This window comes from Cucurbita moschata, unplaced genomic scaffold (assembly GCF_002738365.1).
Source record: "Cucurbita moschata cultivar Rifu unplaced genomic scaffold, Cmos_1.0 Cmo_Scf00053, whole genome shotgun sequence".
NCBI lineage: Eukaryota > Viridiplantae > Streptophyta > Magnoliopsida > Cucurbitales > Cucurbitaceae > Cucurbita > Cucurbita moschata.
The window spans coordinates 458,804-530,892 of record NW_019268569.1 but is presented as its reverse complement, the minus strand read 5'-3'; the positions used below and the strand labels follow the sequence as shown (position 1 = coordinate 530,892).

The 72,089-nt window shown below is 34.9% G+C and overlaps 3 protein-coding genes and 2 non-coding genes across 12 annotated transcripts; 4 read left to right on the top strand and 1 right to left on the bottom strand.

The window, feature by feature from the left end:
* The first annotated feature begins 3,307 nt into the window (after positions 1 to 3,307).
* TRNAE-UUC lies at positions 3,308 to 3,379 on the top strand. Its single transcript has one exon. It is a non-coding gene; the product is annotated as a tRNA-Glu (tRNA).
* An 18,523-nt stretch (positions 3,380 to 21,902) lies between these two features.
* TRNAG-UCC lies at positions 21,903 to 21,974 on the top strand. The gene has a single exon. It is a non-coding gene; the product is annotated as a tRNA-Gly (tRNA).
* Positions 21,975 to 42,596: 20,622 nt separating this feature from the next.
* LOC111436333 (protein WHAT'S THIS FACTOR 1 homolog) lies at positions 42,597 to 45,665 on the top strand. 7 transcript variants are annotated; one of them, XR_002709215.1, is made up of 2 exons: positions 42,597 to 44,943; positions 45,102 to 45,582. XR_002709215.1 is itself a non-coding variant. In XM_023074086.1 (2 exons), exon 1 carries the CDS (start codon positions 42,775 to 42,777, stop codon positions 44,158 to 44,160), a length of 1,386 nt encoding a protein of 461 aa, XP_022929854.1. In that variant the 5' UTR covers positions 42,597 to 42,774; the 3' UTR covers positions 44,161 to 44,163; positions 45,455 to 45,665. The 7 variants fall into 7 exon arrangements, 4 of the variants coding, with proteins under 4 accessions (XP_022929854.1, XP_022929853.1, XP_022929852.1 ...); XR_002709217.1 differs by having other exon boundaries at positions 42,597 to 45,251; positions 45,472 to 45,582; XR_002709216.1 differs by having other exon boundaries at positions 42,597 to 45,251; positions 45,447 to 45,582.
* Positions 45,666 to 45,976: 311 nt separating this feature from the next.
* LOC111436335 (abscisic acid receptor PYL9-like) lies at positions 45,977 to 47,789 on the bottom strand. Its single transcript, XM_023074087.1, has 3 exons — positions 47,605 to 47,789; positions 47,171 to 47,389; positions 45,977 to 46,447 (listed from the first exon to the last, which is right to left on the bottom strand). Exons 1-3 carry the CDS (start codon positions 47,701 to 47,703, stop codon positions 46,220 to 46,222), a joined length of 546 nt encoding a protein of 181 aa, XP_022929855.1. The 5' UTR covers positions 47,704 to 47,789; the 3' UTR covers positions 45,977 to 46,219.
* A 12,354-nt stretch (positions 47,790 to 60,143) lies between these two features.
* Positions 60,144 to 64,443, top strand: LOC111436294. Of its 2 annotated transcripts, none has more exons than XM_023074023.1 (6): positions 60,144 to 60,236; positions 61,329 to 62,056; positions 62,359 to 62,841; positions 63,043 to 63,102; positions 63,196 to 63,612; positions 63,879 to 64,443. In XM_023074023.1, the coding sequence occupies exons 1-6, from the start codon at positions 60,218 to 60,220 to the stop codon at positions 64,299 to 64,301; spliced, it is 2,130 nt and encodes a 709-aa protein (XP_022929791.1). In that variant the 5' UTR covers positions 60,144 to 60,217; the 3' UTR covers positions 64,302 to 64,443. The 2 variants fall into 2 exon arrangements, with proteins under 2 accessions (XP_022929791.1, XP_022929792.1); XM_023074024.1 differs by having other exon boundaries at positions 60,144 to 60,464.
* The last annotated feature ends 7,646 nt before the right edge of the window (positions 64,444 to 72,089 follow it).

Sequence of the window (72,089 nt, the reverse complement as noted above, 5' to 3'; positions counted from 1 at the left end):
GGAGTTTTGACCCGAGCCAAAATCAAACCCGTTTGCCCTCGGGTTCCTTTATCCTTACCCAAAAGTTTATAGTTGATCCTCAGTAGGTTAGGTAGAAGATTCGAGTCTACAATCATGTGTTAGATGAGAAAGAAAAATGTTGAAACCCTTATTGACGATCTAAGTTCAAAACGTCAATTACTCTCGGTGTGGAACTTGGAAATAGAAATGAATTGGTTCGAGGGAATTTGGGGTGAGAGAGAGACTAAACTTGGAGAAATAGTATATGGGCACTCTTCCTTCAAGATCTGAGCAACTGGCCGTGTTTTCATTTTTCACCATGAGTCTTGATTGGATCGGTTTGGGTTGTAGGGGTTGTTGGGTTGTCGAGTTCAATGTACACCCCTAGTCCATAACTAATATAATATTAATGAACTAAATCTTGGAGGAGGTTCTTAAACTAGTTTGTAATAGTCTAAACAAATTATAAAGGGAGTAACGTGAACAATTAATGTTCTATACAATGAGCGTTACACAAAACTCTCAGAGTATTAGTCTTGGATGAACAAAAATGTTTTTCTTGGAAATTAAATGTTATAGAATGTGGCTTAGTGAACCATTTTAAACGAAAAATATTTTGTAGTTTGTCTAAGCCACTAATAAGATCGTGCAAAAGGTTAGAATGTGGATGTGTACAACCAGGAGTAGACGGAAAAAAAAATATCATAAACTTTAAAAATAAAATTAATATCCTTTAACATTTATGAAAAAGATTAAAAAAAATTATTATTGTCAATATAGGGACCCAAAACTATCTACCTACCTCGTAAATCTTCAAGAAATTTTGCATCCAAATGTTGAGATTTAAAAAAAAAAACTACCAAATCCATTACTTTGGATGTACATTAAAAAACAAATTGTGGTTTCGTTGAATAATTTGTCTTCACCGGGCACCCACACTTACTTATATCATGTCTTTGGACTTATAATGAAATGCTTGAATTTGTTGCATAGGTTTTAGTGGCGATTTTTATGTTTTAGTTATCAAGTCGTCTTTTGTACCCTTCTTTGTTTTGACATGATATTCTGATGTGGTTGTAATTTTATTTTTCTTTTTGTTAATCAGATTTTATTTTTCTCTGTTAATCATTCTACTCACTATAAATATAGTCATTTTGAGCCTAATAAAGAACTGAATTTTCTTCCTTCTCATGCTGCATTAAATTTATCATTTGGTATTAGAGTCTTGTCTCTTTATGCTGCAGCTAAAGATGACTACTGTAAGTCAGTTTTGTTCAACCAACCATACCAAAATTTGTTGGTCACTACGATCCTTGGAGCATGTTAATGAAGAACTTTCTTCGCTCTAAAGAATATTAGCAGATGAGACTGATTACTCAGATGAACAGAAGAAGGAGATAGCAAGTCAGAAATTGAATGACTTACAGAGCTGAAAACTACCTTTCCAAGCCATGGATCGCTCAATTCTAAAGACTATTTTGAATATCCTAAATATATATCCTCCTTCCTCGGGTTTAGCTACAAAACATTACTGAATTCAACAACAGGAATAAAAGAGTAACCATAGCTTGTTACATGATGGAAGGATAGAAAATAAAGTAGCTACTACGAACTATACAATAAGGTTCCCCCTTGTATTGACCCATAACTGATAGAGATAACTCACGTTCACTCCTGCCGTGTTCTCCTCTACCTCTGCTTTGTTACCAATTGTCACAGGCTCCCAACTTCTGTAATCCAAGAGTGTCGCTCCTTTTTAGGGCAACCTTCCTTAAATACCACCTCCACCATCTCAATTTTAGAGTTGATGGTGCATGTACTTTCACAAAGCTATGTTAGTATGATATTCGTGTTATGGCTATTAAACATTGCTTAATCAAGTAGGATAATAATGAAATTAATGTCATCTATATATTGTTTCTTTTACGGAAGCAATGTTGATATGTATCATAACCATGTATTATATTTTGAACTATAGGACATTATACATGGTGTATGCCACAAGCAAGGAGATGCTTCTCCAGTATATTTTATACAGACGCGTATACTATGATGTGATACGTGCTCCTTTTTTTCTGTTGGTTTTCTCTAGCATGAGTGTGCACTAGCCCATAGTCAGGCTTAGGGGTATGTACATAAGCCTGTCTTTCGAGTTAATGTGCACGTAAAGAGAAAGTATTGGTCATCAACCCTACCTGAAAGAAAAAGTAAAGCCCAAGCAAAAGTTATGAAAAGATAGGTTCCACCATGAACCACGATTATGTTTTGACTCCAATAGTGAGGCTATTCTAAATCCATGTTTGCTATTTTTCTAAGTAAAGGTAAGATACTCGTGTATGGATGACAGTGTTGCTACAAAAGTCACGAAAATAAAGAGTTTTTTTTTTTTCATTTAGGTTTTAGTCCTACACTGTCTCTTTGATGCTACTTTTTCAATTTTAGATGAAATTTGTGAATGTTTAAGTCTATGATAATGCCTAAAGTAAATTTTTTTAAATGGTTTTCAGTATTTCGTAGTCTAGTCATTCACGTAGTGGTAACCTTATTTTTAAATGAAAAAGTAGGATAATAGCAATAGAAAATGATGCGTAAGAAATGGTCCTAGGGTACGTGTCATTCATGCATCACTCAAGTCATCAACAATAAGTCCACTTACTTCTTAATATCCTTGGAGCTAGCGTGATATTGCCTCTCAAAACCCAACTTCATTTATGGAGTTCCACAACATTATATTTAGAATATAATCTTGAAATTGATTTACTTAAGTGTATTAATAACCGAAGTTGGCTCCAATTATTTTAAATTAGCCAAAGGCTACAAAAACCTCAAACACTCCCAATTACGTTAAAAAACGACCATAGAAAGGTCCAAAATGGGAGGAAAAGGTTCAAATTAGTAAATAGGTATTAAATAGGTAAATTCGAGTTAAATGCATCAAGCCAAGGTTGGGGTGTAGGTCGCATTTCTAGATTGAGTGGGGTACGCAGGTCAATCGTGGGTTGTGGTTAGGGGTATGTGAGATGGGTTGCAGTTCGGTTTGGGTTGGGTTGCTAACGAGTCAGGCGTTGCCAACGTCAGGTTTGGCTACCAGCTTGGATTGGTTCAATCATAAACAAATCGGCCTATGGAAGCTAAGGTTCAAACTCAAATTCAGATTTGAACCCTAAGGTTTGGACCCAAGGCTAATGTCTACTAGTTTCAATATGATAGGAGCTACTTCTTCTGAATGTTAAGAATGGGTCTTCACTGTGTCTTATTTACAGACTATTCATTAGAAGACCAGTGGATGTTGTACTCTTTTATGCAAGCGTTTGTAGTCCAACGGTTAGGATAATTGCTTTTCAAGCAATAGACCCGGGTTCGACTCCTGGCAAACGCAAATATATATCAATGTGATGATAGGAGCTACTTCTTCTAAATGTATTCATTAGAAGACCAGTGGATGTTGAAATCTTTTATGCAAGCGTTTGTAGTTCAACGGTTAGGATAATTGTCTTCCAAGCAATAGACCCGGGTTCGACTTCTGACAAATGCAAATATATATCAATATATAATTGAATAGTCCGATGAGGAACCATGGTTCCTAGGATATGATATGTACTCTTTTTATGCAAACGGTTGTAGTCAATAGACCCGGGTTTGACTCTTGGCAAACACAAATATATATCAATGTGATGTGAGTTGCTTATCTTAAATGATAACCATGGTTCCTCATCGGACTATTCAATTGAAGACCGGTACCTAACCCAGCACCATGGGCACACGGTTTATAGAAGAGAGAAAAAGTAATCAGAAAACTGTGATGAACCGAGTGAAGAAGGGATCCATCAGATCCGATCAAGGTCGATCTCATTCCATAACCCAGCACCAAGCTTGCAGCCTCGTCCCAAATACCCACGTGGCCAGAGAACAAACTCGAGAGCTACAGCTTGAAACTAAAAGACCGCGATTCAACCCAAGGGCTATATATTGCCCGAAACCAAAAGATTGCGCCCCAACGCAAGGCCCAAATCCATCACCTCGGCATAGACTTGCACTCAGCTCAGCATCAGTCCGCGACCCGCACGCTTGCAGCGGCTCGCATGCCTCGACCTAACCTGCGACACATCTCTTTCCCATGACACACGTGTTGCACTTGCAGCTAGACACTTCTTTGCCTTACATGACTCACTCGGCTCAGCTCTGCGGCTAAAAAACCAGTCCTTCAGCACAGTAAAGTATAAATTAGACCAATTTGTACTGTTTTGAACCTCCCGAAGTTGATTTTTGACCCCAATTAAGGTAATTAAGGTCAATATCATGTTCTATTTCACAAATTTAAGTTAATGACATTAGAATTGTGAAATCTAATGAAATGAAATGGACATCCTAATTGGAAACAAATTCCGGCGATATTTGAAGCAACTTCGAGGAATGAAAGCTTTGCGTACTCGAATTTAGGAAAACGCCGATAAAGGCCAACCAAGTAAATGGTCTTACTATAGGATTAATTGGACAATTGTTTAATGTTTGATGGCACGTGTCTAGTGGCCCTTGCACGTATCATTTATGCTTTATACTTACGATGCTTTGATGATAATGTGAATGAGTTATAGGATGATACCTTATGATGTGATATGATGATTATGATGTTGCTAAATGATGACAATGTATGATGATAATGATGTATGAAAACATGACGATGAAAGATTGCTGAATTTCCTTAGTATGAAGTTATTTTCCATATTAAGATGAAAAACATGTTTTGAATGCCATATTGCAGTATGACGATAGTTTTTCTAGGACACAACCCGAGTTAATGTTAATGATGATGAATGTATTAAGACCAATGCACATCTATTACTTATAGGGATATAAGGATTGAAGAAAGGTTGTGTCACAAAGATGTTTTAAAGATGAGAAACCATAGAGACCTCATGCATTCTGTGTATACATAAACATCAGGCTCGTTCTCCTTTTACGATGATGAGTATAGACGCGTACACTTCGATGATGATGGCGATCATGCCTTGCATGACACTCAGGGGTCTGCTGACCTCTAGAGGTCGCTACGGACAAGTAGCTCGACTATGATGGATTCAAGGGTGCGAACAACCTGAGGATTCATGCTTGCACGTGTAGATCGTGTGTAGGGAAGTACTACATCCAATTTTGTCCGGACTGGAGGCCACCCATATGATTGTTTTTAACGGTAGGTCCCTAGAGTATGAGTTGCATGTGTTCGCATTTTTCCCGGCCCCTTTAGTGGGATCACTTACTGAGTATTTCTTAAATACATAAGCCGTGTGTTACTTCTATTTTAGGTAAAAGCAAGATAGCCGTGTACGACTGACGACGTCATCGCAATCTGAGACCATGACACGTGCATAGGCTAGTAACATTTTAATTTCATGTTTTACTTTATTTATTATTATTATTTTTATCTTGTTTTTTGAATTATGTTTTCAAACATGTAAGTAAGTTGATGTTATGTTTTTAAGAAGAAGTTATGATGTACGATGACGTTTTAAGAGTTAAATTTCACATAAGAGTTTAGACTAAGATGACCGTAGCGACTTTAGGTTAGCAAAAATCTAGTGTTGTTACATCAAACTTTGGTATTACAATCAAGTTCATATTGTTCGCCAACCATGTGACCCAACATGTCTCCTAGTAGATTTTTTTAGGGCTAGGATTAGTGTAATGTATTGTGTATGAAGTGGAAGTGGACAGCCCGATGAGATCAACATTCCTTAAAACTACCAAAGGGCGAGGGATCATACAAGTGAATGGGATCCACTCTTCTTAAACCAACCTAAGGGAAAGGAGCTAAGCACCCATATTTTTGACCTAAGAATCCAGTACCAAAGTCGTAAGTACCAAAGTCCTAAGATAACTATGTTATGAACTAAGAACACATGACTAGAACCTAAAAACTAAGTTCCATAGAAGAGAAAACTGGACATGCTTTAAATAGTGTGGTACTGTAAGGACGGGAGTTCGATGATTCCAAAAAGACGGGTCAATTTTTTGCGAACCAAAACAAAGAAAATTTGAAAAATAATATACATTATATTTATATTATATCAAAACAAAGTTCATACATTATTATATATAAAATACAACTTAACATTTAGAATAAAAAATAAGAAACGGACACAAAATATTTAAAACGAAAGGGTGTGGAGGACGACGTGTGAGGCCTGTCTATGGTACCTACTCCAGAGTCTGCTCCCGACCTAGACCAACTTCTTGTTTACCTAAAAGGACATGGAAAATATGGAATAAATACAAAGACTCAGTAAGTAGCCTACTTGTACACTCTTAATCGTGGCCTTAGGGTACTACACTCTTCCTTTTTTTTGTTTTGATTCTTGTTGTAAGTATTTAAGCCCTTTAATTTTATTCTAGACGTGTGGGTTCTTGTCATGATTTATTCTGAGGACCTTCGTCCTTGAATTCTGAAATTTTAGTTCTAGTCTGAGGGCCTTAATACTAAGGTTCTACATTCTAGTTCTTAGAACTTGGATCTTAATCCATGTTCGGGTCGTTGTCTTGTTCTTGGTTACTTTTTAAGTTCTTGCTCTGTTCTTGGTTCATTCTCCAAGACACTCCCCCTATGATTTGCAGTACTAGTCATGAACCTGACAACCTGTGTCCAAGGCTTCATACGTTCCAAGCGACATAGTCTAAACCAATGTCCAAGGCTTCATGCATTCTAAGCAACAGTCTGAACCCACATCTAGGGCTTGCCTTGTAATACAGTCTGACAACCTGCATCCAAGGCTTCTTACATTCCAAGTGATGTCTAATTTTACATCTAGGGCTTGCCCTATTATTCAACCTGAATACCTATGCCCAAGGTTACATGTGTTCCAAGCGACATAGCCTGCGTAGCTACGCTCAAGGCTTCATACGTTCCAAGCAGCGTAGTCTGAGTCATGAACATGTTGTACTGTGAGAGGTCTTAGAAGGTTCTTCATTCGTGATTTTATTAAAAAGTGAAACAAAACAACAAATATGAGTGCAAAAACACTACCTTTGTAGAAACCCTAGATTGCAAAACTCCTTTAAATATTTCAACCATGCAAAATTTCTTCACATTTCACAAATTCATCCTTGCTACGACTGGAACACAAGCCTAAAGGGATTGGAGAAGGGGAGTTTCAAGAGAATTCTCTAGAGAGCTAGTTTTATTCTCGAGAGAAAATTGGGAGAGGTTCGTGTGTCATTGGCTCAACACAAGATTCCTATATACTCCTCCCAATCTTTGAAAAATAATATATTTGAATATCTACTATATTGAGATATGATATCATGTAAAAATTATAATTAAATATTATAATATATCTTAATATATATTTAACTAATTTGAATCTCATTCAAATATATCAATATACTTCCGCTCATTTAATATTTAGTTGCATGAGATGCAATAAAAATATTTTTTCTTTTAATATATTTATATTAAATATTAATTTGAAACTTTTAAATTAATATATGAAATATTAATGTGAACACTTCAAACTAAATATATATGTTTGTCTATTTATTTAATATATTAAATATTAATTTGAATACTTCAAATTTTCCTTTCAATTAAATTGAAATGTTTAGGGTTACTATGGGCTAATTATAGAACCTACCGATTATAAGCTGGAATGATATAAAATTAATTAATAAAACTTTTTAATTAATCAATTTTCATTAATTAATTATAGGTAACTCCACTATAGACCTAGAGTTGCACTCTTATGCATGGTAGAATAAGTTATGTTCATTGGTATAATCATTACAAGCAAGTCGATCTTTCACGAGTCGTTCATAAACACAACTGGGTCAAAAGTCCATTTTACCCTTGTAATTACATTTTTCACCTTAAGTACCACTGATTCTCTACTTTCCTGTAGTGAAGTGACCTATAGTTAATGAACTATAAAGAGAACTCAATACTTAAAAGAACAATTCATCTACTTTTCTTATATCGAAAGAAGTGAATTTCATCTCAAGATATTATGTTCCCAACTCTCTATTTGGTCAAGCCTTCAACATGGTAGGCATATTGAATCAGCTACAAGAGTCATTCTAACCTGTGCAAATTAAAGGACAAGTCCTCACAAGCAGAAGTTCATAACTCACTCAGGATTAAGATCGAGTCACATATGATCATTATGTGAAATACTAATATTTTCAATTAACAGATTTATAAAAAGAGATTAAATATTTTTTATTCCAGTCTTATACAAACTCATTGTATATGATACCCCACTCACATGTCTACATGAGAACGATTTGGAACAAATCATTTGTAATGATTACAAAGAGGGTCGTATCAATAGTGTTACCAGGATAAGACACCCAACCTTATCCATATACCATAGACCCTTTAGGTTATTACTTCAACACTATCTTCCTCTATGTCAACCACATACGGTTCAAGATTACATTAATAACTTTGATTTTCATATAATGGATAATATTAAATTGTAAATAAAATAATAAAAATTAATAATTAATTACGAGTCTTTAGGGCATAACTCCCAACAACGTGATCAATGCAAAACATGAACATGTCACCTGCAAATTGTGAATAGGGTACCCATAACATGGTAGAATATCTCATCTAGGTGAGGGAAATATGGGCCAAACATGACATCTTGTTAAGAAAGACATGGTGCAGGGCATCTCACCTAGAGGAGGAAAATATGGGGCTCTAAAAACACAGCAGAAGATCATGGATCACTTTGTACATGATTAGAGTATTACTTAACATTCTTTCATGTCATGAAATCTTTAAGGTATGGAGCGTAATATCTTACCTTGTTAGTTGTAGAGCTTGTGTGGTACCTTCTTTGGGTTCTCAATCATAAAAATTTTATTTATTTCTTATTGTTCTTGAGGCATACTTGCATCATGTATTCTTTAGCTTATGAACTTGTAACGACCCGAAATTTTCTGCTTAATTCAAGGTCGCTACTGTGTACGTACCATAAACATTGGATGCCGAAGACTTCATCTAAATTCCATAAAACATAACCTTTATCTTAAAACACAGCCATGGACTTACGTGTTTCGAAAACATCTTTAAAACGACACAACAAATGACTAAATAAAATAAATAAGAGTTTAAGTTAAAAACCTCCTATTCTAGCCTAAGTCTAAGAAAATAAATATCACTATCCTATGCATGTGCCATGGTCTCGAGTTGCGATGCCGTCGTCAGCCGTAAAGAAATGTCTTGCCTTAACCTGAAAAATGTAGTAGCAAATGGCTTGAGTATTTAAAGAAATACTCAGTAAGTGACTCCACTATTGGGGTTAAATGCAACAATCACATGCAAATGAGATGATGGGACCGATCTTTCAATCTGTCTTCCTACGGTGCTATTCTAACGGGTAAATTTGGATGTGTACCATATACTCTACACACAGGCCATACGTGCGAGTATGGGCTCACTAGCCAGTTCGCACACCGCTGGGCCACTTTCCTTGTTGGGCGAGCATACTCTGGGAGCTTCTTAGGCCGAACACCCGTCAGAACTAGTAACCATCACGACAGCGCTATGCAAAACATAACGATCGTTGTCCTGCCATTGGATGTACGCGTCCGTACCCTCGTGATGGAATAGGGGTATCCCTCAAATGCATGAGCACACATAATGCATGAGGTCCCCAATATTTCTACTTTTATCATTAATGAATATAACCCCACTATCTTCTTTCATGCTTAACATGTCATTTCTTATTTTTCAGTCTACGTATCGTACATAATCCTAACAGGGTTACATTTCATTTCATTTATCGTGATATCATGTCATTCATAATATGCTGTATACATACAAATATTTCATACAATCATGCCATTTAGGAACATCGTAAACGTCATAAGCACTACATATCATATCATACTAAACAGCATACATTCACGTTCACAAGATTACGTACTTAAGCACAACAGTCTAGCATACAATTTAATGACACGTGTGAATCCACGGGCACGTGCCAACATACAACAAACAACTCGTAACCTACGACGATGAGTGAGCCACTTACTTGGTAGGCCTTAGCCGAAGTACTTCCTAAAATGTAAACGTAAGCTCCTAGCTCCTCGTATACGTCCTACGCTTTCATTGGTGGTTGGTTCCTATTGGATCATTCGACACCTTTGTTAGTATTTTACAAACATAATTAATTTCCAACTTGAATTTGTGAAATACGACCATAAAATGACCTATTTTACCTTAAATGGGGTCGAAACTAAGTTCGGGAGGGTCGGAACAGTGACAAATAGGTCGGAAACAAGTTTCCTGAGCCGAATAAGCCGTCGAAGCCGAGAAGCCGCCGCCGAGCCGATTAAGCCGCCGGAGTCGTGGCACGTCTGCTAGTTGTTTTTCATTTCATAGTATAGGTTAGTAGAGGTTGAATTTTGTTTGCATTCAAAGTATAGGTTAGTTTATGTTGAATTCCCGTTTGCATCATTAGTATAGGTTAGAATAGGTGGAATTGTAATCCATAATAAATCATAGGGTAGTATAAGACAGTTGTTTTAGTGTTGTTCTTTTTCCTTTCTTTCCCTTGTATTCATTTTTCACGAGGTAATAAAAGGCCAACGTAAGTCGCATTTATGATAAGAGCCCATTTAATGTAAATTTTGCATTCGAAGATATAGTAATGACCTTAGATTAAATAGGTAAAATTTAGGGTCCTTACAAATGGTACCAAAGCCCGGCACCGGACGATGTGCCAGCCTTCTCACTGTTCCTCGAAGGGGGTAGACATGAGGCGGTATGCCAATAAGGACGCTGGGCCCCAAAGGGGGGTGGATTTGGTGGTGGTCCCACATCGATTGGAAAAAGGAATGAGTGCCAGCGAGGACGCTGGGCCCCGAAGGGGGGTGGATTGTGATGTCCCACATTAGTTGGGGAGGACAACAAATCACTTTTGTAAGAGTGTGAAAACCTTCCCCTAGCAAACGCGTTTTAAAGCCTTGAGAGGAAGTCCGAAAGGAAAAGCCTAAAGAGGACAATATCTGCTAGCAGTGGATCTGGGTCGTTACAGAATTCATCAAAGAAACAAGAATGATTTCCTTCTAGAACAGTCTTGAGTCTTGAGGTATTTCCTTCAGGTGTTTCTTGGGTTCTTACTTGGTTTAGGTTCCAAACTTGTTCTAATCAACTTAAAATCTGGAGCATACCTTCATGTCCTTAGGAACTTACTTGGTTTAGGTTCCAAACTTGTTCTAATCAACTTAAAATCTGGAACATACCTTCGTGTCCTTAGGAATATGCCTTATAAGAAGTAGCAAGTCATTTTGAGCATGTCAAAACCTTGAAATATCATAAGGAGTCCTAGAGGAATTTTGGTCATTTTATCCTATTCTTCGTTTAGCTACTACCTTCATGTCCTTAGGAATATGCCTTATAAGAAGTAGCAAGTCATTTTGAGCATGTCTAACCTTGAAATATCATAAGGAGTCCTAGGGAAACTTTGGTCATTTTATCCTATTCTTAGTTTAGCTACTTAACGTTTTTCAATCGTTTCAAACTTTACAACATCAACAAACACCATAAAATAAGGTCTAATACCAAGTTACAAAAAATTTGGAGGTCATCTAAATCATGAAGCGAAGGTAGATTACCATTGGAGGTCATCTAGATCATGAACCGAAGGTAGATTACTTAGGGACATTATGGTCATTTTACCTTGGAGGTCATCTACATCATGAACCGAAGGTAGATTACCTTAGGGGCACTATGGTCATTTTACCCCGTTACTTGTCTTAGCTACTTATCCTAATCCAAAGACCACCAAATTTCATATATAATCTTAATCTACCATAATATGCTCAGCATAAAAATTTCATAGGCAGTAGAGTTTATTTAGTTGGTTATCTTAACGTTACTTAATCTCGAGCAATTTGATCGGTTCAGGGCCTTAAATCTCAGTTCTTGGTGTTTTTCTTTCATATTCTCTTAATTCATACATATAGTAGGGTTTAAACAGAAATCCAAATTATTCCTACATGTATTTCTTAAGAAAAGTCTAAGGCGGCTACCTACCTCGTTGTTGACGTTCGAGACCTCCGTTCTCGAGCTTTTTGTATCTGAATTACTTCAAATTTTCTTTCATATATTCTTTAGTGTGTCTAGTTTCTTGAACCATGAAATTTTTTTTATGAGAATCGGTAAGGAAGTGGGTTAAGATTGAAAAAACTTAGGGAAGGCCGCATTTTAGTTTGACATGGTCGGTTTAGTTGAAACTCTTCGTCCACAGCTCCATTTACCACATTTCTCCCCTCGATTTCTTTGTAAAACTTATAGATGGTGTTACAAGAAAGAACTTGAGATTGATTTCATACCTTCGCGTAGATTTTATCCTAAGATATTTGCCTCCAAAGTTCGTTCGAAATCAGATTCATGGCTAGAGTTCATAACAGAGAATTCGAATTTATTGGGCGACCCATTATAGGGGTTTTCAGTGCCTGGTTTCTTCGTGGAACCTCTTTTTATCATTTCTTTAAGCTAAAGGAATTGGTTTGGAGGAACATCTTTGAGTGTGGGACCTTAATTTTCAAAAATTCCTCTCGGTCTACAACTCGCCAGAAAACGTAGAGGATCGATCTCTTGGGTAGCTTGTATCATGACGTTTTAGTTCTTGATTCCTTCATTAATGTTACTCAACTTGATCCTCTAAAGCTATAGGGATTCTCAATTTGAAGAAAAAGGGATCATAGATAGAAATTCGATACTTACCCACAAATTCTACCCGAAACTGATTTTCTTCCATTGGGCACACTCTTAGGGTTATTCCTCTTTGTGGTCTTCTATGGAAATACTACTTGGAGGTGCTGAAAGAAATTGAGATTGGTTTCACTCAATGAATTAGCTTTTATCCTTGAATTTGATTTTCAAGCCTTCTTTGAAGTTCTTAAATGCCTGCCACTATTGGGGAGTAGGTTCTAGGTTTTTTTAACGTTCGGTTTCTTCATAGAACTTGTGGGTAATCTTGTTTAGAAACTATAGGAACAAATCTGAAGGAAAATGGTGGATAATTTCTCTCGAATTTGGAAGAAATCTAAGAGTAGGAGACCCAAAATCTAAATGCTTATTACTTGTGATTGTGAGCTCAATTCAACCCGATTCTTGTTCATATTATTGCCTCAGCTTCAGACTTTATAGGGGAAGCTTAAACTGATGTTGAAATCTCCAAAATCGTTGTAATTTGGAGATTAGACTTTCTAAATAATCTTTCAAAAATATCATCTCTTATCAACGAGCCACCGACTTCCAATTTGAATTCTAGCTATTTGATGTGGTGAGTTGTGAGTCCTCTAGAAGATACTTAAATTTTGGGAAGATCGAACGGTTAGATTTGAAGATTCAAAGAATTTTATGTCATGCCTAAATCCTTTCATTTCTTTCCTTCATCCTTTAGGTCTTACATGGACCGCTTATTCTTATTGAAGTTATTTACCTTCATTTTTCAGTGTTACAGATGTCCTAGTATTCATCATTGAGAGTCTACAAATAATGTTATATATTTTTCAAGTAACAACTCAATGCTAGTCAAGGATGGGACCCACTCTTGAGTACGTGCCATAAAGAACCAAACTTAGGGTCTAGACGATCCTCTATTTTCTATCTGTTTTCGTCAATTATTTTTTTATCCCCTTCCCTTTTTATATTTAAACTCATATTTTGTCTTGGATATTTTAAATATACATGCAAAATTTTTATGTATATATTTACCATGGTATATTTACCATGTTGAGTCCGCTCACGCCGTGTTTCGTGCTCTAGAAAGTTAAAAAAAAAAATGAGTCATGACAGTCGGTAAAAAATACAGGGCATGAAAATTTCAAGGTGGAGACAAAAAGTTCTGGTCAAGTTTAGATCATATCTAACCTTTATTTCAAAGCAACAAGAATAAAAAAATCAATGACCCGTGTTAAAATACTATAGACCAGTCAAATTCATTTAGAAGCCTTAGGAGGTTTAGATTTAAGTCCTAAAAATCTTCCTAATTAATTATTTGTTTTTAAATAGTAATTTCAATCTATAAACATTAAAAAAAAACAATTTTTTCTTCAACAACCACTAGAGAGAATTATAACGTCTCAACATAGTTAACATTACCGTAAAACTAAAGTCAACTCTTCTCTAAGCAATCCATTACTCTACAAGTAAGCCAAATACAAAGATTGATCTTAAAAGAAGAATAAAAATAAAACAAAACAAAAACAAAAATGATTAGTTTAAAGAAACTAAGCTAACAAAAATTAAAAATATTGTACGTATTTAGAGAGACTTTATTTTGCATGATATTGATGAAGCTGGAGGACCTTAAATTATCAAAAATCATAAAAATCAATATAACAATGTACACTAGGTTGCAATCAAGAGATAATAAATAAGTTACAACTGAGAATTACATATCCAAAAGTTATTAGAGCAGTAAAACACATTGGACAAATTTTTATAAAACTCGGTATTTAAAATCTTTTACCTGATGTATTGAACGTGGAAGAGTCGTAAAAAAAAACTTTCACAATCTCTTTCCAACCAACAAAACACAAGTTCAGTTGGGATCAAAATTGATTCACTTTTGATTTATATAATTTTATTGCTACAATTATTAATTTAGAGTGTTAATTTATACCATCGGTAAAGTTTAAGAGTATAAATTGATTTTTTTTTTTTATTCAAGAGACTTACTTATGCATAACATTGATGAAGTTAGAGCCCTAAATTATTCGAGAAAAAATGTAACAATATGTAATAACTCAAAATTTTGAATTAAAAAAAAGAAGAAGAAGAATATGGATTGTCCCACATTGCTTAAAACTTAGGAATAGGAGTTGGCCTCCACCTTAAGACAGAGGTCTCTCACTTCAATTTAGCATCCCACTTGAATGGTTTGAGTCAGTCGGAGAATACACTTTCTTAGAGATCAAGACTCGCATTTTTGTTGATCGTTCTGATACATTCGACCCTTTCTTCTTAGTTTCAATTATTCGAAAGCGTTTAAGGTTAGGACCTCATGCATTATTGTGTATTAAATGTTAATGATAATGGAAAAATGTGGGACATCATGCATTATTGTGTGCTCATGCATCGGGGGATATCCCTTATTCCTTCACAATATTATAGACGCGTATGCTACGAAGCAGGGGAATGATCATTACGTTTTTCATAATGTTGTAGTGACGTCGCTATTCCTAATGGGTGTCTGGCATCAACAGCTACCACGGAATGCTCGCCCAACCAGAAAAGGGTCCAGAAGGTGTGCGAATCGACTAGTGAGTCTATGCTTGCACCTATGGATCGTGTGTACGAAAATTAAGTACATATCCAAGTTGTCTGTTAGAAAAGTAGACTAATATGATAGACCCCACTCATGATTTGTATGTGGTCGCATTTAAGCCCAACAGGGGTCGCTTATTGAGCCTTTCCTAAAATACTCCAGCAATGTGCTAAGCTTATTTTTTAGGTAAAGGAAAGACATCCTTGTGCGACTGAGGATGGGGTCACAATTCGAGACCACCATGATGCATGCACTGGGTAGTTACATTTATTGTTAGGATATGGTTTTTTAATTTTAATGTTTATTTATTTCATTTAGTATTTTGATGTGTCATTTTAAAGATGTTTTCGAAAACGTAAGTCCATGATAGTATTTTAAGATGAAGTTTATCTTTTATGATAAAATTTAAACTCTTATTTCTGCACAAAATGAGTATTTTAAGATGAAGTTTATCTTTTATGATAAAATTTAAACTCTTATTTCTGCACAAAATGATTACTATTTGATGATGATAGTGACTCATAAGTAAAAATCTAGGGTCACTCATAAGTAAAAATCTAGGGTCGTTACATGCACGTATTGGTCACGTCATGCATATAGTGGCACCCTATTTTTAATAAGTAAATAAGGGTGTTACAATTGTAGGCTCTTAATTTATTTATAAGTCATTTGTCATTCACATTTATTACATCATTCTTATATTTTATTATATACCTAGTTGTCACATATCTCGCATTTAGGCTCTACTAGTTTATTCAAGTTCAAATTAAGGTTCTAGTTTTATAACTTCATAGTTTTTAATTATTTTGTCTAGTCGGGTATCTCTTGGTTCATTGGTTCTCGCTATTTGGCTCATTAGGAATAGCATGAGGTTCTAGGCTAATTTGATTAGTTTGCTAGTCCCTTTATTCGTAACCGGCCTGTTCATTTTTTATATTGTAAGGATATTACACCATAATTCTAATTCTACTAGAAAATTTTGAAATTTCTAACCTCCCAAACCAGTCTAAACAACAAACTACCCATACCCTTTTCCAAAATAACACTTATAATTACTATCCTCAATCATACTGTTAATTTAAGATTTGCATTATGTAATTCTCAAACAAGTTTGATTTGATGTTTTTATTGCATAAGGGGTCATCAATATAAAATTGAAACCTTTCAATTTTGACCGGAATAAATGTTGTAATAAATTCTTGACTTCTATTTAGGTTAATGTTAATAACAAAACGAGTAAGCTTACCACATGTAGCAGCTCAAATCCACTGCTACTAGATATTTTTCTGTTTGGGCTTTCTCTCCCAATTTATAGTCTACGTTTTAAAGCATTTTGAAACTCACTGCTAACAGATAGTGTCCTCTTTGACCTTTTCCTTTCAGATTTCTTTAAAGATTTTAAAACACTTCTCTTAAAAAATGTTTTGCTTTCCTCTACGATCGACGTGGGATCTTACATCTTACCTTTAGGGAAAAAAAAATTGTGACAATTTGGTTTATATTTATATTTATTATTATTATTTTCTAAGCTCAAACTCAATGAATGGCAAATTACTATCATTTTTTAAGGAAAAAAAGAATTGAAATCAATACATTTCCTTCTTGGATTTTTTTTTCCTATTTTTCGAAAAATAGGATTTATGGTTTTGTAATTATAGAAATACATATATTTGGCACATGCACCAACTAAAATCTACTATTTAGGTTCATATTCCAGTGCTAATTTCATGTCTAGAGGATTATATAAGAGATTGGCAAGAAAGAAACTTAACCATCACACCAAACCATTCAAAATAGTTCGAACACAAAGAATAATATGACAAAGATTTGTAGTGTGAAGTTTAGTTTCATTATTGTGATTATACTGCTGGTCGTGTCTCGTTCCGGTAAAAATTTTAGTTCTTCATTCTTTGTTTGTTTTGACTCTCTTTGAAGGCTAATATTTCAACGGAGAAGCCTTCTAAAACAATCGCATGTTAAAGTGTTCAAAAGTTTCAAACATAATGTTAAGTGTTTAAATATTATTGCAGTTGAAGTTGAAGCGATGCCACCACTGGTATTAAAGAGAAGCCTTTTAACACAAATTGCATGCAACACCTCTGCTGATTGTGGAGATCATACTTGTTCATGTTCTGAAATCGGTTTATGCATCTGTTTTAAATTCGCAACCAAAGAATTGAAGCTCAACGATATGCAATTTGAAAACTTCAAAGAAGAGGATCTCAAGAATTAAGTGTTAATAAGAATACGACTATGTTTTGATTCATAGTGTGTGGGACTAAATTCTATCTATGGAATACAAGAATAATGATTAATTAGCTATATATGATATAGGTATATTTTGTTATCTTTTTGAAACGTTTTTTTTTTTTTGAACACCAACACATTCTAGTTACATTTCTTTTAAATAAATTTCTCCATACATTCTAGTTATATTAGGCATGTTGTGGCAACCTTTGTTTTAATAGAAAATTAGAGTCATTATAGGTGGTATCAGAGCGATTGCTCTCACGATAAGATGTGATTCAAGAACAAACCAAAAAGGAAGCTAGTGGGTATGTGACACCTGAGTAAAGGAGGAATACATGAATGAACCGAGACTACATTATAGTGAGAGTGATCTTGAAGATTGGATGACTAAAAAAGTCTAAAAAGAAATAGAAGTTGCAACCTATACTAATAAAAATTTAATGAAAATAAGTTTGCACAAAGAAGGAAATTTAGTACTTTATTACGTGAAGAATGACTAATTCATAGACAGTGCAATGCTTAACAAAGATAAAAATAAAATCCTAATAGAAAGCAGAACATCAAGCCAAAACAAAGAATTTGGCCTAAGATCATATCTATAATCATATTGGCATAAATACATATAAGTTTGTCTGTGTTTTAAATAATGTTTTTTTCGACAATTTGCTACGTCATATAATACTTAGCTTTTCTTTTCATTGTTTAACAATTTTATTGGCTCCATATTTCAAAAAAATGTATTTTTCTTTTCAACAAGCAGAAGATATTTGCTTGATAAGAGTTAATTAGAATCTTTATTTCTAATACAACATAAAGAGGTATAAAGTTGAACTTTTAAGACCAAGTTGATGAATAACATAGGCTTCCGTTTAGTTATGAAAATATATTTGTGATCCCGAGAACTATTTCTCACATAGATTCCATCATCCGGCCTTATCGACCAAACTTCTTCGGGCTCACTTGGGTTGTTGGGTTATTTCTGTCTTGAGTTGGAGTTTTGACCCGAGCCAAAATCAAACCCGTTTGCCCTCGGGTTCCTTTATCCTTACCCAAAAGTTTATAGTTGATCCTCAGTAGGTTAGGTAGAAGATTCGAGTCTACAATCATGTGTTAGATGAGAAAGAAAAATGTTGAAACCCTTATTGACGATCTAAGTTCAAAACGTCAATTACTCTCGGTGTGGAACTTGGAAATAGAAATGAATTGGTTCGAGGGAATTTGGGGTGAGAGAGAGACTAAACTTGGAGAAATAGTATATGGGCACTCTTCCTTCAAGATCTGAGCAGCTGGCCGTGTTTTCATTTTTCACCATGAGTCTTGATTGGATCGGTTTGGGTTGTAGGGGTTGTTGGGTTGTCGAGTTCAATGTACACCCCTAGTCCATAACTAATATAATAATAATGAACTAGATTTTGGAGGAGGTTCTTCAACTAGTTTGTAATAGTCTAAAAAAATTCTAAAGGGAGTAACGTGAACAATTAATGTTCTATACAATGAGCGTTACACAAAACTCTCAGAGTATTAGTCTTGGATGAACAAAAATGTTTTTCTTGGAAATTAAATGTTATAGAATGTGGCTTAGTGAACCATTTTAAACGAAAAATATTTTGTAGTTTGTCTAAGCCACTAATAAGATCGTGCAAAAGGTTAGAATGTGGATGTGTACAACCAGGAGTAGACCGAAAAAAAAAATATCACAAACTTTAAAAATAAAATTAATATCCTTTAACATTTATGAAAAAGATTAAAAAAAATTATTATTGTCAATATAGGGACCCAAAACTATCTACCTACCTCGTAAATCTTCAAGAAATTTTACATCCAAATGTTGAGATTTTTAAAAAAAAACTACCAAATCCATTACTTTGGATGTACATTAAAAAACAAATTGTGGTTTCGTTGAATAATTTGTCTTCACCGGGCACCCACACTTACTTATATCATGTCTTTGGACTTATAATGAAATGCTTGAATTTGTTGCATAGGTTTTAGTGGCGATTTTTATGTTTTAGTTATCAAGTCGTCTTTTGTACCCTTCTTTGTTTTGACATGATATTCTGATGTGGTTGTAATTTTATTTTTCTTTTTGTTAATCAGATTTTATTTTTCTCTGTTAATCATTCTACTCCCTATAAATATAGTCATTTTGAGCCTAATAAAGAACTGAATTTTCTTCCTTCTCATGCTGCATTAAATTTATCATTTGGTATTAGAGTCTTGTCTCTTTATGCGGCAGCTAAAGATGACTACTGTAAGTCAGTTTTGTTCAACCAACCATACCAAAATTTGTTGGTCACTACGATCCTTGGAGCATGTTAATGAAGAACTTTCTTCTCTCTAAAGAATATTAGCAGATGAGACTGATTACTCAGATGAACAGAAGAAGGAGATAGCAAGTCAGAAATTGAATGACTTACAGAGCTGAAAACTACCTTTCCAAGCCATGGATCGCTCAATTCTAAAGACTATTTTGAATATCCTAAATATATATCCTCCTTCCTCGGGTTTAGCTACAAAACATTACTGAATTCAACAACAGGAATAAAAGAGTAACCATAGCTTGTTACATGATGGAAGGATAGAAAATAAAGTAGCTACTAAGAACTATACAGTAAGGTTCCCCCTTGTATTGACCCATAACTGATAGAGATAACTCACATTCACTCCTGCCGTGTTCTCCTCTACCTCTGCTTTGTTTCCAATTGTCACAGGCTCCCAACTTCTGTAATCCAAGAGTGTCGCTCCTTTTTAGGGCAACCTTCCTTAAATACCACCTCCACCATCTCAATTTTAGAGTTGATGGTGCATGTACTTTCACTAAGCTATGTTAGTATGATATTCGTGTTATGGCTATTAAACATTGCTTAATCAAGTAGGATAATAATGAAATTAATGTCATCTATATATTGTTTCTTTTACGGAAGCAATGTTGATATGTATCATAACCATGTATTATATTTTGAACTATAGGACATTATACATGGTGTATGCCACAAGCAAGGAGATGCTTCTCCAGTATATTTTATACAGACGCGTATACTATGATGTGATACGTGCTCCTTTTTTTCTGTTGGTTTTCTCTAGCATGAGTGTGCACTAGCCCATAGTCAGGCTTAGGGGTATGTACATAAGCCTGTCTTTCGAGTTAATGTGCACGTAAAGAGAAAGTATTGGTCATCAACCCTACCTGAAAGAAAAAGTAAAGCCTAAGCAAAAGTTATGAAAAGATAGGTTCCACCATGAACCACGATTATGTTTTGACTCCAATAGTGAGGCTATTCTAAATCCATGTTTTCTATTTTTCTAAGTAAAGGTAAGATACTCGTGTATGGATGACAGTGTTGCTACAAAAGTCACGAAAATAAAGAGTTTTTTTTTTTCATTTAGGTTTTAGTCCTACACTATCTCTTTGATGCTACTTTTTCAATTTTAGATGAAATTTGTGAATGTTTAAGTCTATGATAATGCTTAAAGTAAATTTTTTTAAATGGTTTTCAGTATTTAGTAGTCTGGTCATTCACGTAGTGGTAACCTTATTTTTAAATGAAAAAGTAGGATAATAGCAATAGAAAATGATGCGTAAGAAACGATCCTAGGGTACGTGTCATTCATGCATCACTCAAGTCATCAACAATAAGTCCACTTATATAATCTTGAAATTGATTTACTTAAGTGTATTAATAACCGAAGTTGGCTCCAATTATTTTAAATTGGCCAAAGGCTACAAAAACCTCAAACACTCCCAATTACATAAAAAAAACGACCATAGAAAGGTCCAAAATGGGAGGAAAAGGTTCAAATTAGTAAATAGGTATTAAATAGGTAAATTCGAGTTAAATGCATCAAGCCAAGGTTGGGGTGTAGGTCGCATTTCTAGATTGAGTGGAGTATGCAGGTCAATCGTGGGTTGTGGTTAGGGGCGTGTGAGATGGGTTGTAGTTCGATTTGGGTTGGGTTGCTAACGAGTCAGGCGTTGCCAACGTCAGGTTTGGCTACCAGCTTGGATTGGTTCAGTCACAAACAAATCGGCCTATGGAAGCTAAGGTTCAAACTCAAATTCAGATTTGAACCCTAAGGTTTGGACCCAAGGCTAATGTCTACTAGTTTCAATATGATAGGAGCTACTTCTTCTGAATGTTAAGAATGGGTCTTCACTGTGTCTTATTTACAGACTATTCATTAGAAGACCAGTGGATGTTGAAATCTTTTATGTAAGCGTTTGTAGTCCAACGGTTAGGATAATTGCTTTCCAAGCAATAGATCCGGGTTCGACTTCTGGCAAACACAAATATATATCAATGTGATGATAGGAGCTACTTCTTCTAAATGTATTCATTAGAAGACCAGTGGAGCTTGTACTCTTTTATGCAAGCGTTTGTAGTCCAACGGTTAGGATAATTGCCTTCCAAGCAATAGACCCGGGTTCGACTCCCGGCAAATGCAAATATATATCAATGTGATGATAAGAGCTACTTCTTCTAAATGTATTCTCATTCGAAGACCAGTGGATGTTGAAATCTTTTATGCAAGCGTTTGTTGTCCAACGGTGAGTATAATTGCGTTCCAAGCAATAGACTCGGGTTTGACTCTTGACAAACGCAAATATATATCAATGCGATGTGAGTTGCTTATCTTAAATGATAACCATGGTTCCTCATCGGACTATTCAATTGAAGACCGGTACCTAACCCAGCACCATGGGCACACGGTTTTATAGAAGAGAGAAAAAGTAATCAGAAAACTGTGATGAACCGAGTGAAGAAGGGATCCATCAGATCCGATCAAGGTCGATCTCATTCCATAACCCAGCACCAAGATTGCAGCCTCGTCCCAAATACCCACGTGGCCAGAGAACAAACTCGAGAGCTACAGCTTGAAACTAAAAGACCGCGATTCAACCCAAGGGCTATATATTGCCCGAAACCAAAAGATTGCGCCCCAACGCAAGGCCCAAATCCATCACCTCGGCATGGACTTGCACTCAGCTCAGCATCAGTCCGCGACCCGCACGCTTGCAGCGGCTCGCATGCCTCGACCTAACCTGCGACACATCTCTTTCCCATGGCAACACGTGTTGCACTTGCAGCCAGACACTTCTTTGCCTTACATGACTCACTCGGCTCAGCTCTGCGGCTAAAAAACCAGTCCTTCAGCACAGTAAAGTATAAATTAGACCAATTTGTACTGTTTTGAACCGGTAATTAAGGTCAATATCATGTTCTATTTCACAAATTTAAGTTAATGACATTAGAATTGTGAAATCTAATGAAATGAAATGGACATCCTAATTGGAAACAAATTTCGGCGATATTTGAAGCAACTTCGAGGAATGAAAGCTTTGCGTACTCGAATTTAGGAAAACGCCGATAAAGGCCAACCAAGTAAGTGGTCTTACTATAGGATTGATTGGACAATTGTTTAATGTTTGATGGCACGTGTCTAGTGGCCCTTGCACGTATCATTTATGCTTTATACTTATGATGCTTTGATGATGATGTGAATGAGTTATAGGATGATACCTTATGATGTGATATGATGATTATGATGTTGCTAAATGATGACAATGTATGATGATAATGATGTATGAAAACATGACGATGAAAGATTGCTGAATTTCCTTAGTATGAAGTTATTTTCCATATTAAGATGAAAAACATGTTTTGAATGCCATATTGCAGTATGACGATAGTTTTTATAAGACACAACCCGAGTTAATGTTAATGATGATGAATGTATTAAGACCAATGCACATCTATTACTTATAGGGATATAAGGATTGAAGGAAGGTTGTGTCACAAAGATGTTTTAAAGATGAGAAACCATAGAGACCTCATGCATTCTGTGTATACATAAACATCAGGCTCGTTCTCCTTTTACGATGATGAGTATAGACGCGTACACTTCGATGATGATGGCGATCATGCCTTGCATGACACTCAGGGGTCTGCTGACCTCTAGAGGTCGCTACGGACAAGTAGCTCGACTATGATGGATTCAAGGGTGCGAACAACCTGAGGATTCATGCTTGCACGTGTAGATCGTGTGTAGGGAAGTACTACACATCCAATTTTGTCCGGACTGGAGGCCACCCATATGATTGTTTTTAACGGTAGGTCCCTAGAGTATGAGTTGCATGTGTTCGCATTTTTCCCGGCCCCTTTAGTGGGATCACTTACTGAGTATTTCTTAAATACATAAGCCGTGTGTTACTTCTATTTTAGGTAAAAGCAAGGTAGCCGTGTACGACTGACGACGTCATCGCAATCAGAGACCATGACACGTGCATAGGCTAGTAACATTTTAATTTCATGTTTTACTTTATTTATTATTATTATTTTTATCTTGTTTTTTGAATTATGTTTTCAAACATGTAAGTAAGTTGATGTTATGTTTTTAAGAAGAAGTTATGATGTACGATGACGTTTTAAGAGTTAAATTTCACATAAGAGTTTAGACTAAGATGACCGTAGCGACTTTAGGTTAGCAAAAATCTAGGGTTGTTACATCAAACTTTGGTATTACAATCAAGTTCATATTGTTCGCCAACCATGTGACCCAACATGTCTCCTAGTAGATTTTTTTAGGGCTAGGATTAGTGTAATGTATTGTGTATGAAGTGGAAGTGGACAACCCGATGAGATCAACATTCCTTAAAACTACCAAAGGGCGAGGGATCATACAAGTGAATGGGATCCACTCTTCTTAAACCAACCTAAGGGAAAGGAGCTAAGCACCCATATTTTTTGACCTAAAATGGGATCCACTCTTCTTAAACCAACCTAAGGGAAAGGAGCTAAGCACCCATATTTTTTGACCTAAGAATCCAGTACCAAAGTCGTACGTACCAAAGTCCTAAGATAACTATGTTATGAACTAAGAACACATGACTAGAACCTAAAAACTAAGTTCCATAGAAGAGAAAACTGGACATGCTTTAAATAGTGTGGTACTGTAAGGACGGGAGTTCGATGATTCCAAAAAGACGGGTCAATTTTTTGCGAACCAAAACAAAGAAAATTTGAAAAATAATATACATTATATTTATATTATATCAAAACAAAGTTCATAGATTATTATATATAAAATACAACTTAACATTTAGAATAAAAAATAAGAAACGGACACAAAATATTTAAAACGAAAGGGTGTGGAGGACGACGTGTGAGGCCTGTCTATGGTACCTACTCCAGAGTCTGCTCCCGACCTAGACCAACTTCTTGTTTACCTAAAAGGACATGGAAAATATGGAATAAATACAAAGACTCAGTAAGTAGCCTACTTGTACACTCTTAATCGTGGCCTTAGGGTACTACACTCTTCCTTTTTTTTTGTTTTGATTCTTGTTTTAAGTATTTAAGCCCTTTAATTTTATTCTAGACGTGTGGGTTCTTGTCATGATTTATTCTGAGGACCTTCGTCCTTGAATTCTGAAATTTTAGTTCTAGTCTGAGGGCCTTAATACTAAGGTTCTACATTCTAGTTCTTAGAACTTGGATCTTAATCCATGTTCGGGTCATTGTCTTGTTCTTGGTTACTTTTTAAGTTCTTGCTCTGTTCTTGGTTCATTCTCCAAGACACTCCCCCTATGATTTGCAGTACTAGTCATGAATCTGACAACTTGTGTCCAAGGCTTCATACGTTCCAAGCGACATAGTCTAAACCAATGTCCAAGGCTTCATGCGTTCTAAGCGACAGTCTGAACCCACATCTAGGGCTTGCCTTGTAATACAGTCTGACAACCTGCATCCAAGGCTTCTTACATTCCAAGTGATGTCTAATTTTACATCTAGGGCTTGCCCTATTATTCAACCTGAATACCTATGCCCAAGGTTACATGTGTTCCAAGCGACATAGCCTGCGTACCTACGCTCAAGGCTTCATACGTTCCAAGCAGCGTAGTCTGAGTCATGAACATGTTGTACTGTGAGAAGTCTTAGAAGGTTCTTGATTCGTGATTTTATTAAAAATTGAAACAAAACAACAAATATGAGTACAAAAACACTACCTTTGTAGAAACCCTAGATTGCAAAACTCCTTTAAATATTTCAACCATGCAAAATTTCTTCACATTTCACAAATTCATCCTTGCTACGACTGGAACACAAGCCTAAAGGGATTGGAGAAGGGGAGTTTCAAGAGAATTCTCTAGAGAGCTAGTTTTATTCTCCAGAGAAAATTGGGAGAGGTTTGTGTGTCATTGGCTCAACACAAGATTCCTATATACTCCTCTCAATCTTTGAAAAATAATATATTTGAATATCTACTATATTGAGATATGATATCAGGTAAAAATTATAATTAAATATTATAATATATCTTAATATATATTTAACTAATTTGAATCTCATTCAAATATATCAATATACTTCCGCTCATTTAATATTTAGTTGCATGAGATGCAATAAAAATATATTTTTTCTTTTAATATATTTATATTAAATATTAATTTGAAACTTTTAAATTAATATATGAAATATTAATGTGAACACTTCAAACTAAATATATGTTTGTCTATTTATTTAATATATTAAATATTAATTTGAATACTTCAGATTTTCCTTTCAATTAAATTGAAATTTTTAGGGTTACTATGGGCTAATTATAGAACCTACCGATTATAAGCTGGAATGATATAAAATTAATTAATAAAACTTTTTAATTAATCAATTTTCATTAATTAATTATAGGTAACTCCACTATAGACCTAGAGTTGCACTCTTATGCATGGTAGAATAAGTTATGTTCATTGGTATAATCATTACAAGCAAGTCGATCTTTCACGAGTCGTTCATAAACACAACTGGGTCAAAAGTCCATTTTACCCTTGTAATTACATTTTTCACCTTAAGTACCACTGATTCTCTACTTTCCTGTAGTGAAGTGACCTATAGTTAATGAACTATAAAGAGAACTCAATACTTAAAAGAACAATTCATCTACTTTTCTTATATCGAAAGAAGTGAATTTCATCTCAAGATATTATGTTCCCAACTCTCTATTTGGTCAAGCCTTCAACATGGTAGGCATATTGAATCAGCTACAAGAGTCATTCTAACCTGTGCAAATTAAAGGACAAGTCCTCAGAAGCAGAAGTTCATAACTCACTCAGGATTAAGATCGAGTCACATATGATCATTATGTGAAATATTAATATTTTCAATTAACAGATTTATAAAAAGAGATTAAATATTTTTTAGTCCAGTCTTATACAAACTCATTGTATATGATACCCCACTTACATGTCTACATGAGAACGATTTGGATCAAATCATTTGTAATGATTACAAAGAGGGTCGTATCAATAGTGTTACCAGGATAAGACACCCAACCTTATCCATATACCATAGACCCTTTAGGTTATTACTTCAACACTATCTTCCTCTATGTCAACCACATACGGTTCAAGATTACATTAATAACTTTGATTTTCATATAATGGATAATATTAAATTGTAAATAAAATAATAAAAATTAATAATTAATTACGAGTCTTTAGGGCATAACTCCCAACAACGTAATCAATGCAAAACATGAACATGTCACCTGCAAATTGTGAAAAGGGTACCCATAACATGGTAGAATATCTCATCTAGGTGAGGGAAATATGGGCCAAACATGACATCTTGTTAAGAAAAACATGGCGCAGGGCATCTCACCTAGAGGAGGAAAATATGGGGCTCTAAAAACACAGCGGAAGATCATGGATCACTTTGTACATGATTAGAGTATTACTTAACATTCTTTCATGTCATGAAATCTTTAAGGTCTGGAGCGTAATATCTTACCTTGTTAGTTGTAGAGCTTGTGTGGTACCTTCTTTGGGTTCTCAATCACAAAAATTTTATTTATTTCTTATTGTTCTTGAGGCATACTTGCATCATGTATTCTTTAGCTTATGAACTTGTAACGACCCGAAATTTTCTGCTTAATTCAAGGTCGCTACTGTGTACGTACCATAAACATTGGATGTCGAAGACTTCATTTAAATTCCATAAAACATAACCTTTATCTTAAAACACAGCCATGGACTTACGTGTTTCGAAAACATCTCTAAAACGACACAACAAATGACTAAATAAAATAAATAAGAGTTTAAGTTAAAAACCTCCTATTCTAGCTTAAGTCTAAGAAAATAAATATCACTATCCTATGCATGTGTCATGGTCTCGAGTTGCGATGCCGTCGTCAGCCGTATAGAAATGTCTTGCCTTAACCTGAAAAATGTAGTAGCAAATGGCTTGAGTATTTAAAGAAATACTCAGTAAGTGACTCCACTATTGGGGTTAAAGGCAACAATCACATGCAAATGAGATGATGGGACCTATCTTTCAATCTGTCTTCCTACGGTGCTATTCTAACGGGTAAATTTGGATGTGTACCATATACTCTACACACAGGCCATACGTGCGAGTATGGGCTCACTAGCCAGTTCGCACACCGCTGGGCCACTTTCCTTGTTGAGCGAGCATACTCTGGGAGCTTCTTAGGCCGAACACCCGTCAGAACTAGTAACCATCACGACAGCGCTATGCAAAACATAACGATCGTTGTCCTGCCATTGGATGTATGCGTCCGTACCCTCGTGATGGAAAGGGGTATCCCCCAAATGCATGAGCACACATAATGCATGAGGTCCCCAATATTGCTACTTTTATCATTAATGAATATAACCCCACTATCTTCTTTCATGCTTAACATGTCATTTCTCATTTTTTCAGTCTACGTATCGTACATAATCCTAACAGGGTTACATTTCATTTCATTTATCGTGATATCATGTCATTCATAATATGCTGTATACATACAAATATTTCATACAATCATGCCATTTAGGAACATCGTAAACGTCATAAGCACTACATATCATATCATACTAAACAGCATACATTCACGTTCACAAGATTACGTATTTAAGCACAACAGTCTAGCATACAATTTAATGACACGTGTGAATCCACGGGCACGTGCCAACATACAACAAACAACTCGTAACCTACGACGATGAGTGAGCCACTTACTTGGTAGGCCTTAGCCGAAGTACTCCCTAAAATGTAAACGTAAGCTCCTAGCTCCTCGTATACGTCCTACGCTTTCATTGGTGGTTGGTTCCTATTGGATCATTCGACACCTTTGTTAGTATTTTACAAACATAATTAATTTCCAACTTGAATTTGTGAAATACGACCTTAAAATGACCTATTTTACCTTAAATGGGGTCGAAACTAAGTTCGGGAGGGTCGAAACAGTGACAAATAGGTCGGAAACAAGTTTCCCGAGCCGAATAAGCCGTCGAAGCCGAGAAGNAACCTACGACGATGAGTGAGCCACTTACTTGGTAGGCCTTAGCCGAAGTACTCCCTAAAATGTAAACGTAAGCTCCTAGCTCCTCGTATACGTCTTACGCTTTCATTGGTGGTTGGTTCCTATTGGATCATTCGACACCTTTGTTAGTATTTTACAAACATAATTAATTTCCAACTTGAATTTGTGAAATACGACCTTAAAATGACCTATTTTACCTTAAATGGGGTCGAAACTAAGTTCGGGAGGGTTTGTGAAATACGACCTTAAAATGACCTATTTTACCTTAAATGGGGTCGAAACTAAGTTCGGGAGGGTCGAAACAGTGACAAATAGGTCGGAAACAAGTTTCCCGAGCCGAATAAGCCGTCGAAGCCGAGAAGCCGCCGCCGAGCCGATTAAGCCGCCGGAGTCGTGGCACGTCTGCTAGTTGTTTTTCATTTCATAGTATAGGTTAGTAGAGGTTGAATTTTGTTTGCATTCAAAGTATAGGTTAGTTTATGTTGAATTCCCGTTTGCATCATTAGTATATGATATGAACCAAGAGACATCAATCATACAATATACTTCAATGAAGATGTGAAGAAAAGGTTGTCAAAATTATCAAAAGATGTTTCAATTCATGCTACATTGAAGAAGAATAAAGTTTGATTGTTGTAAATTTTGGGTGGGTTATAATTTAGAGTTATTGTGTTTTAAGACTTTTTATTTAATTTCGGTTACATTTACATAATGGCTAATTATGGCCATAAAGTGTGAATGTTACAACTTTTGGAATGCCTTTAATAGTTTCATTTTGAGGCTATATAAAGCCATCTATGTTGTATTTGTAATAAGACTTAGAAGATATATCAAAAGAAGCATTTGTGCTTTTCTTTAGCCAATGGCTAAGTTTCTTTGCAACTCTATGTAGTTTAGGTTGCATGTAGAATCATTCAAGCTCGACATGATCAATCTTGCTTGTGGAGTGATTCGAATCTCAAACAAGTGTTCTTGTCTTGAGATATTTGATCAACAAGAATCATTGAAGCTAGACATGATCGATCTTGCTTCTGGAGTGATTCGAATCTCAAACAAAGTGTTCTTGGCTTGAGATATTCGATCAACAAGGTAATCCGAATCTTATTCCCCTTGTATTGATTCCTTATCTTATCATTTGGTATCAGAGCTTCAGGCTCAAGATCGGATATATGTTTCCTTTGCGTTTCTTCTCAATTTAATTTTTATTTATTTTCATCTTTTTAGTTTTTAATCGACCCAAAGTTCAAAATTCAATCTTTGCTCTATTTAAAATTTTGAGAGGTGAGAATGAGAGCTTCATTTGTGTAAATGAGTGCAAACAGAGTGGCCTAAAATTCCTTGAGTGTATACACGTGAGAGAGTGTTGTGAGGTCCTTTGTATTTCCATAACTTATTTTTTGCAGCAAAGTTTCACAAATAGATTCGAGGACGAATCCTCTTGAAGAAGTGGAGAATGATATGAACCAAGAGACATCAATCATACAATATGCTTCAATGAAGATGTGAAGAAAAGGTTGTCAAAATTATCAAAAGATGTTTCAATTCATGCTACATTGAAGAAGAATAAAGTTTGATTGTTGTAAATTTGGGGTGAGTTATAATTTAGAGTAATTTAGAGTTATTGTATTTTAAGACTTTTTATTTAATTTCGGTTACATTTACATAATGGCTAATTATGGTCATAAAGTGTGAATGTTACAACTTTTGTAATTTTCATTTTGAGGCTATATAAAGCCATGTTTGTTGTATTTGTAAGAAAGACTTAGAAGATATATTAAAAGAAGCATTTGTGCTTTTCTTTAAATGATAAGATAAGGAATCAACTACAAGGGGAATAAGATTCGGATTACCTTGTTGATCGAATATCTCAAGTCAAGAACACTTTGTTTGAGATTCGAATCACTCCAGAAGCAAGATCGATCATCTCTAGCTTCAATGATTCTAGTTGATCAAATATCTCAAGACAAGAACACTTGATTGAGATTCGAATCACTCCACAAGCAAGATTGATCATGTCGAGCTTGAATGATTCTACATGCAACCTAAACTACATAGAGTTGCAAAGAAACTTAGCCATTGGCTAAAGAAAAGCACAAATGCTTCTTTTAATATATCTTCTAAGTCTTTCTTACAAATACAACAAACATGGCTTTATATAGCCTCAAAATGAAAATTACAAAAGTTGTAACATTCACACTTTATGACCATAATTAGCCATTATGTAAATGTAACCGAAATTAAATAAAAAGTCTTAAAATACAATAACTCTAAATTACTCTAAATTATAACTCACCCAAAATTTACAACAATCAAACTTTATTCTTCTTCAATGTAGCATGAATTGAAACATCTTTTGATAATTTTGACAACCTTTTCTTCACATCTTCATTGAAGTATATTGTATGATTGATGTCTCTTGGTTCATATCAGTATAGGTTAGAATAGGTGGAATTGTAATCCATAATAAATCATAGGGTAGTATAAGACAGTTGTTTTAGTGTTGTTCTTTTTCCTTTCTTTCCCTTGTATTCGTTTTTCACGAGGTAATAAAAGGCCAGCGTAAGTCGCATTTATGATAAGAGCCCATTTAATGTAAATTTTGCATTCGAAGATATAGTAATGACCTTAGATTAAATAGGTAAAATTTAGGGTCCTTACAAATGGTACCAAAGCCCGACACCGGACGATGTGCCAGCCTTCTCACTGTTCCTCGAAGGGGGTAGACATGAGGCGGTATGCCAATAAGAACGCTGGGCCCCAAAGGGGGGTGGATTTGGTGGTGGTCCCACATCGATTGGAAAAAGGAATGAGTGCCAGCGAGGACGCTGGCCCCGAAGGGGGGTGGATTGTGATGTCCCACATTAGTTGGGGAGGACAACAAATCACCTTTGTAAGAGTGTGAAAACCTTCCCCTAGCAAACGCGTTTTAAAGCCTTGAGAGGAAGTCCGAAAGGAAAAGCCTAAAGAGGACAATATCTGCTAGCAGTGGATCTGGGTCGTTACAGAATTCATCAAAAAAACAAGAATGATTTCCTTCTAGAACAGTCTTGAGTCTTGAGGTATTTCCTTCAGGTGTTTCTTGGGTTCTTACTTGGTTTAGGTTCCAAACTTGTTCTAATCAACTTAAAATCTGGAGCATACCTTCATGTCCTTAGGAACTTACTTGGTTTAGGTTCCAAACTTGTTCTAATCAACTTAAAATCTGGAACATACCTTCGTGTCCTTAGGAATATGCCTTATAAGAAGTAGCAAGTCATTTTGAGCATGTCAAAACCTTGAAATATCATAAGGAGTCCAAGGGGAATTTTGGTCATTTTATCCTATTCTTCGTTTAGCTACTACCTTCATGTCCTTAGGAATATGCCTTATAAGAAGTAGCAAGTCATTTTGAGCATGTCTAACCTTGAAATATCATAAGGAGTCCTAGGGAAACTTTGGTCATTTTATCCTATTCTTCGTTTAGCTACTTAACGTTTTTCAATCGTTTCAAACTTTACAACATCATCAAACACCATAAAATAAGGTCTAATACCAAGTTTCAAAAAATTTGGAGGTCATCTAAATCATGAAGCGAAGGTAGATTACCATTGGAGGTCATCTAGATCATGAACCGAAGGTAGATTACTTAGGGACATTATGGTCATTTTACCTTGGAGGTCATCTACATCATGAACCGAAGGTAGATTACCTTAGGGGCACTATGGTCATTTTACCCCGTTACTTGTCTTAGCTACTTATCCTGATCCAAAGACCACCAAATTTCATATATAATCTTAATCTACCATAATATGCTCAGCATAAAAATTTCATAGGCAGTAGAGTTTATTTAGTTGGTTATCTTAACGTTACTTAATCTCGAGCAATTTGATCGGTTCAGGGCCTTAAATCTCAGTTCTTGGTGTTTTTCTTTCATATTCTCTTAATTCATACATATAGTAGGGTTTAAACAGAAATCCAAATTATTCCTACATGTATTTCTTAAGAAAAGTCTAAGACGGCTACCTACCTCGTTGTTGACGTTCGAGACCTCCGTTCTCGAGCTTTTTGTATCTGAATTACTTCAAATTTTCTTTCATATATTCTTTAGTGTGTCTAGTTTCTTGAACCATGAAATTTTTTTTATGAGAATCGGTAAGGAAGTGGGTTAAGATTGAAAAAACTTAGGGAAGGCCGCATTTTAGTTTGACATGGTCGGTTTAGTTGAAACTCTTCGTCCACAGCTCCATTTACAACATTTCTCCCCTCGATTTCTTTGTAAAACTTATAGATGGTGTTACAAGAAAGAACTTGAGATTGATTTCATACCTTCGCGTAGATTTTATCCTAAGATATTTGCCTCCAAAGTTCGTTCGAAATCAGATTCATGGCTAGAGTTCATAACAGAGAATGCGAATTTATTGGGCGACCCATTATAGGGGTTTTCAGTGCCTGGTTTCTTCGTGGAACCTCTTTTTTATCATTTCTTTAAGCTAAAGGAATTGGTTTGGAGGAACATCTTTGAGTGTGGGACCTTAATTTTCAAAAATTCCTCTCGGTCTACAACTCGCCAGAAAACGTAGAGGATCGATCTCTTGGGTANCCAGTCTAAACAACAAACTACCCATACCCTTTTCCAAAATAACACTTATAATTACTATCCTCAATCACACTGTTAATTTAAGATTTGCATTATGTAATTCTCAAACAAGTTTGATTTGATGTTTTTATTGCATAAGGGGTCATCAATATAAAATTGAAACCTTTCAATTTTGACCGGAATAAATGTTGTAATAAATTCTTGACTTCTATTTAGGTTAATGTTAATAACAAAACGAGTAAGCTTACCACATGTAGCAGCTCAAATCCACTGCTACTAGATATTTTTCTGTTTGGGCTTTCTCTCCCAATTTATAGTCTACGTTTTAAAGCATTTTGAAACTCACTGCTAACAGATAGTGTCCTCTTTGACCTTTTCCTTTCAGATTTCTTTAAAGATTTTAAAACANTGAATTAGCTTTTATCCTTGAATTTGATTTTCAAGCCTTCTTTGAAGTTCTTAAATGCCTGCCACTATTGGGGAGTAGGTTCTAGGTTTTTTTAACGTTCGGTTTCTTCATAGAACTTGTGGGTAATCTTGTTTAGAAACTAAAGGAACAAATCTGAAGGAAAATGGTGGATAATTTCTCTCGAATTTGGAAGAAATCTAAGAGTAGGAGACCCAAAATCTAAATGCTTATTACTTGTGATTGTGAGCTCAATTCAACCCGATTCTTGTTCATATTATTGCCTCAGCTTCAGACTTTATAGGGGAAGCTTAAACTGATGTTGAAATCTCCAAAATCGTTGTAATTTGGAGATTAGACTTTCTAAATAATCTTTCAAAAATATCATCTCTTATCAACGAGCCACCGACTTCCAATTTGAATTCTAGCTATTTGATGTGGTGAGTTGTGAGTCCTCTAGAAGATACTTAAATTTTGGGAAGATCGAACGGTTAGATTTGAAGATTCAAAGAATTTTATGTCATGCCTAAATCCATTCATTTCTTTCCTTCATCCTTTAGGTCTTACATGGACCGCTTATTCTTATTGAAGTTATTTACCTTCATTTTTCAGTGTTACAGATGTCCTAGTATCATCATTGAGAGTCTACAAATAATGTTATATATTTTTCAGTAACAACTCAATGCTAGTCAAGGATGGGACCCACTCTTGAGTACGTGCCATAAAGAACCAAACTTAGGGTCTAGACGATCCTCTATTTTCTATCTGTTTTCGTCAATTATTTTTTTATCCCCTTCCCTTTTTATATTTAAACTCATATTTTGTCTTGGATATTTTAAATATACATGCAAAATTTTTACTGTATATATTTACCATGGTATATTTACCAGGTTGAGTCCGCTCACGCCGTGTTTCGTGCTCTAGAAAGTTAAAAAAAAAAATGAGTCATGACAGTCGGTAAAAAATACAGGGCATGAAAATTTCAAGGTGGAGACAAAAAGTTCTGGTCAAGTTTAGATCATATCTAACCTTTATTTCAAAGCAACAAGAATAAAAAAATCAATGACCCGTGTTAAAATACTATAGACCAGTCAAATTCATTTAGAAGCCTTAGGAGGTTTAGATTTAAGTCCTAAAAATCTTCCTAATTAATTATTTGTTTTTAAATAGTAATTTCAATCTATAAACATTCAAAAAAAAAACAATTTTTTCTTCAACAACCACTAGAGAGAATTATAACGTCTCAACATAGTTAACATTACCATAAAACTAAAGTCAACTCTTCTCTAAGCAATCCATTACTCTACAAGTAAGCCAAATACAAAGATTGATCTTAAAAGAAGAATAAAAATAAAACAAAACAAAAACAAAAATGATTAGTTTAAAGAAACTAAGCTAACAAAAATTAAAAATATTGTACGTATTTAGAGAGACTTTATTTTGCATGATATTGATGAAGCTGGAGGACCTTAAATTATCAAAAATCATAAAAATCAATATAACAATGTACACTAGGTTGCAATCAAGAGATAATAAATAAGTTACAACTGAGAATTACATATCCAAAAGTTATTAGAGCAGTAAAACACTTTGGACAAATTTTTATAAAACTCGGTATTTAAAATCTTTTACCTGATGTATTGAACGTGGAAGAGTCGTAAAAAAAAACTTTCANGTCCATAACTAATATAATATTAATGAACTAGATTTTGGAGGAGGTTCTTCAACTAGTTTGTAATAGTCTAAAAAAATTCTAAAGGGAGTAACGTGAACAATTAATGTTCTATACAATGAGCGTTACACAAAACTCTCAGAGTATTAGTCTTGGATGAACAAAAATGTTTTTCTTGGAAATTAAATGTTATAGAATGTGGCTTAGTGAACCATTTTAAACGAAAAATATTTTGTAGTTTGTCTAAGCCACTAATAAGATCGTGCAAAAGGTTAGAATGTGGATGTGTACAACCAGGAGTAGACNAGGTGTGCGAATCGACTAGTGAGTCTATGCTTGCACGTGTGCTTGCACCTATGGATCGTGTGTACGAAAATTAAGTACATATCCAAGTTGTCTGTTAGAAAAGTAGACTAATATGATAGACCCCACTCATGATTTGTATGTGGTCGCATTTAAGCCCAACAAGGGTCGCTTATTGAGCCTTTCCTAAAATACTCAAGCAATGTGCTAAGCTTATTTTTTAGGTAAAGGAAAGACATCCTTGTACGACTGAGGATGGCGTCACAATTCGAGACCACCATGATGCATGCACTGGGTAGTTACATTTATTGTTAGGATATGGTTTTTTAATTTTAATGTTTATTTATTTCATTTAGTATTTTGATGTGTCATTTTAAAGATGTTTTCGAAAACGTAAATCCATGACAGTATTTTAAGATGAAGTTTATCTTTTATGATAAAATTTAAACTCTTATTTCTGCACAGTATTTTAAGATGAAGTTTATCTTTTATGATAAAATTTAAACTCTTATTTCTGCACAAAATGATTACTATTTGATGATGATAGTGACTCATAAGTAAAAATCTAGGGTCACTCATAAGTAAAAATCTAGGGTCGTTACATGCACGTATTGGTCACGTCATGCATATAGTGGCACCCTATTTTTAATAAGTAAATAAGGGTGTTACAATTGTAGGCTCTTAATTTATTTATAAGTCATTTGTCATTCACATTTATTACATCATTCTTATATTTTATTATATACCTAGTTGTCACATATCTCGCATCTAGGCTCTACTAGTTTATTCAAGTTCAAATTAAGGTTCTAGTTTTATAACTTCATAGTTTTTAATCATTTAGTCTAGTCGGGTATCTCTTGGTTCATTGGTTCTCGCTATTTGGCTCATTAGGAATAGCATGAGGTTCTAGGCTAATTTGATTAGTTTGCTAGTCCCTTTATTCGTAACCGGCCTGTTCATTTTTTATATTGTAAGGATATTACACCATAATTCTAATTCTACTAGAAAATTTTGAAATTTCTAACCTCCCAAACCAGTCTAAACAACAAACTACCCATACCCTTTTCCAAAATAACACTTATAATTACTATCCTCAATCACACTGTTAATTTAAGATTTGCATTATGTAATTCTCAAACAAGTTTGATTTGATGTTTTTATTGCATAAGGGGTCATCAATATAAAATTGAAACCTTTCAATTTTGACCGGAATAAATGTTGTAATAAATTCTTGACTTCTATTTAGGTTAATGTTAATAACAAAACGAGTAAGCTTACCACATGTAGCAGCTCAAATCCACTGCTACTAGATATTTTTCTGTTTGGGCTTTCTCTCCCAATTTATAGTCTACGTTTTAAAGCATTTTGAAACTCACTGCTAACAGATAGTGTCCTCTTTGACCTTTTCCTTTCAGATTTCTTTAAAGATTTTAAAACACTTCTCTTAAAAAATGTTTTGCTTTCCTCTACGATCGACGTGGGATCTTACATCTTACCTTTAGGGAAAAAAAAATTGTGACAATTTGGTTTATATTTATATTTATTATTATTATTTTCTAAGCTCAAACTCAATGAATGGCAAATTACTATCATTTTTTAAGGAAAAAAAGAATTGAAATCAATACATTTCCTTCTTGGATTTTTTTTTCCTATTTTTCGAAAAATAGGATTTATGGTTTTGTAATTATAGAAATACATATATTTGGCACATGCACCAACTAAAATCTACTATTTAGGTTCATATTCCAGTGCTAATTTCATGTCTAGAGGATTATATAAGAGATTGGCAAGAAAGAAACTTAACCATCACACCAAACCATTCAAAATAGTTCGAACACAAAGAATAATATGACAAAGATTTGTAGTGTGAAGTTTAGTTTCATTATTGTGATTATACTGCTAGTCGTGTCTCGTTCCGGTAAAATTTTTAGTTCTTCATTCTTTGTTTGTTTTGAATCTCTTTGAAGGTTAATATTTCAACGGAGAAGCCTTCTAAAACAATCGCATGTTAAAGTGTTCAAAAGTTTCAAACATAATGTTAAGTGTTTAAATATTATTGCAGTTGAAGTTGAAGCGATGCCACCACTGGTATTAAAGAGAAGCCTTTTAACACAAATTGCATGCAACACATCTGCTGATTGTGGAGATCATACTTGTTCATGTTCTGAAATCGGTTTATGCATCTGTTTTAAATTCGCAACCAAAGAATTGAAGCTCAACGATATGCAATTTGAAAACTTCAAAGAAGAGGATGCCAAGAATTAAGTGTTAATAAGAATACGACTATGTTTTGATTCATAGTGTGTGGGACTAAATTCTATCTATGGAATACAAGAATAATGATTAATTAGCTATATATGATATAGGTATATTTTGTTATCTTTTTGAAACGTTTTTTTTTTTTGAACACCAACACATTCTAGTTACATTTCTTTTAAATAAATTTCTCCATACATTCTAGTTATATTAGGCATGTTGTGGCAACCTTTGTTTTAATAGAAAATTAGAGTCATTATAGGTGGTATCAGAGCGATTGCTCTCACAATAAGATGTGATTCAAGAACAAACCAAAAAGGAAGCTAGTGGGTATGTGACACCTGAGTAAAGGAGGAGTACATGAATGAACCGAGACTACATTATAGTGAGAGTGATCTTGAAGATTGGATGACTAAAAAAGTCTAAAAAGAAATAGAAGTTGCAACCTATACTAATAAAAATTTAATGAAAATAAGTTTGCACAAAGAAGGAAATTTAGTACTTTATTACGTGAAGAATGACTAATTCATAGACAGTGCAATGCTTAACAAAGATAAAAATAAAATCCTAATAGAAAGCAGAACATCAAGCCAAAACAAAGAATTTGGCCTAAGATCATATCTATAATCATATTGGCATAAATACATATAAGTTTGTCTGTGTTTTAAATAATGTTTTTTTCGACAATTTGCTACGTCATATAATACTTAGCTTTTCTTTTCATTGTTTAACAATTTTATTGGCTCCATATTTCAAAAAAATGTATTTTTCTTTTCAACAAGCAGAAGATATTTGCTTGATAAGAGTTAATTAGAATCTTTATTTCTAATACAACATAAAGAGGTATAAAGTTGAACTTTTAAGACCAAGTTGATGAATAACGTAGGCTTCCGTTTAGTTATGAAAATATATTTGTGATCCCGAGAACTATTTCTCACATAGATTCCATCATCCGGCCTTATCGACCAAACTTCTTCGGGCTCACTTGGGTTGTTGGGTTATTTCTGTCTTGAGTTGGAGTTTTGACCCGAGCCAAAATCAAACCCGTTTGCCCTCGGGTTCCTTTATCCTTACCCAAAAGTTTATAGTTGATCCTCAGTAGGTTAGGTAGAAGATTCGAGTCTACAATCATGTGTTAGATGAGAAAGAAAAATGTTGAAACCCTTATTGACGATCTAAGTTCAAAACGTCAATTACTCTCGGTGTGGAACTTGGAAATAGAAATGAATTGGTTCGAGGGAATTTGGGGTGAGAGAGAGACTAAACTTGGAGAAATAGTATATGGGCACTCTTCCTTCAAGATCTGAGCAGCTGGCCGTGTTTTCATTTTTCACCATGAGTCTTGATTGGATCGGTTTGGGTTGTAGGGGTTGTTGGGTTGTCGAGTTCAATGTACACCCCTAGTCCATAACTAATATAATATTAATGAACTAGATTTTGGAGGAGGTTCTTCAACTAGTTTGTAATAGTCTAAAAAAATTCTAAAGGGAGTAACGTGAACAATTAATGTTCTATACAATGAGCGTTACACAAAACTCTCAGAGTATTAGTCTTGGATGAACAAAAATGTTTTTCTTGGAAATTAAATGTTATAGAATGTGGCTTAGTGAACCATTTTAAACGAAAAATATTTTGTAGTTTGTCTAAGCCACTAATAAGATCGTGCAAAAGGTTAGAATGTGGATGTGTACAACCAGGAGTAGACCGAAAAAAAAATATCATAAACTTTAAAAATAAAATTAATATCCTTTAACATTTATGAAAAAGATTAAAAAATATATTATCGTCAATATATGGACCGAAACTATCTACCTACCTCGTAAATCTTCAAGCAAATTCACATCCAATTGTCGAGATTTAAAAAAAAAAAAACTACCAAATCCATTACTATGGATGTACATTAAAAAAAAAATTATGGTTCCATTGAATAATTTGTTTCACCCAACACCCACACTTACTTATATCATGTCTTTGGACTTATAATGAAATGCTTGAATTTGTTGCATAGGTTTTAGTGGCTATTTTTATGTTTTAGTTATCAAGTCATTGCTATGTCTTTTGTACCCTTCTTTGTTTTGACATGATATTCTGATGTAGTTGTAATTTTTTTTTTTTTTTTGTTAATCAGATTTTATTTTTCTCTGTTAATCATTCTACTCACTATAAATATAGTCATTTTGAGCTTAATAAAGAACTGAATTTTCTTCCTTCTCATATTTCATTAAATTTATCATTTGGTATTAGAGTCTTGTCTCTTTCAGCTGCAGCTAAAAATGACTATTAAGGATGACCACTGAAGTCAGTTTTGTTCAACCAACCATACCAAAATTTGTCGGTCACTACCCTCACAGTTTTGTTCAACCAGCAATACCAAAATTTGTTGGTCACTACGATCATTGGAGCATGTTAACAAAGAACTTTCTTCGCTCTAAAGAATATTGGTAAGTAAGTGAGTTTGGGACTTCTGCAGTAGCAGATGAGGCTGATTACTCAGATGAACAGAAGAAGGAGATAGCAAGTCAGAAATTGAATGACATAAAGAGCTGAAAACTACCTTTCCAAGCCATCGATCGCTCAATTCTAAAGACTATTTTAGATATCCTAAATATATATCCTCCTTCCTCGGGTTTAGCTACAAAACATTACTGAATTCAACAACAGGAATACAAGAGTAACCCTAGCTTGCTACATGATGGAAGGATAGAAAATAAAGTAGCTACTAAGAACTATGATACAGCAAGGTTCCCTTTGTATTGACACATAACTGATAGAAATCACTCACATTCACTCCTGCCGCATTCTCTTCTGTCTCTGCTTTGGTACCAATTGTCACAGGCTCCCATCTTCTGTAGTCCCAGAGTGTCGCTCCTTTTTAGGGCAACCTCCCTTAAATACCACCTCCACCATCTCAATTTTAGAGTTGCAGCTATGTTAGGTATGATACCATGTTCGTGTTAAGGCTATTAAACATTCATTAATCAAGTAGGATAATAATGAAATTAATATCCTCTATACATTGTTTCTTATATGGAAGCAATGTTATGAAAAGAATGAAAGTGTAATGTGCATCATAACCATGTATTATATTTTGAACCACAGGACATCATACATGGTGTATGTCACAAGCATGGGATGCTTTTCCAATATATTTTATACGGACATGTATACTATGATATGATACGAGTTCCTTTTTTCTTTTTTATGTTGGTTTTCGCCAACATGAGTGTGCACTAGCCCATAGTCAAGCCTGTCTTTTGAGTTAATGTGCACGTAAAGAGAAAGTACTGCTCATCAACCCTACTTGAAAGAGAAAGTAAAACTCGAGGAATAGTTATGAAAAGATAGGCCCCAGCATGAGCCTGATTATGTTTTGACTCCAATTCTATTTTTCTAATTAAAGGTAAGACACTCATGTATGTATGATGGTGTTGCTACGAAAGCCATGAAAATAAAATCAATAGTTTTTTTTTTTTTTTTCATTTAAGTTTTAGTCCTACGCTATCTCTTTGATGCTACTTTTTCAATTTTAGATGAGCATTGTGAATGTTTAAGTCTATGATAATGCTTAAAGTAATTTTTTTAAATGGTTTTCAGCATTTAGTAGTCCAGTCATTTACGTCATGGTAACCTTATTTTTAAATGAAAAAGTAGGATCATAACAATAGAAAATGATGCGTAAGAAATGGCTATAGGGTACGTGTCATTCATGCATCATTCAAGTCATCAACCATAAGTCCACTTACTTCTCAATATCCTTTGAGCCAGCGTAATATTGCCTCTCAAAACCCAACTTTATTTATGGAGTTCCACAACATTATATTTAGAATATAATCTTGAAATTGATTTACTCAATTGTATTAATAACCAAAGTTGGCTCCAATTATTTTAAATTAGCCAAAGGCTACAAAAACCTCAAACACTCCCAATTACGTCAAAAATGACCATTGAAGGGTCCAAAATGGGAGGAAGAGGTTCAAAATAGTAACGAAGTCTTAAACAGGTAAATTCGAGTTGAATGCATCAAGCCAAGGCTGAGGTGTAGGCCGCATTTCTAGATTGAGTGGGGTATGCAGGTCAGTTGTGGGTTGTAGTTAGGGGCATGTGAGATGGCGTTGCCGACATCAGGTTTGACTTCCAGCTTGGGTCGGTTCAGTCATAAACAGATCGACCTATGGAAGCTAAGGTTCAAGGTTAGGTTCAGATTTGAACCCTAAGGTTTGGACCCAAGGCTAATGTCTACTAGATTTGTTCTTTGATCTACCTCCTATAGATTTTATTTTAAAATTTTAAAATTTTTTATTTTAGGAAAACATATTAAATATATTTTAATAAAAATATGGTGTGATGTCAAATTTTAAATTATTTTTTAATAAAAAAAATATAATATCACGTCAATAATAACAGAAAAAAAGTAATGATAAATAACAAAATACAAAAAACGGTTACTTGTCCTAAGAAATTATTAGAAAATGAACAAAACTAAAAAAAAATTATTTATTTATTTTAAGTTTGAATAATAAATCTATATTTTCCATATAGGCTTCTACAGTCTCCACGAAATTTTCTCTACGGACTAGGAAGACGGGTTTTTCCCGATGAACATAAACCCTAATCTTCTCCCTTCAATTAGCCGGAGCTGACCAGGTGTGTTCTCCGATCATCTTCTTCTTTTTCTACTGCTCTATTTTCCCCTAAAGCTTCGCTATCCATGTTCGCACATTTCATTCTTCCGCACAGAGCTTACTTTTCTGTTAAATCTGAATTTTGGGGTAAGAATTTGGATTTTCGAAACAGAAATGATAGTTTGAGTGATAATTCAAGAAAATCTCATGTGTATTTTCAACCGATTAGAGCTGGTGTGAAATGGAGGAAGGAGCTTCCGTTTGATAATGTAATACAGAGGGATAAGAAGCTGAAATTGGTTACTCGGATTAGGAAGATTCTAGTTCAACATCATGATAATGTTATGTCACTTAGGGGTTTGGGTAAATTCAGGAGAGATTTAGGTGTACAGGAAAAGACGAGGCTCATTGAGTTGTTGAAGATGTTCCCTGCAGTATTTGAGATTGTAGAAGAACGGGCGTTTTCTTTGAAATTCAAATTGACGGAAGAGGCTGAAAGGTTGTACTTCGAGGAGCTGAAGATCAGAAATGAAATGGAAGGTTTGTTGGTTACTAAGCTGAGGAAGTTACTGATGATGTCTGCTGATAAGCGAATATTGTTGGAGAAAATTGCACATTTGAGGACTGATTTTGGTCTTCCTTCCGAGTTTCGTGACACGATTTGCCATCGTTATCCTCAGTACTTTAGAGTTGTGGCAACCGAGAGCGGTCCAGCTCTCGAATTGACACACTGGGATCCTGAACTTGCTGTTTCTGTAGCAGAGTTAGCCGAGGAGGAGAACCGAGCTAGAGAATTAGAAGAGAAGAATTTGATTATTGACCGACCGTTGAAGTTTAATCGAGTGAAGCTACCTAAGGGGCTTAAGCTTTCGAAGAATGATATGAGGAAAATGAATGAGTTTAGGGACATTCCTTATATCTCTCCGTATTCTGATTTCTCAGGGTTTAAGGCAGGTACACCCCAGAAAGAGAAACATGCTTGTGGGGTTGTTCATGAGATTTTAAGCCTTACACTTGAGAAGAGAACCCTTGTTGATCATTTCACTCATTTCCGGGAGGAGTTTAGATTCTCCCAGCAGTTGAGGGGGATGCTAATAAGGCATCCCAATATGTTTTATGTCTCGTTGAAAGGGGATAAAAACTCGGTTTTCCTCAGAGAAGCATATCGCGATTCTCAGTTGATCGACAAAGATCGGTTGTTAATCGTAAAGGAGAAGTTTCGAGGTCTTGTGGCTGTTCCTCAATTCAAAGGCAGAGGAGCTCCCGAAAGTGACACGGATTGGCGAGAAACCAATCATGGAGATGATATGAGAGGTGAAGAATGGTCTGATGTCGACGATGACGATGATGAATTCGACAACGATGGTGAGGATGACTGGATTGATGAACAGATCAATAACTTGGAAATGGCTGATCAGAGGCTTCTTTCTCCTCCGGCATTACCTTATGGACTGCCCCAAGAAAGATGGTGAGAGGTATAAAGTTGTATATTTATGCATATTGTTTACTCAAATATATTATGTGCATATTGTTTACTCTTTGAATTTCAATTCGGTTTGTAAACATTAGGTAGGTTTCGATACGAGTTTGGATGCCATCGGAGATTAAATTTAAGCATTGCCTTTACATTGCTTACTGTTAACATATTGGATAAAAAATTTGGTTAAATCCTAAATTTAGTCCTTCAATCTTAGAATTGTGTTTTAATTAAATGTAATTATGGTCTGCATAGATAGAAAAATTGAAGTAAAGCTTGCATATCTATGATGCTGAGGACATAGAGACAATGGTGAAATGGGTTGAGCAACCTCATGGTGGATATATGGACCTCGACCACACAACCATATCCTTTCATGTATAAAGAGTTAAAAATAAGGTCTTTGTAATACTCGAGTTAGATAAGGATGTTCGAGAAAAGTAAAGAGACTTCGGGGAAGTTCAAGAGATTTAAGTATGGTTTAAGGGGTCCAAGAAAAGATATTTTTAATGATCTAGCAAGGTTTTAAAAGAAACTAAAGAGTAGTTTAATGTAAGGTTTTGTATATGAAACGCAAAAATAGAATCTCTAGGAATATAATATCTAGCAAAAAAGTCCCTGGAAAATCTTGAATTTGCAAAAAGAGGTCACTGACCAGAAAATCTATAGCATATATGGTTTTAGAATGAGTCAGCAGCAATGAAAATCCAACCATCAGAATGGGAGTCCATAAATTTCAAGTTCGGATTCAGACCAGTTCTTCACGAAACAAAACAAGGTCAGTACAAGCTTATTCTCTCTTAAACTTCAAGTTCTAATTCAGACCTACAATGTCTCAATTGGGTTATATGATGTTAGCTTTGGGTATAGGGTCTTATCGAGCTGTTTTATTTCATTTGATTACTCATACTTATTCAAAAGCTTTGTTGTTTTTAGGATCTGGGTCCATTATTCACTCAATGGAATCGATTGTTGGATATTCTCCAGATAAAAGTCAGAATATGGTTCTTACGGGGTTTAACAAAGCATATGCCAATTACAAAAAATGCTTTTTTATTAGGTACCCTTTGTTCTTGATGAAACAAGGTCAGTACAAGTTTATTCTCTCTTTTAAATAAGGAAGTATATAAATTAGAGTTGAATGAGATTTAAATCACACCATGTTGATCAAACCAATTTAAACCACGAACCAAACTGATTTAAATGTTGAACCAACCTACTACACTGTCATCTGTGCGTGCTTAGGATTTCCTTCTCTATTGGCTTCGTGTGGTGATTTAGTGATTCAGGTGCCAAAATTGCGCAGTGAAGGAAATATAATTGTAAAGCTACGATGGTAGTGGTCAGGATACGACGATGAGCATAATGTGTAGTAGTCAATTTAATATCAGCTAAGTCAAGGCTTAGAGACTCGAGAGAAAATCACTCCAGAACGGTGGTTCCAAGCTTGAACGGTCATGGATCTCGGCATGCGACCGAGGTTTTTGAGGAATTATGGCATAAACATATGCTTGTTAAATGTAGATTTCTTAAAATTGCACTACAAATATAGTTTTCTTAAATCCATACTGAAAGGTAAACTGTAAAAACATGTCTCAATAAGACAAACTAACAAGTCCATGAGTATTTGTACATTTTTCACTCAATTTCTTTTATAGAACATTTTGTTTCCAGGAGTATGCCTTCAAAAGATTGACCTTATTGGAATGCATATCAAATGTATATGGGAATTAAAATAGAGATACTGATGAAGTTCTTGTTCAAAATAAGTTCAATTCGTATGTAGAACTAAAAGATGGCATGAGAAATTGTAGCAAAAGCAAAAACAAAGTGATTGGAATTACCATCTCAAAGTTCATATTATATACACAACACCTCAAGTATCCATACACTCATCAAACCACCTCTAAACCGTAATACATATTTTACAAAGAAAACCAACAGAAAGGAGCAATGCTGAAACTATATATGATAACAAAATCAGAAGAGGATACTGGGTGAGTCTCCAATGAGATGCCAAATCTGCTGCAACCTACAAAAATCGATTGGTTCGACTATACCCGACACTGATGAATCGGTTTGACTTCATCCTGCAGCACGGCCATCCTCAAGGACACATCAGCCAGTGATTTGAGGTTGCAGTTTATAAGGGAATGGACAAAGAAACATGTCTCCTCTTTCGTGTTTCCCTCGGGTACATCCACGACAAATGACTCGATCACCAGTGTCCCCGGTCTTCCATCGATAACTTCGGAATGGACGGTGATAATCGAAGAGTAGTTCTGCAGAGAATTTAGGGCCTCAAAGAAATGAATTTCAAATCTTCTCAAATTGTTGTATAACTTGCATTAGTATGGAAAATATGTGACAATCAAGTTCCTATCATAACATCAACATTTCTAACATCTTTTCTTGAAAGAGTTTGCAATCTTGAGTTTGAAGCCTATACTGTCAAATCATTTTCCCTCTACCAAATTATCGATCACTCTTGTAAGTAATTGTAACAGTCCAATCTCATCGTTAGCAGATATTGTCCTTTTTGGGTTTTCCCTTTCCGGCTTCCTCTTAAGGTTTTTGCTAGGGAGAGGTTTTCACTCTTATAAAAGGTGTTTCGTTCTCCTCTTCAATTGATGTGGGATCTCACAGTCCACCACTCTCCAGGGCACACCGCCTTGCGTCCACCCCCTTCAAGGCTTAGCCTCTTCACTGGGCACATCGCCCGATATCTGGCTCTAATACCATTTAAAACTGCTCAATTCCATCACTAGCAAATATTGTTCTCTCTGAGCTCTCCCTTTTGGGCTTCCTCTCAAAATGTTTAAAACACGTCTACGAGCGAGAGGTTTCCACACCCTTGAAAGGGTATTTCGTTCTCCTCCCCAACCGATATGAGATCTCATAGTAGTAGTGTAATATGGACAAGTTTGCAATATTTATAAAGGAAAATTATGAAGAGCAGGCACTATAAGGAGAAACCAAGAACAGAGGAGGGTGAAAAGCAATACCCTGAGTCTGTGATCACCACCAACAATCTTGACTCCAAGTATATGTTCTTCATCATCAAGCAGCTCCAATCTCTCAGTACTGGTAGTAGCTGGAAGCCCAGATTTGACATCAACTTCTCTAAGACTCCCTATTCCAAGGCCATCTCCCCTCACCACACACCGACTAACAAAAGGCTTGTACCTCTGTGGCCGATCGAACCTCCTAACCAACGACCATACCTAACAAATCAACACCAAAATTTCACAACCATACAAATACTAAAGGAGATTAACAGTGAAATTCATCCCAATATTTTCAGAGAGCGAATCGATTCCCCTCGATTTACGAAACAAATTAAGAGAAGTGTTCAATCTACGACCTAAATTACCACTCTACGAACAAGGATTCAAATAAAGTGAAGCAAATTGAAATTAAATGGAAAAGAGAGACGTACGAGGTGAACGGGAGCTTTAATGTGCTTCAAAACGGCGGAGGAGCACTGATTGTCGGTAGGATTGTGGCTGTGGTACCTCTGAATGTAGTGGGACTCCATGGATTTGGGTTGTCGTTGAAGAAACTGGAAGGCTGTGGAATGGGTTCGAACAGAGAAAAAGGTGCGCCACACATTAACGTGCTTGTGCTTTAAAACTTCTTCCTCCTATAGTGCCCTTCCGACAATTTCCCTTTTTTTTTTCTTTTAATTTTTTTCTTTTATTTTTGGTTAAAATTTTAAAATTACCTATTAGACGAATACGACTCTCAGGATGGTATGATATTGTCCCCTTTGAGTGGTGTGAAAGTGGCTTTGTTTTGGGCTTCTCCAAAAGGCTCCACACCAATAGAGTTAGTATTCCTCACTTATAAATTCATGATCATTCTCTAAATTAGTGTGGGACAAAATTGCGATGCTACATCATTTAAGGTCAAAACTACACAAGTTTTATTTTAATTTTTATTTAATTTTCATTTTTTGGATCAATTTTTTTTCTCATTTACAAAAAAAAAAAATAGAAATGAAAAAATGATATGATGGCAGTTGTATGTATATTATTTGGCATATTAGTTGGTGGGTTATAGTTATCCAATAATGATAAGACACGTCACAATCTGAATTACCTCTTATACACTCCACTTTGTGCCATGTGGATGGCCCGGTCACCAGCCAAGTGTACTGTAACCTGTAACACGGTTCTCCAATGAAAGCTACGAATCATATAAAATCTAAAATAAAAGAATTTAAAGCTGAAAAACCTAATGAATGATTTAATATCAACACTTTTTTATTTTTTTAATTCCGATTTTGTCATTTTTTATTTTATTTTATAGAATTAATGTATACATGGAAAGGAGATGCAAGGCTGCAAATATTAGTAATTTAAATAGCTTGAATGATTTTATTTATAATTCTAAAAAAAAATAAATAAATAGAAGTCACATATGCATTAATTTTTTCAAACTTTATATTTAACTAAATTTTCATAAATTTAAAATTTTAGAAATGTAATTAGTAAACTGAAAGTTCAATAATTTAAATGATAATTTCTATTCAGAATTGGATTGTAACCGAAAAAAAAAAAGCAAATATATTATTTATATTAAACAAATAAATTATTATAATTTATTGAGAAAAATATTTATAGTGGTTATTAACATTATTTTAAACTTATCGTACTAAAAAAAATGATTTTATGTATTAAGTTAGAAATTAGTTGAAATTACTCGTTACTTGTAACTTTTCTATTAATATTATTAATTATAATTTTCAACACGATTTGGTCGTACACCAACTTTTGCTTAGTTAGGCTCTAAATCACGTGATGGGAAGAGAAATATCATCTTTGCACCATTTATAAGGTCTAGATGTCAATTTTAGTCTCAATCATCGGCCAATAGTAAAGTTATTTTTTATTATTTCATTTTCCTCTCCAGTTTAGACTATTTATACGGTTATTTCATCATATTCTTTACAAAAGAAAAAAAGAAAAGAAAGACGAGATAGTTTGGTTTTTGTGATATTTATTATCTCATATTCGAATTGGATCGATTTTCAAAAATTTGAAACTTTAGACCAAACTCTCTCTTTTCCTTTTGCTTTTTGGAAAGTTATTTATTTATTCTTTTGAAAAAAAAAAAAAAACTTATTTGGATTTTAGTTCTTAAAATTAAGTCTATTTAGTTTCTTTGATTATTTACCTTTTAATAATGTCTTCAAAGTTCAATTGAAATTCTAAAAATTAAAGAGAGAAAAAAAACTTTGATATAAAAAACAATTGTAATAAATATTAAATTATTTTGGGGAGAATACATTCGAAATGGATAAGGACACAATTGAAAAGAAAAGAAGGAAATTGGATTCAACTTTTCGTTTTCTCTGGCTTTGTTCAATGTCTCTTACCGGTCGCTTTCTCATTTTTGAATTCATACTCTAATGAAAATGGTCATTAATTTTAAAAATATTACCAAAACTACGTTATTTATTTTTAAAACTAATCTTTTTGTAATGAGGCTGCTATTAGACGAACACGACTTTCCACAATGGTATGATATTGTCCACTTTAAGCATAATCTCTCATAGCTTTGGTTTGAGCTTTCCCAAAAGGCCTCGTAGCAATGGAGAGAGTTCTTTGATTATAAACCCATGATCATTCCTAGAGTAGTAGATATGGGAATTTCATGACTAAATATGTGTAATTTTTGAAACCCTCTAACCCCTTTGTTCATAGTCAAAAAGCTACCTATCTCCTCCCTCCTTTTTTATTTTGTTATTATTATTTGGGATGAAAATGTATTAGCGTACAATATATGCATTCTATAAAATGTCTCTTTCGGTTCTAAAGAGATTCGACATCTTTTTCAAAAAGAGAGAGGAGAAGAGTGTTGAAGTACGAGAATTGACAAATTTGAAGAATTATGGATTCCTCACCATCATTTGGTCAAGGATTGTGTAACTCTATGAAGTTATATTGATTAAAACTCTAAGTTTAGAATTTCATTCTTAAAACGAGAAGTTACTGGAGTGACTCAATTTATACTATCCATTACATTTTTAGTGATTGTTAGTTAAATCAACGAACTACATGTGAATCAATCCTTTTATAATTGTATTAAAAAGAAAAAACGAGGAGAAAACGAAGCTAAATACGTGATAGTTAGAATCTTTGTTGTGTCTCTTGTATTAAAGCAAGGCAAGCACTTACCAACATTGACAACCTATGCCAAAAAAAAACGCTACCCAACCTAAACAACAAGTTTGAAGCTCAAAAATAGTTTTCTAAAGCAAGGATTAAAAATAAAACGTCTATCATAAAACTTTTTCTTGGGCTCTACTTTTCAATTCGAGCAAGGTTGGATGTGTAATACTTCTCTACACACGACTCATGCAGACACATGGACCCACCAGGGAGGTCGTATACGTACCTCCTCGACTTGACTACGTGCTAGCGCACATTCACATTGTTGAAAACCATAGAGGGAAAGAAACGTGTATAATATCATAGTGTATGTGTCCTGGAGAAGTATCATAATGCTTGTGACAGACAAAATACATGAGATCCCATAGTTTTAAATCATGGTACATACTTATGTTGAAAACCATACTGTCATTCTTTTTATGACATAATGTTCCTATGAGACATGCATACTTATATTTGACATATCTTTCATGGTTGACATACATGGCTTATAAATGTTTAGTAGGCATAGCGTGAACATGCTAACCTAATATATGTAGCGTGACATATGGAAGTACATGCATCATACAACATTTATTTCATACTATAGCATAATCATAACATTACATTGCATCATAAAAAATATGATAAGTATAAGGATAATAAGGTACATGTCATTCATATAACACACAAGTCATCCAACCAAGCTCGTGAGTATCCAATAGTAAAACCACTTAATTGGTTGGCCTAAGTCAGAACCACTATACTTCCTTAATGCTAGCTTGAAGCTACTCCTTGAAATCCAATTATACCTACGGCAACCTCATATTATAGAAATTGGCTCATCTAATTGCATGAATTGAGTTCATTAATGTAAAAAAAAAAAAAAAGTAAGAGAGATTCCAAATTGATAGAAAAGGGTCTCAAACATTCAATAGGGTCCAAAATAGAAAATTCGAGTAGAATACGCCAAAGGGAGTTGTGGTAGTGTGTTGAGTCGAGTTGAAGCTAGAGAGGCGTGCGAGTTATGGGTCACGATTTAGATCAAGTAAGCGGGTCATTCATGGGTCACAAATCAGGTGCGCGTGAGTCGTGGTTTGGGCCGAGTCAGGTTAATGGCACGTCAGGCGTGTGGGTTGGGGTTGGGTTATGGGCCGCGTGCTAGGTTTGGAAATGCTAACACAACATGACCTAGCCATGTGCGCCGTGCATGTATTCTTCACCTAGTGCGCACTTGGGACTCCCTCCAAGCGTGTGAGGAGCCTTTGTTTTTTTTTTCTTTTCCTCTCATTTGATCTCCATTTGTCATTTTTTCTATCCCAATTTCAATTTTATCCCTCTCATAACTCGAATTAGGAAACCAAAGAAATTTAAAAAAATTTGGAGCTCTTAACATATAGAAAAACTTGCTTGGAAAGGCATGCGTCATCTATATACTAAGTAGTCACATGGACTTTAAACAAGTAATACTGGTAGGAATCACTAGAACGTGCTAACATTGGACATTTCTTACCGTAGATGGTTAGAAAATGCATGTGAAGGACTTTGGAATGGCATTTTGAATAATAATATATTGTATGTATGTCATGGAAAATTACGGATATGCCTCTAGGATGAGATTTTCGAGAAGCATGTAGTTTTGTTTCTTTTATGCAAAGCTAGAAAGAATATGCATGACTAGAATACGAGTTGGGTAATATAGACGAGTAAACTATGTATGATGTAAGAAATTATAAATTTCCCTATGAAGAGATTTTTAATGAATGCTGATTTAAATTCTTTTCTGTGTTAGAAAGAAGGATGAGTTATTGTGATATGTGCTTCTAGAAATCGATGAATCCGTGTTGAGTTTGTTTGTTTATATTAATGTTTTAGTGCTTTTAAGTGATTGATAGGATATCTCCCTAATAAGCTAACCTGATGCTGTAGGTGATTGATATCTCCTTAGTAAAGCATGCACAAGAGAACAAAGCTAAGAGTAGGGCGCTAGTGTTAGAGTTGTTGCGAGTTGACCTAGATCATTACATTTCTAGTAGATCCAACACCCCAGGACCATGAACAACGATTAGAGGTTTAGGCTTGTGTGCACTCAAAGAATGGATTAGCTCAAGTAGTTAGCTTTAAGCGTCCTAGAATCTACAACATCCAAGAATGACCAAGGTAGCTCTCCTGGTCATTAACAGTATGTACAATGTCATCAGTACGTCCATTAGTAACTCTCCAAGCTGTTAGCCGTTTGCCTGAGGTTACACGTATGACCTATAAGGGACTACCATGAAGCCATTCAACCCTCGTGTCTTCCAACTCTATGTGGTCACTTATCATGCTTTGACAAGATCACAATTAAGGAATAGTTGAAGACTCCTTAGCTGTGCCCTGATTGGTGCATATACGTCATACTAAGTCCAAAGATATAAATGTGGTCCTCATCACTAATGATAGGTCTCTCATTAAAGATTAACCACTAATCTTTTCGTTGTACCACAATCGTATAATCATATGCAATCAATCAGTGCAATAACACCCTAATTAAACTCACGTTTTGTTCAACCGCTAATCAATAATTCATAATTACTGTACTTATCATAAAATGCTACCAATCAACATTTCCGCCAATAAAATCACATTTTAATCATATTATTACTTAAACATGCTTTGGTTGCTGTTTATCACCTGTGGAGGATGTACTTAACCGCTCATTTTACTTTCTAGAAAGTTAACATATACCATTGAAGTTTGTTTGCATAATTTTGACGTGTCCACTGAATTGAGATTTTACAGGACTTCCATTCTTAGATAGATAGATAAAGAGATTGAATCATAACATCGAGGACATGTTAAGGACTGGTGCTACAGACATTGCATGCAGCTGGGACGAGCATCTACACATTATGGATTTCACTACGACAATAACTATCAGGCAACTATTTAATTAGATTTATTTAAAGCAATATATGGACAAAGACAATTGTCCTCTACATTCTAAGAAGAAGTTTGCAAACATTAGTTATTATTTGAACAAAGTAGTGTAAAATATCAAGTTTAGGATGCAAACTACTTAGAGACAACAAAAGAACTACAGAGACTGAAGTAAGAAGGACGTTGAGTTTGTCGTGGTTGTTAATGTTTTCTTGTATCTTCGGGCATTTTGGTCATTTTACCCTCTAATTTTTGGTTTAATATTTAAGTGTGTTCCAATAACTTTCAAACTTCACCGAATCAATCATCATACAATAAGATTTTACAAAATTTCATAGCATTTGGAGATCATTTAGATCATGAACCGTAAATAAGTTACCTTAAAGACATTAGGGTCATTTTACATAATTACCTGATTTAGCTACTCAACCTTGTCTAATGACTACCAAATTTCATATATACTTAACATGTCATAGTATGCTTAGCATTAAAATTTCATAGGCAGCAGAGTTCATTTAGTGGGCCATTTTAATGTTACTTAAATCCCGATCAAATCGATTAGTTTAAAGCCTTAACTCTCGGTTCTTGGTGTTTTTCTTTTATATTTCCTTAATTCATACTTGGTTAATAGTCATACTGAAATTCAAGCAATTGCTACGTGTATTTCTTAATAAAAGTCTAAAGTGGCTACTTACCTCATCATCGATGTTCGGGACCTTTGTTCTCAAGGTTCCAGTATCCAAATTACTTCAAAGTTTGTTTGACAGATTCTTTAGAGTGTCTAGTTTCTGGAACCATAAAGTTTTTCATGAGAAACTGTTTGAAAGAGGGTTAAATTGAGAAAAACTAAGGGAGAGACGGTTTTGGGTTGACATGATTGGTTCAACTTTCTTCCTCTGGAAGGGAAGAAGACATGTGAGGTAGTATCTTCGTCACCTGAAACCTCGCCTCTTTATCTCCGTTTATTGTGTTTTCCTCTCGATTTCTTCATGAAACTTAAAGATGGTGTTACAAGGAAGAGTTAGGGATTGATTTCATACCTTCTCGTGGATCGTAGCTTAAGTTATTCACCTCCAAAGTTCATCAAAAAGCTCTCGGAGTTCAAACTAGAGAACTTATTGGGCAGCCATTTGTAGAGGTTTTCATTCATGGAATCTCTACCTTATCCTTCTCTCTAGTTAAAGTAATTGTTTAATTTTGAGAAATTATCTTAGTTGTTTGGGGTCTCTTTTTAGGTTTGTCGTTTGTAGGTTATCCTTACTAGTAGCTTTATGGTTCCTAAGAGTCTAAGTCCTTTGAAGGAAGCTACTTATGTTAGCATTTTACAGGAATTTCGATGTGGAATACTTAAGTCATAAAGTAAATGGTTAGAGGTGTACCTGAGGCTATTGGCCTCTTTGGTCCTAGTAGATGCTTAAGAAATTCACCAGAAAACATTAGGATTTGAGGAGAAAAGCACCTCAGATGGTGGAGAGCTTCCATTTTAGTGCAAAATTCTTCCTCCATAGTAGATTTTAGCTCATAATTCTTGTTACTACAAACTCGAGAGAAGATTTAGAGCAACTCTCGTGAAAGAATCGAGGGTTGAGAAGGGTTGGAAGTCGAGATCCTATATGTATTATTCTTTTCCATTATAGTTTGAAATCGGAAATTGTTTTTATGGGATTGATAATTATTTAATATTTTCAGAAATTAACGCCAGTAGAAAATGTGAAAATTTAGAAATAACTTATTTATTATTATTATTATAAATGTCTCATTAAAACTCTATTTAACACCGTAAAAAGACTACAAAGATTAATGAGTTAAAATCGAAACTATAAAACATACCGAAACGAAACACGATTGTGAAAGCATAGGAGCAAACAAAAGGTACATATTTAACCTTAAACCCCAGCCAATCAATCAGGTGCACTCCATCTCTTTTTTGGGGGACCATGGTTGGGAAGCAACAAGAGCAGTCTTCTTGGCAAGATTTGGGCCGCTCCATACGGCCCATATCCTATATGGGCTGGCTCCGATTGGGCTCATCTGAATTGGACCCGTCAGGGAGTGGGCCCCAACATTCAACTTTGTTGAATTCTGGAATTTTGGAATGGAAATAAACCCAGACTAAAGTGTCCTGTAATTTAAGTTATTTAGGCCATTGCCACTTTGATTTTCGATTTGATTTCTTCTTTTCATTTAATTTAAGATCTAATTGAAGATTTTGGAGGAATTTGAGTTAGTAGCCATTCAGATTAGTTCGGATCGACTAAGCATGTATGAGTAAGTTAGAAATAGGTCGATAGATACAAATAAGCATGATTTAGATCATGAATCATGTAGCTCAATTATGTATGATTGAATTTTATGTTGTATTTGTTGGGACTAAAGTTTGCTTACATACCCACATGAATATATGATCTAGGGACGTTCCTCAACTTTCTACCATTAAATGGGTGAAATAAGCCTCCTTTTTTCCAGTTTAGTAATGAGAATGATGTGATAGATAGAGATGAATGCAAGACTATGCGACCGAATTCCATCTTTAGAATCTATGAGTTGAGCCGTGAGATAGTTGAAGATTTAGGGTATACCAATTTGTCTCATGAACCATATTGAGTAGCTTACACCATGATGGATGCACCATCAAGAGAGGGTTAGGGGATTTACTAACTCAATCTTTATCGTGAACTCGTCTCAATTGATAAAAATATGCATGGTATTGCCAACTTATAGGGTCACTCCCGTATGATTTACTTTAAGATTTGGAGACCGTAAATTGTAGTCCTAAGGAGTTAGTATGGATATGGTTATATCTTGAGATCAAAATATGTGCCACATATAAAACTCATGTGGGGTGGTTAGGTGATCTTCGACTATGAATTTGCCTATTATGGCAAGGAACCACATAAGTATCCTAGACTTTTAAGATATATCCCGTGCGATATTGAGTGGTCCTGGTAGCTTTCTAAATCTCATAACATATGAGTTGATGTGTATATTGTTAGATGTGTATATTGTTAGGTTATAGAGTCTCATGTTTATTATATCTTAAGCTTATATATAGTAAATTGTCATAAATAGTAAAAGTTTATATATAAAGCTATATATATATAGTAAACCAAAACAATAGGTATATTCTAAAGATGTACTTGTATCCTCTTTATTATCTGTAATTGTACATACTATATGTCGTGAATATAAAACTCTAGTCCCCATGGAGTTTATAAATCCTGGTGTTACTACTTATATTTCTCTTTGTGTTTTCTCTTTTTTATTCTTCGTGTTCTTCATCTAGATCAAGTGGGTGAATTATGCCATCCTAGCAACTAGTATCAAAGACAGGACAGATTCACCATGATCTATGAAGATAGAAAGCTTTAAGATTGGAATCAAGAAGTTTGATGGATCTGATTTCCGTTTCTAAAATATTTGGATTCACAATTATTTGTACTAGAAATATTTTCACGAATTCTTGTCCAAAGTGAAGTTAGATTACACAACCATAGAGCAGTAGAAGCTTAAGGATTGGAAAGCTCTAGGGTTAATCCGATTGGTGTTGTCTATAAATGTGGCCTTAAACATTGTCAAGAAGATAGCAACATTCGAGCTGTTGATTGCAATGTTGAATGTGTACGAAAAATCAATAGTAATGATTGAGATATATTTCATGCATAGACTGTTCAATTTACAGACGTGTAAAGATAGATTTGTTGCAAAACATATAAATAAACTCAATATAATTGTAAGTCAACTAAGTTATATGGAATTAACTTTGAAGATAAAATTAAAGTATTGATTTTGATGTCATCTTTACCCGAGTCTTGGGATACCCTTGTTGATGCAATCAATAGTTCTCGAAGATGTGAGAAACTAAAGGTTGGTAAAATCTAAGATGTAGTTATGAACGAGAGAATTCTTAAACAAAAAATTAGTTATTCATCAACTAGTTCTCTAAGTGTTGACAGAAGGTAAAGAAGTAAATTGACCCAAACAATAATAGTCATAAAAAAAAAAACAACCTAAGAAAATCTTGGAACAGACTAAATATAACATATCAAAATTGGGGGAAAAATGCAAGAAAAAATAGAATGACAAATTAATAGATGAAAATGATTCCATAAATTCAATAGAAGAAAATCTTTTCATTTGTTTGGGAGCAAAGAAAATGTTTCAAAATTTCAAATCTAAAAATTTCTAAGAACATGTCTTCATACCACTCCAATAAAAAAAAAAAAAAAAAAATTAGTAAACATTGAAAGATATATTCTATTGTCTCAAGAAGAATTTGGTCTCTAAGGGTCAGTTGAATAGTACAAATTATGCAGCAAAATTTGAGAAGGGTTTGTAGAAGATTGTAAAATGTGCTATGGTGGTAACACGACACAAAATCTGGAACTTTATATAACATTGTTATCACGACCCAAATTTCACTAGCCTCAACTTACTAAAAACTTGAAAAATAGAAGGTAAAATTTATCACGATTAAAATAAAACATAAATAGATTTTATTTATAAATCCAAATTAAAGTTTGAATATATCGGGTCCGATAAATAAAGCAATTTAAAATATTAACACTTAAAATATTGTGTGGTTCTACACGTGCTCTAGATCTGTGTCCATCCTCAACCATCTTCTTGTCACTCAGTAAGTAGTCTATTTTTAGGCTCTTTATCGTATCCTTAACTTGTGTGTTAGTATTCTTGACCTGAGAAATTACGTCTTTAGGGTTCGCTCTTAAACTCTGAGTACTTGTCATGATCTAGCTGAAGGAACTTAGTCTAGGGATCTGAGTTCTTAATCTTGGTTACGATCTAAGGACCTTAGTTCTAAGGTTTTAGGTTCTTATTTCCAAGAACTTGGATCTTGATTCTTGAGCTTGACCTTAGTCTTGTTCTTAGTTATTTTCTTAGTTCTTATTCGATCCTTGTCCTAAATTCTTGTCCTTGTTTCTTATTTTGTTACATAAGAAACTTCTTCTAGGATTTGTGGTACGAGATATGAATCTTATGTCAAGGCTTCAGACATTCCAAGAGATACAGTCTTAACCTATGTCGAAGGCTTCATATGTTTCTTGTGATATAGTCTAAAACCTACACCTAAGACTTCGTACATTCTAAGCGATGTAGTCTGAACTAAAGATACAGTCTTAAACATGTTCTAATTACTTTAAAACTTTACCATGTTCTTGATCATCCTGAAATAAAGTTGACTATAAATTTCATGATATTTAGATGTTATTTAGGTCTTGAACTAAAGATAAATCATCATAAGGGTATTTTAGTCATTTTGCATTTGATCACCAAATTTTATATATATCTTTAATATATCATTTTACACTCAACTTTAAAATTTTACGCGCAGCGGAGTTCATTTAGTAGATTATTTTAACATTACTTGATTCTCGAGCAAAATGCTCAGTTTAGGTCTTTAACTCTCGGTTCTTGACTAACTTCTTCCATATTCCTCTAAAAATTACTTAACTTAAGACTCATATTTTATTCCAACAATTTCTGCCTGTATTTATTAACAAAAATTTAAGATGGCTACTTATCTCATTATTGATGTTTAGTTCCTCGATTCCCGGAGCTTCCAGTATCTAAATTACTCCAAAATTTCTTTGGTAGATCCAGTCTACTTTCTTGAACCATCAATAATTTCATGAGACCAATCTGAATTAGATTAAACTTAAGAAAAACTAAGGGAGGGTCGAGTTTGAAGTTGGTGTGGCTAGTTCAATTGAATCATCCACGTTATCAACTTCTTTCCCAAAACAAAAGAAGAAGACTCGATGGCCATTACCAAATTACTCTGAAACTCAGCTTGCACGGGCTTCTACATTGGTTATCTGGCCTCGATTTCTTTAAAGAACTTAAAGATGGTGAATCAAGTTCTTGTAAGACTGCTTGAGTTGACTAGTACTATGTAGAGACATTGGGATGCTACTCTTAATTGTGAACTTACCTCGATTGGTGAGGATCTACTTGGTACGTAGAAATGTAATGTTACCCACTTTGAGCACATGGTGTTGGGAGAGAGTCCCACATTGGCTAATTTAGGAAATGATCATGAGTTTATAAGTTAAAATACATTTCCACTGGTATGAGACCTTTTGGGGAAACCCAAAGCAAAATCATAAAAGTGGACAGTATCATACCTTCATGAAGAGTCATGATTCCGAACATGGTATCAAAGCTAAAAATTGGGGAGCCTCGAATGTTGCCGTCAAAAAAGAACATATTTAAAAAGGAAGAAGGGCAAAATGGTAATAAGAGGAGTTAAATGAGGTTTGTAGGGAAAGGGCAACAGCTGTGTGGTTGCATGAAGGAAATAAATGCCATCACTCGCCACGTTATTAGAGCGAATAGAACAAAAACTCAAACATCTCGCTTCCATAACATTAATTTTTCAAAAATAAAAATAAAAATAAAAAAGCTACGCTTCCATAACATTAATTTTTCAAAAATAAAAATAAAAATAAAAAAGCTACCCTACGACTGGCACGTCCAAATCTTCGTTATATAAACCAAAGAAACAAAGATAAAAAATTGTAATGAAGGGATTTTATTTATTTATTTATTTTATTTATTTGTTTTTAATAAGCTATAAGGAACTTTAATTGTACATTATTATAGCTAATAATATAAGATTTGATTTTATAGTGTGAATTAACGCTCATATTTTTAGAATTTAGGCCATCCATATTAAACCTAAAACTCGCATTAATAAAATTATGAGTTCATTCAACACTCTTAAAATTAGGTATAAATTTAAATACTAATTAATATTCTTCCCAAACAAAATAGATACTTAATCAATTTTACCTAATTTATTTATTTTTTTTTTTTTTTATGAATATGTGTTTTAATGATTATTACAAATCTGATGTTAAAAAAAAAATTAAAAAAAAAAAAAAAACAAAAAAAATTGGAAGTTCTCCATTGTTCTTTCTTCCACAATGGAGTCTCCTGAACGTAACAGCGGGAGCACAAATGGAGAATCACAGCGCCCGTAAGTGATCATTTCTCTTCTCTGTCAACAACATTCGCAAACATTCGACACGAACCCACCATAAAATTTATTAACGAATAATACACTCCCAAACCGTCCTTTTGAAACTTTGATCCCCTGAATTCTCTCTACTCAACTTCCTACTTCATTCACAAATCCTTGCTTTCTCTGTAATTATGACCTGCATTTTGAAATTTCCTGGAGCGATCGGATCCTCCAGAACTTGAGGTATGATGCAATACGTGTTTATTGAATCTTTTGTTCGTTCTGGATTGCATTTGTGTGAAGTTTTGTGAATGCATTTCTAGGTTGCGTTGCTTTGTTTTTATCGGTTTGAATTGTCTAAACTGGAGTTTGTGAGTCTCTTCTTTTGGTAAATCCTCTGTTTTCAACAATGTCGGCTTCTCAAATGTTGGAAATTAATTTTAAGATCGATAGATTCGAGGGAAGTAGTGGAGGCGGTGACTGCCAGTTGATTATTCATCATCTCTTGAAATTTTGCACATCTTTATGCTTTGTTTTGTGAGTGAACCAGAAATAATTACGTATAAATTATTTCAATTCATTGGAATCAAAGTATAATGCTAAGATCAAGTGCTTTCTTGACGTAGTAAGTAACAATAGGAATATCCAAAACAGTCTGATTCTTTTGGTAGGTGAAAATTTGAAGTATTCCATGTTGATTTTAGATTTTTTAGATTTGTTATCTTTGTAAACGGATGAATTTAAACATAGGTGTTAGCAACAGGATTTGGAGTTTAGCTGTCTTTGTTATTGCTTTTCTAGTTAACACATCAATCTAATCACCTCAACAATTAGATGTATAACCTTTTTAACACAATGGGGTTCAATTTAGATATATATATATATATATATATGTTTTTCGTTATGAACAAGAAGATCACTGCTCCATTGAAATGGGATATCATCAATTTCCATTTCTATGGACCATACGGACAAACCGAAGATCTGATTGATTATTAAATTCTTTCAGATAACGATATGACCTCTTCATATAAGATCAATAACAGTTTGAGATTGTTTAAAATTTTCAGCGTCATTGAAATTTAAAATTTTGTCTCCCATTTTCAGGGATCGCTTGTTGTGAAAAGGGTCTAATAAACGCAAATAGTTTCATTGATCCATCAAGTGAGAGTTCTTCAAGAGTCATTATGGCTTGTACTTCAGTGGCTATTGGCAATTCTTCAGCCACTTCAATGACAAAAGACATCATCTTCAAAGAGTACAACGGGATTCGTCGTTCACACTCGAGCAAGGATATTCGAGAACGAACTTGCATCAAAAGATCTTATTCTGATAACCATATTTGTTACTCTGCAAACAAAATTCATGCTACTTCAACACAGCCAAAGCCAAAAAACAACAACAACAATAATAACTCTATGGGAATGAGGATTTTTCCTTTGAAATTTTCAGGGTCTTTTCTTCCTCATCCAATCAGATCCTTTTTGTTTGACATGGAGGAGACCTCGAAGGATCTGAGTAGTGAAGAGGAGGTGACAAGGAGAGCGAATTGGATTGAGAGATTGTTGGAGATTCGAAGGCACTGGCGGACGAAGCAGAAAAAAGGAGTTGAGAATGATATTTATGCACATCATGATGAAACTGGTGAGAGATTTTGTGGTGAAGAGGATGGTGGGTGTGAAGTGGATTATTATGACTCTGAGGATGAAGGAGAGTTTAGTTTTGATACTGAATCATTTGCAAGATTTTTAGTCAAGGTTCCATTGTCTGATACCAAGGTGTTTTCTCAGCTGGCTTTCCTGTCGAACATGGCCTACGTTATACCAGAAATAAAGGTACTCATTTGATTCAGAAAGGATCACACATTATTTTCTAAGAAAACAAGGTCATGAACATGCGGAGACGGTGATTATAATATGCCTAAAAAGCGGCTTACTCATTTAATTTATATGATTAGAGTCTGACTGGTGTCTATTGTGCTGAACAAGTGTTCGAGTATCGGAGTGTCGGGCATATGTCAAACATGGACATATTTGTGATGTCTTAGTCTTAGATTGCGATGTCTGTACTAAAAAGAAAGATTATAGTGACAAATGGGCATTTTGATATCCATTGAATTTGATTTATTTAATTACAGGCAGAGGAATTAGAACGATGTTGTGGCCTCAAATTCGTTACATCCTCGTTGCTCAAGAAAGCGAATGGTGCAGCCATTAATATGAAAGAAAAACAGGATCAGCATTCAACTTGTATATCTGATGAGGCCTTAAATGTTGCTGGAGTTGGTTCAGGGGAAGCCTTGCAGTTGGAGAGGACACAACAAATCCCCACAACTGTTGCTTATGAGATAGCTGCAACAGCTGCATCGTACATGCACTCAAGAGCCAAGAATCCTTCATCCCATCCTTTGGAACCACAAGAGAAAGGAGAGGGTACGAGTCGGGCATATAATCCCGAGGTTGCTGCTTATGTTGCAGCTTCAACAATGACTGCTGTTGTTGCTGCTGAGGAGGTGCAGAAACAGGAGACTGCAAAGGGCCTCCAATCTCTTCACTCTTCTCCTTGTGAATGGTTTGTTTGTGACGACATCCACAGCTCGACTCGTTACTTCATCATTCAGGTGTTTACTCCAATCCTTCTAACTAAAATATTTTTTGAAGTATAGCAACTAAATAGATAAAAGAATGAATGCTTGAGAACAAATAGGAACTTTTTAAAGAATAGTGAATGAATGCTTGAGAACAAATAGGAACTTTTTAAAGAATAGTGGGATTAATAGGCTCTACTTATAATTTAACCAGTTAGTTTGTGTGATATACAGGGGTCGGATTCGTTAGCATCTTGGCAAGCAAATCTTTTTTTCGAGCCCACGAAGTTCGAGGTAAAACAATAGCTTGAATGGCCTCTATTACTTGGCAAGTCAGAAAAAAGAAAAGTACATGTAGTTTTATAATTAAAAATGGACTTAATGTAGGGAAGTGATGTGCTTGTTCATAGAGGAATATATGAAGCTGCAAAGGGAATATACAAGCAATTCATACCAGAAATTATAGAGCATTTGAAAAAATATGGAACCCAAGCAAAGTTTCAGTTTACTGGTCATTCTCTTGGAGGCAGTCTTTCCCTTTTGGTGCACTTGATGCTACTGAAGAATGAGATTGTGAAGCCTTGTATGCTTCAACCAGTGGTCACTTTCGGTTCTCCATTTGTGTTCTGTGGTGGACACAAGATTCTAATTGAATTGGGTTTGGATGAAGACGATATCCGTTGCATCATAATGCACCGAGATATCGTTCCGAGGGCCTTCTCCTGCAACTATCCAAATCATGTCGCTGCTGTTCTGAAGCGCTTGAGTGGATCGTTTCGGTCACACTCTTGCCTCAACAAAAGTGTAAGCAATCTTAGGATATGCTTTCTATTAAAGTTGATCGAGTTTTTGGTTAAAGTATACAAAATATTGCTCATTTGTATTGTGAGATCCCACATCGGTTGGGGAGGAGAACGAAACACCCTTTACGAGGGTGTGGAAACCTCTCCCTGGTAGACGCGTTTTAACAACCTTGAGGGTAAGCCCGAAAGGAAAAGCCCAAAGAAAACAATATCTGCCCACGGTGGCTTTGGGCATTTACAATCTTGAACTTTGTGTTTATTATGCAGAAATTACTATATTCTCCATTGGGTAAGATATTCATATTGCAACCTGAAGAGATGTCATCTCCCCCTCATCCTATGCTCCCTGAGGGAAGTGCCCTCTATACTTTGGACAGCACCCAAAATGGATACTCCATAGGGCTCCTTAGGGCGTTCCTGAATTGCCCTCATCCACTTGAGACACTCAGTGACCCTACAGCTTATGGGTCAGAGGGTACAATTTTAAGGGACCATGACTCGAGTTTCTATCTGAAGGCCTTGAATGGGGTTCTTGACCAACACACGAAGATGCATACTGGCAAAGTCAGAAAGCAGAGGAAATTGTTATTGCCATTACTTACTTCGCCATCTCCAGAGTTATGGAGGCATGATGGAAATTTGGACAATAAGAATAGTTTGGTATCCAATGAGATAATGACAGGTGTTTAACACCATTTTCCATGTGCTTTGTAATCATCTTGTAAGTCACCTCTGTAAATGCATAAACGTACTTGAACTGGTTTGGTTTAACTTTAAATAAATAGGTTGGGACACTGAGTAGGCTAAATTTGCCCAAGTTCTTATAAATTTATTTGAAGAACTGTTTATATGCATGGTAAGAAAGAACATGAAAAACGTATAAAAACGAGTGGTCTGTTAGCTAAAACAAACTTGTATCAAGGGAGATATGACCAAAATACTATCTTCGTGTACGCGCAAGCTAACAAACTTGTATCAAGGGAGATATGACCAAAATACTATCTTCGTGTACGTACAGTTGCACCATATGATCAAGGATTGATCCTAACGCCTTAAAATTTTGCTAAGTTTATAAGAATGGTTGAAAATAACACGAAATAATGTAAAAAGTGAATAGTCATTTAGCTAAAACGAACTTGTATCAAGCAAGAGATAACTAAAATACGATTTTAATTTGCTCTCGATCATATAATACGATCTAGGTGATATTAGTTCGTATTGTACGATTGAATGTGTACTAAGATCATATTTTTTTCATACCTACTCTGGTACAAGTTTGTTTATTTCACATAGGTTTTCATGTTTTTTTCAACCATGCACGTAAAGGGTGCAAAGTTATAAATCATCACTATAAAATTTTTACGAATTTGTCAAGTGATCATCGATAGCGGAAATAGTGAATAGTTAATGTCGAGAAAGACCAAATAATATGCGACCTCCTTCACAGGATGCTTGTCATATTGTTTTGCATAGGCCTTCACAGTACAACATCTAAATAATTCGTGATGTCAATTAACAATGATCTATTATTAAGTTCTAACGCAAAATCGACTTTATGTTAATCTTAAAAAAAAAAAATGTCCAGCCGTTGAATTGGTAGCAAAATTGATTAAGATAATTACAAAAATATCCCTCTCATTAAATTGGTAGCAGATATCTTTTATAACTAGCTAGCTTCAAAAAATTGTTCTACCTTCAAATCCAACCATTGAATTGAGGTTAAATTTGATTAAGTTCAAGAAAACTAGAGGATATTTACATCCAACAACCCTTTGATTGGAGTAGATTTGTTCGGCGAACCTCCAAAATTTTGAAGTTTAAAATCAGCAGGATTTTAGAACAATCAAGATTGGTGCAAGTTTGTTCCGTAGAAAAAGAAGTAAAAACAGAACATAGTAAAAAGGAAGATTTGGTGAAGAGGTAACTCGGTAAATACACAAAAAGTTTAACAAAGAAAATACAGAATAAAGGAAGATTTGGTGACAAAATTAACAGAATAAATACAAAGAAACTAAAAGTTTAACCAAGAAAATACAGAAAAAAGGAAGATTTGGTGAAAAATTAGCAAAGTAAATATAAAGAGGAAAAAGGAAAATTGAAGAGAGTAAATATAGAATAAAAGGAGGAAAAAGCACAGATTTGAACAGAATTGAAAAAAAAATAGAGGACATAAGACAATGAAAGATATGAAATTGATTAATCTATCTCTGTCATTCAAACCATCTACTAAAATTGGCCAAACGTATTTAAAAGAACAAGAAATCAATATGTAACCATTTTGAGAGGAAAAAATAAGGACTAAAAAAATTGGCTAAAAAAATACTTGAATAAAAGGTGCAATTAATTAAATTATCTACCATTCAGAATATATAATCATTCAACAGCCTAAAAATTCACCTATAAATATGTAAGGAATATTCACAGAATTAATTCCAAAGTTACAATATTCCACAAAATATTTAAAAATTTTAAATTATCCAACTCTCTCTTCTATTCTTAATTCCTACCAAAGAAAAATAGATCTTGAAAGTTAGTACGATTTTAAGATTGTTTGGATAAAGCATAGTGTAACTTCAAATATCTTACTTACCTTGAAAAATAATTATTCTTGCATCATGTTCGTGGAACTTCAAGGTTTTAAATCATCTGAAAATTAAAATATAAATTGTGATATAACAATACAAAATACGTCCTAACAAATAGACAATAAATAGATTTGGAGTTACCTGTCTCAATCTTAGAACAAATCTCCAAATCTTCAAGTTGTTGAGGAATATCTAATGATACTGATTTTCTACCGATCCAATTTTGTGTACATATTAGAGCTTCCACTATTTTAGGTGTCAAAGAACTCCTAAAAGAATCAAGAATCCTCCCACCCGTACTAAATGCTGATTCAGAAGATACAGTCGACACTAGAACGGCCAAAACATCTTGGGCAATTTTCGATAAAACTCTATACTTAAACTCATTTGCTTTCCACCATGCCAAAACATCAAAATTATCATCACGTTCTTCACTAGGGTCAGATAAATATCGATCCACATCATTCTTTAACTCGAGTGAATGTTGCTCTTCTATTCTTCGTTTGTATCTTGATAATACTAATATTGAACCACTCAAATTCTCTTCATCAATTGTGTCCATCTCCATACTCATGGACTTAGAAGTGAGTCTTGATTCTGATGATGATCTTGAGCATTATCATAAAACTTTAGTAATCACACAAACGAATTAAATAATTCTTTATGCCATCCACTATCACTTTAGCCATAGCATCTTCATAAATATTCGAAAAGCAAAATGATATGTAATCCAATTTGTAACGAGGATCGAGCACCACTGCTATGAATATCAACTTATTAATTCTTTCCACTGAGCCCCTGTATTTGTCATACTTAACTTTCATATTTAAACTCATGTTACTTAAAACAGAGTTCACATTTGTACTCCACTAAATTAAAAGTTCTCGAATACCCCAAGGTTCACGAAAATAAGAATTAGAAGTCACATATAAAGAACCACTTATTTTCACAGTGACATCATAGAAAACCTTCAAAAACTTTACAAACACTGCAACATTTTTCCAATCATCAATGGTTGGTGGCCCTATTCTTTTGTTTCCATGATCCCCTCTTTGAAATAATCAACTTAATCTAATTCTTCCTTCTCTAATACTTTGAAAGCTTTTTCAAATTTCAAGGCATGATCAAGCATCAAATAAGTGAAATTTCATCAAGTCGCCACATCCAAACAAACAAGTGCTTTACATTTAATTTTTTCTTGTTCAACACGATCTTTAAATTTTGTCAATCTCTTGGGGGATGATCTAACATACCTTATGTCATTGCGAACACTAGAAATAGAGTCATGCATTTCTTTAAGCCCTTCATTCACAATCAAATTAATTATGTGAGCATAACACCTCATGTGTAATATTTCTCCATCTAAGACAAGTGAATTCCAACTTTTAAGCCTTTTCATAATATATGAGATAGCTATATCATTGGAACTTGCATTATCAACTGTGATAGAGAAAACCTTATCGATTCTCCATTCCAATAAACAACCCTCAATGATCTTGCCAATAGTCTCTCCCTTGTGGTTAGCAACTTGACAAAAGTTGAGAATTCTTTTATGCAAATTCCATTCTGAATCAATAAAATGTGCGGTGATTGCCATGTAATTAATGTTTTGCAACGAAGTCCATTTGTAAGTGGTAAGACAAATCCTCTTTGAATGATTGACTAAAAAATCTTTCTACTTCCTTTTTTTCTTCTGATAGAGCTGAAATATATCTCTAGCAATGGTTACTCTTGACAGAGGGTCAAACTTAGGACATGCAATACTACAAAACAATTTGAAACTCTCATTTTCTACAAATTTAAATGATAATTCATCCATAATTATCATTTTGGCACATGCTGCTATCTTGTTTGACTAAATAATGAAGTAACAATATTACTACCACCCCTTTCCATCTATTGAACGTTGAAAACTTAGAGTGGTTTGTCCTTTGTCCACCACCTTATATGTGTACTTCCTACACTGATTTTTTAAGTGCGTCCATAACGTGCTAGTTCCACAAGAATTAGTATCACAAGCATACTCCTTAGAACAATAGTTACACTTGCACCTCTTATTATTGTTCTCTAATCTTGTAAAGTGATCCCACACGGTTGATTTACTGGGTTTCTTCTTCTTAAATTTAGTTTGAGTAGCCAATGGTGGTTTCGATGCATTATAATTACTAGAGCTACTTGCACATACCGTTGCACTATTCTTTTCCATCTATAAAAAGTAAAATAGAACTATTATGATTCAAACATTTAACTATATGAACAATTATCATAGAATGCATCAAGGTTAAAATATACAATCAGCTTTTGCAAGGGGATATAACAAAAAGAGAAAAAGCTTACTCGTTATAGCGTTCTAGGAGACTAAAGAGAGAAAGACGGCGCGCGAGAAAGAAACAAGACAAAGAATGTGAGAGAATGCTATTGAGATCAAATTCCTTGTGAGAGACTAAGTATCGAGAGAGATTTGTATTTTGTGGAGAGGCTGAGAGCAGAGATGTAGGGAGAGGAATGGATGAATGGATTGTAGAGAGTTTGGGAGAGAAATGAATGAATGGATTGCAGTAGAGAGAGGAATGGATTGCCGTAGAGAGAGGAATAGATTGAAATGAATGGCAGAGGAATGGATTGAAATGAATTGAAGAGGAGAGGAGATGATTGTAGAGGAATGGATGGTAGAATAAAATGAATTGCAGAGAGGAATTGATGGGATTTGTGTAAAAATTTAAAATAACAGCCATTCTTGCAAAGGGAGAGTGCTACTGTCAAGAACTCAACACATAGTAGAGAGGGAAAGAGAAATTTCTTTCACTGAAGTAATTATTGGGTTGTTGATAATTCTCTATTTGTAGTTAATATTGCACTCTTATACACCATTTACTCATTTATTGCCCCATTTATTCTACTTAGTGAGCATGAAATTGTTTATTGTGGTCCAACACGAAAAAAATATAAAAGGAACATCCTATGTGGACTACTTATTCCTTTTCAGCCCTAAAGGAGAACTCATGCTCAATATAAAAGGAAAAGAAAGACCAAGAGGAGGAGAGCCACACTTTGGGGAGAAAAATCGAATTACACAGCAGCAACCTCTGCTGCAGTGAACTACTGTGAAACCAGAGAATAAGAAGAAAACCCTAATCCAGCCGCTGTTGACAGCAGAAGGAAAAGGAGACCAACAAGGATTGATTAGGGCAAAGAGGTGAACGTGAGAGCTCAAGGGAACTTCCATTGACGAACGACAACAAACCGGGATAACTCTCTATTTCCTTATTCTCTTTCCTTATTCCATCAATTTTACATGATGAAGATGCGGATTCCTCTGTTTAATTCAGTTTGTATGGAGAGCTAAACTTAATAGGGGAGGCAAGAGAGTTTTATATAGTTTAAGTATGTTGACGGTATGATTTTAGTTTATTAAAGAGTTGTTGTTAATGATTTACATGTATGTTTAATTACCTACTTTACATACATAGTTGTTCTCTTATTCGGGAGAAGAGAGGGAGCAATGAAATCCTCTTTAATACTCTAGTTTCTAGTTTCATAACAAGGAGACTTGAGGGTAACAGAAGGGTTATGGATAATTCTTCTACTAGAGGCTTGGTAATAGAAATTACAACAATTACGGAAAGAATCATCATTCATGACCCTCGGAGGTGGGCTTGAGAATCTATTAAAAGGAACTAAAATCTACCACAAAATTCAACGACTTATCTATTTAATCTCTCTTAGCCAAACCTTCCTCATTAGTTGATTTTCTCATCATTTTATGTTTTTAAACAGTAGTGGCACTCTGTTTTAGTTTTGTTTAAATAGTTAAAATCTCACACCCATTTGAATGTTACCCAAAAACTCACTTAATTTCCAGTGGTAAAATTAACCAAAAAGATAGGTTCCCCCGTGGAATCGATAATTTACTTATTACTTACTACTTGTGATAGTATATACTTGCACTTATTCTTGTTAATTTTACATCATTTTATTATATACATCCACAAGCGATTAGTTGTGAAATGTCAGGTTTGGGTTTGAGCTTGGGCTTTGGTTAGAGACTAGACAAACGGTAGATTGGGCTTTGACTTTGGGCCTTTGGGCTTTAATTTCTATTTTTTTTTTAATATTTTCGGGTTGGGCCGGGTTGACCCAATCATTTTCTTTTGGTACCCGAACCCAACCAAAATCAGATCGGGTTAAACAAAATGGACTCAACCCAAACCCGAAATCCAACACAACCCAACCCAACCCTTATATTTCGGGTTGGGTCGAGTTGGGTTCTCAGGTTTTTGGGTTGGGTGTACACCCCTAGTTGGCTGCCAGCATTCCTCTAAATTTGAGTAAGTTAATCTTCCGTTCCTCGAAGTTGCTTGAAATGTCGCCAAAAGTCGTTTTCTATTAAGACGTCCATTTCGCTTCGTTAGTATTTCAAAATTCTAATCCAAATTTAACTTGAATTTGTGAAATACGGCATCATATTGATCTTAGTTACCGTAATTAGAGTCAAAATCAGGAAGGTCGAAACGGTAGAAATTGGTTAAATTGTCCTTTACCGAGCCGAGAAGCTGCCTTCCAAGCTGTCGAGTCTAGTCGAGCCGTTTAAGCCGTCTGAGCCGAGAGCTGTTTTGCTGCAGATCTGAATATATGGCGTAATGGCACGCCGACGTGTGAGCAGGTCGATTCGGGTCGAGGCGCGCGGGTCGCGAGTTGGTGTCGGGGTGCTGCAGGTACTGGGTCGTTGCAAGTGGGACGAGGCTGTATGTTGGGCTGAGGCTATTCGAATAGTGGGCTGCAGGCGTGCGATGTGGGTTGAGGGATGTAGGTTGTAGAGGTATTGGTTCATGGGCTGCAAACGATTATGGGTCGTTGGTTGTTGGGTTGTGGAGCGTGTCGACCCGGATCCAGATCCGATGGATCCTTTCTTCTTCACCCGACAGACGAAACATTTCAGCTTTCATTTCTCTCTGTTCCCCAGGGTATCTTACTGTTGTCCTCCTTTGCCTTCTCTACCGTCGTACGTGCCTATGTGAGCTTCATCCAACTTTTTTCCAAGTTCCGACAGTGACAAGTGAGTCATACCGATCTTTATGAGTATGAAGACCTTACCGTGGTTACGCTCGGGGTTGCTTATAATTTTCTGTGGTTCTGACGATGTTAAGTGAGTCATAATTATTTTCTTAACCTAATTAGTGTAACGCCCCTAATTTTCTTTAACCTAATTAGTGACGTCACCCATGCATACTTATCTTAAGCGGAAGCTCATCATAAATAATCTTGAAGAGTCTTTCATAAATATTCATGAATCCGAAACAAAACCTAAACTCCGAAAATAAACCTTCAATACTGAATTCAAAATAAATTCAAATAAAACAATACTCAATGGTATAACTTAAAACAGCCTAATAAAAGTAAACTCCTAAAAATATCTCGTCTCCAACTTCCATGGTGGCCTCAGCTCCGCCGTCAACCATACATTGGCGCCTTGCTTTTACCTGAAAAAATGTAAGTAGCACGTGGCTTGAGTATTTTATGAAATATTCAGTAAGTCACCCCACTATTGGGGTTAGGAATGCAAACACATGCAACATATGAGCGGGACCTAACTTTTCATAAACTTTTCATAGCCTTGGGCGCTTTTCTATTCCGGGTAGGGTTGGATGTGTGGTACTCCTTCACACATGGCCCATGTACGTGTACATGAACCCATCAGGCGGGCTCATAAACATACTCCTTGGGCCTGACTTGGTCGGGCACAACGTCTTATACGTAACCGGACACCACAGAACAGAAAAGGGCCCGCATGATATCATGGCGAACATAAATATCGTATTTCATTCTTTCGTATCATAAAGGGGAAGAATCCCGATGCACATGACATACATATATGCATGAGGTCCCTTAACAT

What these genes read in the sequence shown, in the direction of transcription:
- LOC111436294 (XM_023074023.1), top strand. An exon ending in ACGTTATACCAGAAATAAAG is followed by an intron (nt 62,057 to 62,358) that starts GTACTCATTTGA and finishes ATTTAATTACAG; the next exon opens with GCAGAGGAATTAGAACGATG. An exon ending in CTCGTTACTTCATCATTCAG is followed by an intron (nt 62,842 to 63,042) that starts GTGTTTACTCCA and finishes TGTGATATACAG; the next exon opens with GGGTCGGATTCGTTAGCATC.
- LOC111436335 (XM_023074087.1), bottom strand. Translation starts at nt 47,703, where the DNA reads ATGGAGTCCCACTACATTCAGAGGTACCACAGCCACAATCCTACCGAC. An exon ending in TTAAAGCTCCCGTTCACCTC is followed by an intron (nt 47,390 to 47,604) that starts GTACGTCTCTCT and finishes TTGATTTGTTAG; the next exon opens with GTATGGTCGTTGGTTAGGAG. An exon ending in GTGGTGATCACAGACTCAGG is followed by an intron (nt 46,448 to 47,170) that starts GTATTGCTTTTC and finishes AATTCTCTGCAG; the next exon opens with AACTACTCTTCGATTATCAC.
- LOC111436333 (XM_023074086.1), top strand. Translation starts at nt 42,775, where the DNA reads ATGTTCGCACATTTCATTCTTCCGCACAGAGCTTACTTTTCTGTTAAA.